This window comes from Nomascus leucogenys, chromosome 10 (genome assembly GCF_006542625.1).
Source record: "Nomascus leucogenys isolate Asia chromosome 10, Asia_NLE_v1, whole genome shotgun sequence".
NCBI lineage: Eukaryota > Metazoa > Chordata > Mammalia > Primates > Hylobatidae > Nomascus > Nomascus leucogenys.
In genome coordinates, this window is record NC_044390.1 from 48179146 (window position 1) to 48251234 (window position 72089).

At 38.5% G+C, this 72089-nt stretch overlaps 1 pseudogene; it reads left to right on the forward strand.

Moving 5' to 3' along the window:
• Positions 1–5422: 5422 nt before the first annotated feature.
• Positions 5423–48015, forward strand: LOC100586436 (annotated as a pseudogene).
• The last annotated feature ends 24074 nt before the right edge of the window (positions 48016–72089 follow it).

The window sequence follows — 72089 nt, forward strand, 5'->3', positions numbered from 1 at the left end:
CTGCAGATGGGTTTTATTTGGCAGGCATACTGTTTGAATTTTTAAAAACTAGATGTTAACATTTTAATATGGAAATTGTCTCATTACATTTAGCTTTATGGCTTCTCTTGGAAGGCCCATGTGGCAACATTGGCTCATCTCCTACCCACTGGAGAAACAGCAGCACTCACTTCTCAGCTTTGTGTCTTTGGTCTAGACTTTGGATATTTAAGTTTGAGACCCCTAGACCAGGAGCAGCAAGAGGAGAGCAGTCAATTCTGAAGGGCTGGGGCAGGTGGAGGCTTGAGTGTGACTTCCTAGATGCTGTCCCAGAAGCCCTAGGGGAGATGGCGGCCCACACAGGCCGTGGTTGGGGAGTGGGACATGGTGAGAGACATCTAAACTGGAGGATGGGTTGTGCTTAGGTGTGGCTTTGCAGCATAGTGGAGGTGGAGGTGAACCACAGGTAAGAACCCCAGGTCAAGTTTTCCAGCAGGAATATGAAAATTGAAACAGCCTCAGGAGAGACATGAGTTCTGAAGGCCTTTGCATCAAATGTGAATGATGTCACTTGGGGACTGTGGAACTTGTCAAACAGAGATTCTGATCCAGCAGCTCTGGGGGATGGGTTGGGGAGGAAGGGAGGGGCTCTGTATTTCTAACAAGCTCCTAGTTCCTGGACTACATTTTCAGTAGTTGGGGCTTGGAACAGAAATTACAATCTGGTGGGCCATGGGCCAATTTGGCCCAGGAAGTAAAGTTTCTCTGGCTTACATGGTATTTAATTTTTTAAAAAATTAGTTGCTAACAGTTTAAAATCATGTGTTTTGCATAAAATCTGAATTTGTTCCCCCTTCATTTTCTGTCACATCATTGAACTTTCTTTTATTTTTTGCATTTTCTTATAATTGAAATTTGCTTGTGAATTGATTTTTTTTTTTTTTTTTACTTTTTCATCATGTGCAGGTTGGGACGTTGGCTGTCTTATTTGCCCTGTTATCCCAGAATGTAGAACAATGTCTGGCACACACTCTATTCTCTATATATTTATTATTTGACAAATGAATGAGCAAATCTACTTTCTTGCATGAATCACCATAACCTGCACTAGGCCTTCTGTAGTATATGCCCCTGAGAATCACCTAGGTTTAGAGAATCTGAGAGACAGAAAGAAAAACAAGGGCCCCCTTATCCTTGGGGACACTACTGTACTCCCACTGTGCTATTCCAAGACCCCCAGTGAATGCCTGAAATTACAAATAGTACCAAACCCGCCAAACCCTGTATATACTATACTATACTTTTTTGATCTGATAATTGAGATGGTCACTGAGTGATACTGGGGCCCAGAAACTGATACCCCAAACCACAGTGGTTTGTCATGGTGAGCTGAAGAAGCAGCCTCAAGGTCTCTCTGACCTTCACTATCCTGTCTTCCAATCCTCTGTCTCTCACAAAGCACAGACGAAGTTCTCTAAAGTTCCTTTTTCTGCCTAAAGTCTGACCCACCAAAGAAGGAAACAATTACCTTGGGTTTCTTCCCTGAATTTTAATTAACTGAATTTGTATTGCAGGAAGAAAGATGGGAGTTTTTCAATACCCCTGGATGGACTTTTGTCATAAACCATTAACTGCTCTGTGGGCTCAACAGACTTTGTCCCAGGCTATTGTATGTTCTTTAAGCCCATGGAATTCTCCCCCCAAATAATTTACTACCCCTCAATCATCCACACTTCCTCACCTCCCTTTGCCCTAAGAAGAAGGGTGTACAACCAACTCTACCCCACTGCCTTGTGCAGTCATCCTGTGTGATATCCCCAACCCTGTGCATATGAACACATTTGTATGCCTTTTCTCTTATTAATCTGCCTTTTTTTGGTTGATTTTCAGCAAACCTTCAAGGGTGAAGGAGAAGTTTTCCTTCGGCCTTGACAGTGACTACCAGATGGGTAGCGTATACTGTGTGGGCACTTGTGGACAAAGGAATGAGTCTTGCTACTCAGAACAGCTCACAATTTGAAACTTATAACTTATTTCCGGAATTTTTCATTCCATCCTTTCAGATCACAGATGGCCCAGGTACTGTAGTCAGAGAACTAGAATGGAGATCAAGGGAGAGGACGCAGAGGGCAAGGGAGGAAAGAGCACAGGGTGGGTGGTGAGCCAGGTCAGTGCTGTGGGGTGGAGGTTGGGGGCCTCAGGAGGGGCTGCTGGCCTTCAAGAAAGCAGGAGAGGGAGGCACTGTACTGAAAAGTCTGGGGCTACCAAGAAGGGAAGCAAGAGGGCAGTTTCTCAGGGTTGAAGTTGGGCTTTGGGAAGGTTTTAGGGGGAGCGCAGATATTTGTGAGCCCATGTTTAAACAGAGTAAGGACCCAGTAGTGATAAAAAGAGCAAAGATATAAAAAAGACGGAATAGCAGTAGGTGATGTCCACCTTAGGGCGAGTAGAAGGTTGTGAGAGGCTACAAGGGAAGAGATTGAAAAGGAGGAAGAAGAAAAATCCTTTCTTTAGGATATGGAGGGGCAGGGAAAGAAAACTCCCAAGAAATATGTGCTTCTAACAGGCCTCCACTTAGGGAGAGACTCTAAAAACCTCTGACAGAATCTGAACAAGTAGGGAATATGTGGTGACACCGGTTTGGAAATGAGAAGGGCTGTGTCTAGCAAATGTATCCCATGTAATGAATAGTTTCTCCTTAATGGAGTTCGCAGTAGCATTGGTATTTTGTCTGACCCTGTTGCCTCCTGTTTCTTTCAAATAATTTTCTAGAAGCACCGGTTTGAGTAATATCTTGATGTTTGAAGAAATATTTGGTAATTGAATAAGAAGAGAGCTGTGTTGTCTCCAGTGATGATGAAAATGGGTAAGGATAAATGCTGCCGCTTGTGATGTTTATGGGCGGGAGGGTTAAATGGGAAAATTATGAAAAAGCTACCTTAGTCCTCAAGACCCGTTGTTAGTCCTAATTTTATTGTTTTCTGTGTTTTCACCTTATGGTGCTCAATAAATATTTGTTCAGTGAACAAATAAATGTAAGGTCAGACTCTGCACACAAGTCAAAGAAATCTTGTTTCCTGGCAAAGCTAGCTGAATTAAGTGCAGGTTTCCACAATCACCTCTCCTGGCTCCGTTTTATTTCAGCTGTAGGGGATCTGAGAGACTGCAGCCCAGGTTTTCCGTCAAAGCAGTAAGTGGAAATATTTCCCTACGACAAGCCTGCACTGGGTGTCATGTCCAGGTTCCTGGCCTCCTGTGGACTCACCCCACCTGGTGTCCTGGTGACCTGGGCTATCTCAGGCTGCCCTCATTAGCGTGGCAGTGAGGGCCTGACAGAGGCACCAAAGGGTTTCTTCTGGAGTCTGGCTGATTTTACCTCCTGGCTTTGCCTAGTTAGATCGGAGAAGTCACTTCACTTCTCGTTGACTCCATTAGTTCTCTGTAAAATGGGTATAATAATAGTTCCTCTCTCACGGGATGGTTTTTGAAGATTAAATAAGATAATTCAGGTAACGCATGCAGGGGGGTGTCTTGCACACAGTACTCGGTAAATGGTAGCCATTATTATTGGAGGCTACAGCTGCCTTTGATCAATAATAAAATACATTTGACATTCTTTGAAAATACACTGTGCGTGTGCGTGTGTGTGTTGAGAGGAGAGAGAGACTGATTTTGGTGCTGGAATTTTCTAGCCATGGGGCCAGCATCCTGGCACACGTGAGGTGCGCCTGAAAGGGGAAATGATTTGCCCAAGGCAGTGCCCCTGGGAATGGCCAATGCCCGTCTAAACACCATGTCTTCTGACTCTCAATCCAGTGTCTTTCCCACTCTCCCTCATTTCCAGGCATGGCTTGCTCGTTTTTCAAAAATCATCTCCAATGACGTCCCAGTTCAACTTCGCCCCAGTTGGTCCCGCACAGCCCCACGCCAGAGCTTGAGCGAGAGCAGCAGTCCGCCTGCCGGGAGGGGGCGCTCGGCGGGGCGGCGGGGCGGGGCTCTCATGGGTACGAGCTCGGCCGCCCGTCCAATCAGAGGCGCCGCGCCGTCGCGTCCCTGTCCGGGGGACTGTCCGCGGGGACTTCAAGTGGCTGACTGGGTGGCCGGGAGAGGGAAGGTCGGAGTCGCGTGCGCCTGGGCGGCCGAGGAAGCGCCAGTGCCCGGGAGGAAGGTGAGCGCCCGCCGGGCCGGGCCAGGCGCCGCTCCCGAGCGAGGCCTGGGCGTCGGGACCCTCGGGGGGCGCCCGGGCCGGGGCCTCGGGACCCGGCGGGCCAGGACGTCGAGGTCTGGAAGGACCCAGGGCGGGGCTTCCCTCTCTGCCTCAGCTTTCCCGAGACTGCTGGGAGCTGGGCTGCGCCAGGGGCTCCCCACCTGGGTGGGCTTCAAGGAACTGCTGCGAGCTGTGGAGCGAGGGCTCCGCTTTTCCAGCTCCATCTCCACGGAGATCTGAGCCATTCGCTCCGCCGAAGAAAAAGGCAGCTGGAACCCTGGGCCCACGCAGCTGTCCTGATCGCCCGGGGCAGAGCGACCCCAAGTCGGGCGAGCAGCCTGCGGACGGGGTCCAGAAATGGAACCGGGACCCTCGTTCTCGGTCCTTTCAGCCTCCTCACTCCTCAGGCAGATTCCTTCCCGGTCCCGTTCCCCCGCCCCCGACATTTTAAACTGGGTCACGTTTTTACTTTAACACGTTCAGTTGTATCGTGTAAAGAGCCGCCGCAAAGTTAGAAGGCATAAGTGTGACTTAATTCCACCACTGACCTACCTTTCCAACTAGCAAAAGTCCCCGGGCCGCAGTTTTCCCATCTAAAGACGGAGCCAGTGGCTGTCCTTGTGGTGAAGACGCAGTGAAACACTGTGCGGAGGGGAATATTTTTGCGGTGGCTGTAAAGAAAGAAAAATTCTAAATAATATCACCTATGTGAAAAATAAAGCAGAACTGAGAGAAAAAGAGCAGCGCGGTGGTTGCTAGGGGCTGGAAGTGGGAGAAATGGGGAAGATGTGGGTCAAAGGGTACAAAGTTGAGTAAGTTCTGGGGATCTAGTGTGCAGCTTGGTAACTGTAGTTAATGACACTACAGTTTACTTGAAATTTGCCGAGATTGAAACAAGTGTTCTCAGCGCACAAATGCGAGGTGATGGAAATGTTAATTTGCTTTATGGTGGCAATCATTTCATAATGTATATCAAAACATCACATTGTACACCTTAGATTATACAGTATTCTTATTTACTTCAGTAAAGCTGGAAAAACAAAATAGCTGTAAAGAGTGGTGCTGAAGTAAGGTATATTTAACAAATATATACTGTGTAATTGGCACTGTAATAAATGGTTAAGAAGTAATTATTTGATTCTCTTAATTTAATTGAAGTAGGCATACTATTTTTATCTTCTCTTTATAGGCAAGAAGACTGAGGCACAGAAAGATTGTCACACAGCCAGTAAGGTGTTGATGCCCTCCAAGGCTCATGCGCGTCAGTGTTCGTGAACAGTAGTAGACCCTTGCCTGCTTTGATCATCTCATCTGTGGGATCAAGTAATTCTGGGGGCCTGAGCCAGGACAAAGGAATGGAAGGAAGGAGAAAGGGAAAGGAGAAAATCAAAGGTGGTGGGGGAAGAAAGACTGCTGCTAATTACCATCTCAGACATCTTCCTTGAAACCACCTTCGGAAACTACTCTGCCAGTCTAAGTGCTACCTTCAGCATTGCTTATTTAGTAGTCATTTCGTTTTTTTTTTTGTTTTTTTTTTCTGAGACGGAGCCTCGCTCTGTCGCCCAGGCTGGAGTGCAGTGGCACGATCTCGGTTCATTGCAAGCTCCGCCTCCCGGGTTCATGCCATTCTCCTGCCTCAGCCTCCCGAGTAGCTGGGGCTACAGGCGCCCGCCACCACGCCCGGCTAATTTTTTGTATTTTTAGTGGAGGCGGAGTTTCACCGTGTTAGCCAAGATGGTCTCCATCTCCTGACCTCGTAATCCGCCCGCCTCGGCCTCCCAAAGTGCTGGGATTATAGACGTGAGCCACCCCACCCGGCCGTCATTTCGTTTTTTAAAAACATCTTATTACACAGAATTAGATATGCCACTGGCTGAATCATGCTTTATGAAACATAATTACATGCAGCCCAAACCTAATGTGGTTTGCATTTTCTGATCTTTTCCTTAGACACAGTCATTGAAATTAATGAGGAGGAACCTAGTAGTCTTAGTGAAGTAAACCTTATGCATTATTAAGAATCTCTCATCCCTGTTTATTGAGGAGCCATTGGTAGACTGATATTGTAGAAAATAAAGAGAGGCTTCAACCCGTTGGAGAGGGAGTATAGGAAATCAGCTGTCTCTTTTAGTGCTGCTTTATGGAAGTGTTTGGGAGAAAAAAAATAACAGATACTTGACTGTTATAACTTGCTAACTATAGTAAAGATCCCTAGAAGAACTTAGGTGGTTTCCACTGGATTAAAAAACAACCTTATTTCTCTGCTTTCCCCCAAATCCCCACATAACAACAAAAACCTAACTTGTGAAAGATCTTAAGCTCTTACAGTTTTTAAGTAGAACTTGGATTTTCAGATATTTTTTAAGTTTGTAAAGCTGTTTCTTCTGACAATAATAGAGATAAGTAGAGCATTCATACTCAAATTCTTGTTGGTTTGGAATTTCAAGCAAGGATGTGAAGACAGAAGCACTCTACGAGCACTGGAAGTATCTGGGATACTTGTGCCTGCTTATTGTTTTTGTTTTTTTTAGGTTTCTTTCAAAATGAAGATTTACGCAGTGATTGTAGCTGTCTTGATAAGCCAGGTTCTAGTTTACAAAGTTTTATTCCAGAAGGAAAAAAGCCACTTCACCTAGAAATTTTCTAAACAAATCAACTTTTGCTCTGTGAGTAATCCAGGGCCTATCAAGACTACATTTTAGGTGAGTAGGTTCTTTTTTTTGTTTCTTTTCTGCTATGTTTTTTTTTTTTTGTTTTTTGTTTTTTTTTTTTTTTTTTTTTTTTGGTGATAGAGGCTTGCTCTGTCACCGAGGCTGGAGGGCAGTGGCATGATCTTGGCTGACTGCAACCTCTGCTTCTTGGTTCAAGCCATCCTCCCACCTCAGCCTCTTGAGCAGCTGGGACTACAGGCATGCACCACTATACCTGGCTAATTTTTGTATTTTTTCTAGAGAGAGGGTTTTGCCATGTTGCCCAGGCTGGTCTCAAACTCCTGAGCTCTAGTGATCTGCCCACCTCGGCCTCCCAAAGTGCTGAGATTACAGGCGTGAGCCACCGTGCCTGGCCTTTTTTGCTCCTTTTATCTTTTTAGTTTATAAGTAGATTGCCTATCTCAGTCCCTCAGATTGCCAGTTGTTGGTTCTGAGAAAATGGATTGAAGTGGATTTATTAACTTCCCTCTGCTTTATGCATTCTCACTTCTTCCTGTGTTTAATTTGTCTGTAGCTGACTGCATGGCCTCTGAGGCACGGGAATTCACAGCTGAGTTCTTGGAGAAGGTCCTTGAGCCATCTGGATGGCAGGCAGTCTGGCACATAATGTGCTCAAGGTGCTGCTTGAGGTAAAGTTAATTTTGTGTTAAGACATTTGTCTCAAGCTATAAGCACTTTACTTCAGACTCTTAGAGCCAAAGTGCTTATTTTTAATTAAAGTTTATGAGCTGATTGAAATAGCATGTTTTTCACATCTAATTGCCATGGTGTAGGAAGTGTTCCACAAATTTTAAAGGCAACTGAGGAGGAGCTACCAGGGAATTAAAGTGGCTTAAGTTTCAGTGTCCTTTGACAAGGGGAACTGGATTATAAACCTATGAAGTGGAGGAAGTATTTGAGATCGTTTAAAAAATGAGGAGGCCTAATTATGAAGTCAACAGTTTCCATTAATTTTTTACCTTCTTAGTTGTAGCCCATTAAGTAGCTCAAACCAAAGAGGCATTTTAAAACTATCCCATTTTTGCTAGTAAATTTGTAGATATGTGGTTAATCTCTTGATAATGTGTCTCATTGCAGAAAGTAAAAACAATCTTATTTTTCAACTGACTGGGCCTTTTACATTAAATTTGCACTCCAATTACAGCGTGAATTTTTCTCAGTGTTTGTTAACTGAACCACAAAAAGTCCTGTTAAGCTAAAATGTTAAACCAGGGAGTGTGAATACAAGTTGTTGTTGCAGCTCCTTTAGAAAATGGCATTGCATACTGCAGTGATTATGAACGAGGCAGTGGGTTGCAGCTGTTCCTTGTGAGTTTTTAAGTGTTGGATTATGCTGATATCTTCAGTTGAAGTTCAGGCCTTTTCATTGGGTTATGATAGTGCCCACCCCTCCTGCCCCCATCACTTCTCTAAAAGCAGTCAAAGTCATTGTTTTAAAAGAGAAGTGTGCAGTTTCTCTGCTTAAAACTACTAATGCATTGCATTTACTAAGGGCCCCGTGTTGGCTTTATGGCTTCTCATTGTGCTGGAGAACATGTAAAATCCAAGCGCCTGATGCTCTATATGTCCTGGTCTTTTTGCCTTTCTCTCCCACCTCATCTCTTACTATTTCTGCCCCGCTCCCAGTTTCCTCCCTTTGGCTCTAGCAAGAAGGACTACCTTTCTGCTCTTTCAGTGGCCAAGCCTATCTCTGCCACAGGTCTTTTGTGTCTTCCCTGCTCTTTGGATGGCTGCTTCCTTTTCATTCTCAGCTCAGAGGTGACTTACCCTGGCCATCCCAGCAAAACCAGATCACCACCCCTGCTAGTTACTCTCTGTCACCTACTCATCACTATCTTGTTTATTTACCCCCTTGATTACAATGTAAGTTCCATGAGGCTAAAAGTCAGGCCTTTCTTGTTTATCTTTTATGGAAGGATAGACTTCCATAATGGAAGAAGAATCCCTGCCCCTATTGCATGCTTACAAAGAATCAGGCTGTCATTATTGTTTTATACATGGAACTTAATTTTGATTTCCACATGTTAAGTCACATTATTTTACATTTTAGGCCACAGATGTGAACATTTCAGCCTTGAAGGCAGTGGTACAGCTTGCTGAGCCATACTTCTGTGAATCTTGAGGGAGCACTTTCACCTTGGAGTGTATGAAAGAGCTTCTCGAGCTGAAGCAACATCAGTTGCCCCTGCAGGAGCTGGGTGGTGTTTGATGATTCTGGAGTGTTTGACCAGGCAGCACTTGCAAATGAGCATGCCAGGTAGGAAGGTAAGCTGATAAAAATAACTTTGTGGCCAGAAACTTTGGATGAATTGAAGTAATTCTGTTCTGTGTTAGACCCAGCTTTAAAATTCAAACTATAAACTTGATCATGGCAGTATTTTAAAATATTCAATGATAGGATAATCTTTTTTAAATTAAAAAAAGTTTTAAATCATTTGGGATAATTTCAAACTCACAGAAAAGTTAACAAAAATAGTACAGTACAAAGCATTCCTGTTTGTCTTTTACCTAGTATCCCCAAATGTTAACAAAAGGTAGAGGATTCTTAATTTGGTTTGTGTATATTTAGAAACTGACTTAAAAAAGTTATAGATGCTAAGGCTTATGGTTGGTATATTTGAGTCTAAAAGGACAGAAAGAGGAAAGGAAAGAAAGCGAAGAAGTTTGTATACCATGATGATGATGTACGCACTGATTAAACTAATACACATTTTCTTCATGGAGGTATCTGGTTAGAGAAGGTGTTTTCTGAGGCTGCTTCCTGGATCCCTAGGGGTTGTGTTCCTGCCATTCAGCCTTTTTGGCAGTTATTTCCACTTGTGCAAGCAGACCCTTTGTCCCTTATGTGAGAAAGAAAGCCCACACCTGGAATCATATTAATAGGTATGATTTAAAATTTTTTTCATCAGATAAATCTTCTATCAGATAGTACCTGATACAGATAGTTCTTTTGGATTTTCTATATATAAGTATATTCACTGAAGAAGGCTACTTTTAGCCATGTAAAAATGGACTTATATTCCTCTAGTAACTGGAAGACTGGCTAATGCAATGATCATAATGTTAATAATGTTGCTTGGTGTTTTGTAGTTTTGAAAGTACTTTCCTGTTTCTATACCATTAGTCAGTTAACTTGGTTTTGCCAAGCTTAAATACTTGATAAAGAAGCAGAGTGCCTCAGATGCCACTTCTGACATCTTATGGACAATCTCTAATTGCATGCAAGAACATTTAACCCTGGGTGTTCAGTATTAAGCCAAGCAATATAAATCTAAAGAACTGGTTTCTGTCCAGGACCAAAATAACTCCCTTATGTTTCTCTTGCTTTAAAATAGTCTGTCAGTCCAAGCATTTGAAGGTGAAGGGATAATTGATGAGTTTAGGAAATTAGGAGAGAGGGTGCCAATCTCTGTGGGTATAGAAGTTGGTAGAAAAACAAGTACCTGGAACTGGTAAGAGTTCCTGTTAAGGAAGAGGAGGCTGATTACATTTACTCTCCATGTTGAGAACTCAGATTCTGGTCAGTGCCTAGAGAAGGTCAAATTATGAGGGTTTTCATTTGCCCATGGATTAATAAGTGTGAAGTGCTGGGTTCTCAGTTGAGGGTGGGGTATGACTGGTGCACAAAACCAACACCCTCGTCAGGGAGCTGCCAGTCTAAAGGTGGGAGGTGAAGCTTTATGGAATAGTCACATAAGGATGCAGATGCGATTGGAGGCGGCCGTGAGCACCATGAAGAATTGCAGAGTGTCCTAAGACTGGGTCAGGTTGCTGTTCTGTGCCTATTTCCTGAGGAAAGGACATTCGAATTTGGGTCTAAAAGGTGAAAGGAGTAGCAGGTGAAAGGGGTGGCAGAGATGGAGGAACAGGTTCAGGAACTCAGTGGGTTTAAGGAGCTGCAAGGTCATTGTGGCCAGAACACAGTGCTGGGAGAGACCTAGGAAGCCAGGGTAGAGAGGTTGGCAGGGCTCAGATGGTGTAGGGCTCTGTCAACCAGTGAATCGTTTTGTAAGAGCATGAAAAGCCATTGAGGGGTTTCTATTTTGGGGTCAGTATGACTTGCTTTGTGTTTTAAAAGGTTCATTCTGGCTGCTGTGTGGAAAACAAATGGAGGGAGATGGAATAGGGAGGTGGGGATACGGAGGGATCTAGAGTGGGAATATGGAGGGGTCTAGAGTGGGGATATGGAGAGATCTAGAGTGGTGGATATGGAGGGGTCTAGAGTCAGGATACAGAGAGCTCTAGAGTGGGGGATATGGAGGGGTCTAGAGTGGGAATATGGAGGGGTCTAGAGTGGGGATATGGAGGGGTCTAGAGTGGGGATATGGAGGGGTTTAGAGTGGGGATATGGAGGGGTCTAGTGTGAGGATATGGAGGGGTCTAGTGTGGGGATATGGAGGGGTCTAGAGTGGGGATATGGAGGGGTCTAGAGTGGATGTATGGAGGGAGGTGTGGGGGATATGGAGAGGTCCAGAGTGGGGATATGGAGAGGTCTAAAATGGGGATATGGAGAGGTCTAGAATGGGGACACGGAGGGTGTCTGGAGTAGGGATATGGAGGGGTCTAGAGTGGGGATGAAGGCTTATTGAGAAAGTAGAATAGATGGGCCTTGGTCATCGAGTGGTTATGGGGGATGAGACATGAGTGGATGTGGAAGTCAAGGCTGGTATCCATGTTTCTGGCTTAAAGGAATAAAGACTGGGGAGGTGCAGATGTGAATGAGATGTGTAAGTGCCTGGCATGGTACTGGTGAGGAGGATATCTGAGCTGAGTCATGGGATGTAATTACAGGCTTACTAGGTGGAGAAGGAAGACACTTCCGGCAGCCTGACCAGCATGTTACATGGAGGTTTGAAAGAGCTTGTGAAATTGAGAGTTTACCCACAAGGGCTCTGAGGCAAGAGAGGTAATTGGAGTTAAATTATGAATCCATGTTATATTACCACGTTTATGACTTCATTTTGAGGGCAGCAAAGACCTGGCAGAGGTTTTTTTGAATTGAGTAAAGACATGCTTAGATTCATTAAAAAAAAATTAAAATAGACTCTAGAGAGTGAAGAGACTGACAGCCCAGTCCATAAGAATTAAAAGATGGCTGGCTTCATTTTTAGTGCTCCTTTCTTTTCACACAGAACTTTTTGAAAGAGTTTAATATAGTTACAGACAGACAGTCTGTACTTCTTGGCATCCCAGTAGCACTTCCACTCTGACTTCACCATGAAAATTGTGCTCAAGATTACCAAGGACTTCTATGTTCTCAAATCCAGTTGACACTTCTCTGATCTCATCCTGCTTGACCTCTTGACTGTATTCTAGGTATTTGATCATTTCTATCTTTTTATTTTTTTATTTTTAATTTTTGTGGGTACATAGTAGGTTTATATATTTATGGGTTACATGAGATGTTTTAGACACAGGCATGCAGTGTGAAATAATCACATCATGGGGAATGATGTATCCTTCCTTCAAGTGCTTATCCTTTGTGTTATAAACAGTCCAATTAGACTCTTTTTGTTCTTTTAAAATGTACAATTATGTTATTATTGACTATAGTCACTCTGTTATACTGTCAACTAATAGGTTCTATTCATTCTTTCTAATTAACCATCCCCACATTCCCCTCATCCCCCCACTACCCTTTTAGCCTGTAGTAACCATCCTTTTACTCTCTCTCTCCATAAGCTCATTTGTTTTGATTATTAGATCCCACAAATAAGTGAGAACATGCAATGTTTGTGTTTCTGTGCCTGGCTTATTTCACTTAACATAATGATCTCCAGTTTCATCCATGTTGTTGCAAATGATTCATTCTTTTTTATGGCTGAATAGTATTCCATTGTGTAGAAGTCCCACATTTTCTTTATCCATTCATCTGTTGATGGACACTTAGATTGCTGCCAGATCCCAGCTATTGTAAACAGTGCTGCAAATAAACGTAGGAGTGCAGGTATCTTTTCAGTATACTGATTTTCCTTCTTTTGGATATATACCCAGGAGTGGTATTGCTGGATGATGTGGTAGCTCCATTTTTAGTTTTTTGAGGAACTTCCAAACTGTTCTCCATAGTTATTTTACTAATTTACATTCTCACCAACAGTGTAGGATGGTTCCCTTTTCTTTTTTTTTCTTTCTTATCTTTTTTTTTTTTTTTTTTTTTTGAGATGGAGTTTCGTTCCTGTTGCCCAGGCTGTAGTGCAATGGTGCGATCTCTGCTCACCACAACCTCCGCCTTCTGGGTTCAAGCGATTCTCCTGCCTCAGCCTCCTGAGTAGCTGGGATTATAGGCATGCGCCACCATGCCCAGCTAATTTTGTATTTTTAGTAGAGATGGGGTTTCTCCATGTTGGTCAGGCTGTTCTCGAACTTCCAACCTCCAGTGATCTACCTGCCTTGGACTCCCAAAGTGCTGAGATTACAGGCATGAGCCACCGTGCCTGGCCTGGTTCCCTTTTCTTAACATCTTTGCCAGCATTTGTTATTGCCTGTCTTTTGGATATAAGCCATTTTAACTAGGGTGAGGTGATATCTCATTGTAGTTTTAATTTGCATTGCTCTGGTGAGCAATGATGTTGAGCACCTTTTCATATGCCTGTTTGCCATTTGTATGTCTTCTTTTGAGAAATGGCTATTCAAATCTTTTGCCCATTTTTTGATTATTAGATTTTTTCCTATAGAGTTGTTTGTAGCCCCGTGTATATTCTGGTTATTAATTTCTTGTCAGATGGGTGGTTTGCAAATATTTTCTCCCATTCCGTGGGTTGTCTCTTCACTTTGTTGATTGTATCCTTTGCTATGCAGAAGCTGTTTAACTTGATGTGATCCCATCTGTCCATTTCTGCTTTGGTCACCTGTGCTTGTAGGGTATTACTCAATAAGTTTTTGCCCAGACCAATGTTCTAAAGAAAACCCTCATGTTTTCTTGTGGTAGTTTTATAGTTTAAGGGTCTTTTTTTATAATTTAAGGTTTTAGATTTAAGTCTTCATTTTGATTTGATTTGTGTGGATAGTGAGAGATAGGAATCTAGTTTCCTTCTTCTGCATATAGATAACCAGTTTTCCCAGCACCAGTTATTGAAGAAGCTGTCTTTTTCCCAGTGTATGTCCTTGGCACCTTTGTGAAAATGAGTTCACTGTATGTGTGGGGATTTGTTTTTTGGTTCTCTATTCTTTATCATTGGTCTATGTGTCTGTTTTTATGCCAGTCCCTGCAGTTTGGTTACTATAGCTCTGTAATATAATTTTAAATTCAGGTAATGTGATTCTTCCAGTTTTGTTCTTTTTCCTTATGATAGCATTGAATCTGTAGATTGCTTTGGGTAGTATGGACATTTTAACAAAACTGTTTCTTCCATTCCATGAACATGGAATATTTGTCCTTTTTTTGGTGTTCTCTTTCTTTCATCACTGTTTTATAGTTTTCATTATAATCTTTCACTTCTTTGGGTAGTTCCTAGGTATTTAATTTTATGTGTAACTATTTCAAATGGGGTTAATTTTTTTCAGATTGTTCACTGTTGGCATATAAAAATGCTACTGATTTTTATATATTGATTTTGTATTCTGTGGCTTGACTGAATTCATCACTTCTAGTAGTTTTTGGGTGGAGTCTTTAGGTTATTTTGAAATATAAGATCATATCATCTGCAAACAAGGATAATTTGACTTCTTCCATTCCAATTTGGATGCCCTTTATATCCTTCTCTTGTCTGATTGCTGTAGCTAGGACTTATAGTACTGTGGTGAATAACAGTGGTGAAAGTGGGCATCCTTGTGTTCCAAATCTTAGAGGAAAGACTTTCAGTTCTCCACATTCAGTATGATAAGAGCTATGGGTCTGCTGTATATGGCTTTTATTATGTTGAGATATGTTCCTTCTATACCCAGCTTTTTGAGAGTTTTTATCATGAAGGGATGTTGAATTTTGTGAAATGCCTTTTCAGCATCAATTGAAATGATCATATGGTTTTTATCCTTCATTCTGTTGGTATGATATGTCACATTGATTTGTGTATGTTGAACCATCCTTGCATTGTGGGGATAAATTGCATTTTGTCATGATGAATGATCTAATATATTAGCGAATTTGGTTTGGTAATGTTGAGAATTTTTCAATCAATATTCATCAGAGATATTGGCCTGTAGTTTTCTTTCTTTTTTTTCTTTTCTTTTCTTTTTTTTTTTTTGATGTGTCTTTGTCTGATTTTGATATCAGGGTAATATTGGTCTTGTAGAATGAGTTTGGAAGTATTCCCTCCTCATCTATTTTTTGGAATAGTTTGAGGAGGATTGGTAGAACTCAACAGTGAAGCCATCAGTCCCGAGCTTTTCTTTACTGGGAGACTTTTTATTATAGCTTCAATATTGTTACTTGTTATTGGTCCATTCAGGTTTTAGATTTCTTCCTGATTGAATCTTGATTGGTTGTATATATCTAAGAATTTGTCCATTTCTTCCGCATTTTCTGATTTATTGGTATATAGTTGCCTATACTATCCACCAGTGATACTAGGAATCAAATTCTTTGAATTTCTGTGATATCAGTTGTAATATCTCCTTTTTCATTTTTGATTTTATTTATTCGTATCTTTTTTTTTTTTTAGTTTGGCTATGTCAATTTTGTGTAACTTTTTAAAAAACAACCTTTTGTTTCATTGATGTTTTGTATTTTCATTTCAGTTTTATGTCTGTGCTGATCTTTATTATTTATTTTCTTCTAATTTTGGGTTTGGTTTGCTCTTGCTTTTCTAGTTCTTTAAGATGCATTGTTAGATTATTTATATGGAGTTCTTCCTCTTTTTGATGTAGGCACTTATAGCTATAAACTTTCCTTTGAGTACTGCTTTTACTGTATCCCATAGGTTTTGCTATACTGTATTTCCATTATGATTTGTTTCAAGAAATTGTTCAATTTTCTTCTTAATTTCTTCATTAACTCACTGGTCATTTAGGTGCATATTTTTAAATTTCCATGTATTTGCATAGTTTCCAAAATTTCTCTTGTTACTGATTTCTAGTTTTATTCTATTGTGGTCAGAGAAGATGCTTGATAATATCTTAGTTTTTTTTGAATGTTTGAAGATTTGTTTTGATACCTAACATATAACCTATCCTTAAGAAGGATTTGAATAAACTTGCAACCTCCATTTCTTTCCCTACCTGTGCTTTAAGACCAATAACTCTTAGAATTACCCTTTTGAAGCTATTTTCTACATCCTGTAGATATGCTTCATTGTTTATTCTTTCTTCTCCTCTGACTGTGTATTTTCAAATAGCTTGTATTCAAGCTCACTATTCTTTCTTCTGCTTGATCAATTCTGGTATTAATGGACTCTGTTGCATTCTTCAGTATGCCAATTGCATTTTTCAGCTCCATAATTTCTGCTCAATTCTTTTTAATTATTTCAGTCTCTTTGTTAAATTTATTTGATAGAATTCTGCATTTCTTTTCTGTGTTGCCTTGAGTTTTCTCCAAGCAGCTATTTTGAATTCTCTGTCTGAAAGGTCATGTATCGCTGTTTTTTCCAGGAAGAGCCCTGGTGCCTTATTTAGTTCATCTGGTGAGGTATTTTTTTCCTGGAGTGTCTTGATTCTTGTAGGTGTTCATCTGTGTCTGGGCTTTGAAGAGTTAGGTACTTAATTGTAGTCTTCATTTTCTAGGTTTGTTTGTACTCGTCTTTCTTGGGAAGGCTTTCCAGATATTTGAAGAGACTTGAGTGTTGTGATTTAAGCTATACCTGCTTTAGGGGGTACTCCAAGTCCAGTGACACTATGGTTCTTGAAGACTCATAGAGGTACTGCCTTTATGGTCTTGGGCAAGATCAGGGAGAATTCTCTGGATTACCAGGCAGAGACTCTTGTTCTCTTCCCTTACTTTCTCCCAAGCAGAGTTTCTCTTCTGAGTCACCTAAAGTTGGGGGTGGAGTGACACAACCACCCCTGTGGCCACCACCACTGTGACCGCACTGGTTCAGACCTGAAGCCAGCACAGCACTGAGTCTCACCCAAGGCCTACTGTAACCACATCCTGGCTACTGCCTATGTTTGCTCAAGAATCTGGGGCTTAACAATCAGCAAGTGACGAAGCCAGCCAGGCCTGTGTCCTTCCCTTCAGGGTGATGAGGTCCCCCAGGCTCCAGATAGATCCAGAGGTGTCGTCCTGAAGTCAGGGACTAGAGTCAAAGCCTTAGATGTCTACCTGGTGTTCTGTTGTACTGTGGCGGAGCTGACACTCAAACCACAAGGTGCAGTCCTTCCCACTCTTCTGTCCGCTTTCCAAAAGCAGAGGAGCCTCACCCCATAGCTACCACCATCCCAGGCCACAAAGACTACTGCCAGGCTATTGCTGATGTTCCCGTAAGGCCCCAGGTCTCTCGACTCAGTTGGTGGTGAATGCTGCCTAGCCTGGGACTTACCCTTCAGGGCAGTGGGCTTCCCTCCCTCTGACCCAGGACGGGTCCAGAAATGCCATCCAAGAATCAAGTCCCAGAATTAGGGACACTAATAGCCTGCTGGGTACTCTACCCCGCTGTGGCTGTGCTAGTACCTAAGGTGCAAGACGAAGTCCCCTTTACTTTTCCCTCTGCTTTTCTCAAGCTGAGAGTCTTGGCCTGTGGCCCACCACAGCTGGGAATGTGCTGAGTCTCCCCTGAAGCCAGCAAGTCTCAGTGGCTCACCAAGGCCCTTGACGTAGTACCTGGGTATCGCTGCTGGTTATTCAGGGTCCAAGGGGTCTTCAGTTGGCAGGCGATGAATGCTGGCAGGACTGGGTCCTTTCCTTCAAAGCAGTGGGTTCCTTGTAACTGAGGATGTGTCTAGAAATGTCATTGGGGGTTGGGAGTTAGGGCCTGGAATGCGGGGTGGGGAAGCCTCACAACTCTGGCTGGTGACCTATCCTGCTGTGGCTGAGCTGGTATCCAAGAGGGAAGATGAAGACCTCCCCACTCTTCCCCTTCCTCTTAAGTGAAGGGAAGGGGTCTCCTTTAGAGCTGTGAGCTGTGCAGTCTGGGTTTAGGGGAGGGGTGATGCCAGCACTCCCGTAGACACCACAGCTGATGTCTCAGTAGGTTGTGTGCCCCCACCAAGTCCACTGTGTCTCTGGGCCCAGTTCAGCCCTAGGACTCACCTAAGAGTCGCAGTCCTTGTGGCCTAGTCTGCCTGTCAAGTTTACTTAGAGACACAAAGAGCTTTAGCCCTCAGTGGCAAGGTTTGCAGGATCTCAAGTTTGGACTGCTGGGATGAGTGATTCCGCTCTGGCTGGGGCTGGTCTAAATGCCACCTCCACAGGTGAGCGTCAGCTGAGTTTGGTCTAATTTTCCTTTCTGCTGTAGCAGGACAGCTCAGTTTAATGCCTCACAATTGCAGTGCTCTCCCTCCTCCAGCGCCCAGATATGCTCTCTGTACCACACAGGATGGTGGGTGAGGGGTGGCATTGGCGATTCAAGACTGTTTTTCCTATCTCTTCCATGCCTCTTTTCAGTGATATGAAGTTAAAACCAGGTGCTATACGTGCTGACGTGATTTTTAATTCTTACCAAGTTGTTTTTCTGTGTGGAAAGTTGTTAAATTGGTGTCCTTGCACGGAGGATGATCAGAGGAGCCTTCTTTTCCACTACCTTGCTCCGCCTCCTCCATTCCCATCTTAACACACTCTCCTCTGCTTCTGTGACAGCACTGTTCATTTGGTGTCTCACTGGCTTGGTTTTCTAGTCATCTTGCCTAGCTCTTCTCTCATGCTCTAACTTTTTAGAGTGTCCGAGTTACCAAGGGATCAATCCTATTACTCTTCTTTTTCTAATCTACTCTACCTTGGAAGCACATTATAATAACTTGGGGATTTTCCTTATAGACATATCCAACCACTACACGGAGAAGGAATGATAGAATATCCATATTTTGTAACCACTAATAAAGGTTTTAGGCAGTGATCCTCAATGACTGCTATAATCTTTGGGTGAAAAACTAATAGAGAACTTTGTAGTGGATGAATCAGGCTGACAACACCTGCATCCATTGATCAGTCTTAACCTCACAAAAAGAGATGGCTAGGCGTTATAGAAGGCTTCACTTACTGTTGTAGACAGGTTCTTGGAAACTTCAACTTTAAGCAAAATTACAAAACCAATGTTACCATAGGCTAATAGATATAAACAAAAGTTAAAGTTCCTATGGCCTATTTCTGGTCACAAAAACATCACCAAACTTATAAATAAAGACCGAAAACAATTTTAATCTTGAACCTTGATGTAAATGTGAATCCTGTATACATGTAAGAAAGATTAATAAAAACAAAATAATTATTTACCCAATTTTTGGTGAATCAGTGAGTCACGGCAGTCATGGCGGTGGTTGGTCAAATTGAGGAATAAATGTCGGCAAAGTAAAAATTATAAGGAGTACCCTTACCACCACGTGGTTCAAACCAGTCACAAACTTGATGGACTCGCTGAGCAATTTCGTACTGCATTGTTGTGCATTTGTATGATTATTGTCTAATTTAAGATTTTTTATTTGACAGTAATTCATATTCATTCTTTCATTTTCCAACCTGCTTATTCCAGTTCAGGGATGCAGGTGGCCAAAACTTATCACGGCAGCTTAGGGTGCAAGATAGGAACCAGCATGAGACACAATGCCATTTCAATCCAGGGCGCACTCACACCCACACTCAGACTGGGACGATGTCGACACACCAGTTCAGCTAGCATGCACATCTTTATGATGTGGGAAGCCAGGGTACCTGTAGAAAACCCATGCAGACATGGAAAAAACATGAAAACTCCACACAGACTGTGACTATGGCCAGGAATTGATGTTTATTCCCTTATATAGTGAAAGGCATTGAATGAAAGGCTGACATTAGAGGACTTGCTGTATGTGCTTCCCTATGCAAGTACATCATACCTCACTTGAAGTATTCCTGCCAAAAAATCTTTCCTGAAGCCCATCAAGCTCTAGATCTTACTATCAGTTTACTAGAAAGAAAAGAAGCAGAAAAACATGTCAAATGACCCCATGGATAAGTAATCAACAAAATTCAGTGTGTGGGAAACTATTAAATAAATTACAAGAGTAAAAAGAGCAGGGGGTAATGTATAGAATAAAAGTGATTTAAGAGATGCATCCATTAAGGGCCACAGCTGGCCTTGTTTGGATCCTAATTTGAACAAGTCAACTGTAAAACAACAACAGCAAAAGAGAAAATTAGGAAAATTTGAGTACTGACTGGATATTTGGTAATATTAAGAAATTAAAACTTTTTTGGCATAAAGATTTATTTTATGTGAATATTTGATATATCTGAGATTTGCTTCAAAATAAGCCAGGGTCAGGATGGTGGGAGGAGAGGAGCAGAGGGTAGGTTGGTGAGGTAGAGATGAAATAAGATTGCTCCTAAGTGGGTAATTAATGAAGTTGGCTGATGGATACATGATATTCATGATACTATTTTATCTGTTGTATGCTTAGAATTTTTTGTAATAAAAATTTGTTAAAGTACTTAGAGAGCTTTAAGAAACATGTGGATGCCAACCCTCTTCCCTCCACAGATACCTGATTTATTGGTCTGGGATAGGGAATCAATTTTTTAAAGTGTCCCGGGGGGCTCTAATGTGCAACCAGGGTTGAGAACTGCTGCTTTATATTATGTCCCTAGATGATCTCATTTACTACTTTAAAACTATTAATATGCTGACACCTCCCAGATTTGTGTCTCTAGCCCTGACCTTTCCCTGGATCTCTGAGCTTGTATATTCCTCTGCACACTTGACATCATTACTGGGAGGTCAGATAGGCACCTTAACCTGAACATGGCAAAGACACAACTCTTCATTTTCAACCCCAAACCTGTTTCTCTCCCAGTGTTTTCTATCTCAACAAATGGAACTACTATCTGCCCAGTTACAGATGGTCAATAAATACTACTTCTGATAAAAAGAAAGTTTTAAAAAAATGAATGTTGTAGAAAAACCCCTCTAGCTGATCCAAAGAAGGTCTTTATCTTGTGTGACTCAACTGATAACCATAGCAAATATGCAGCATTCTCTGAGATATGAGAATTGCTTTGATTTATTCTTTAGCTCTCATCCCTCCAGAATCCTAACATTTGGAGGCAGTGATTAAATTTGAATGATATTAAGTTATTTTTCAGGTTTTTCTACTAAAACATTTGGAAGAGTTGGGATGAAGAAAAGGATGATGCATATGATTGTTTTGTCAGATGTGTTGCACCTCAATTGAGATTGTGTTTATTACTGACCTTGTACATATTGAAAAAGTAGTTACCATGGCTTAATTTTACCTTTGTGAGACACACACACATGCACATGCGCGCGCGCGCACACACACACACACACGCACGCACACATTCTTACTCCAAGGGCCTATAGACAGAAATAGACCAATATACAAATAGTGCAACCCCTTTTCAAGTTATTAAATGAAACGAACAAGTGCAGAGAGACCTGCTTTTACTATTTATAAACTGAGTCTAAAATCAGGAGGTTTGTGAACATCTATTCAATGACAATTGTTTGAAGTATATGGCTTTACTCTAAGTTCCTATGGTAAAACATACTAGGTTAAACTAACAGATGAATCCAAAATACCTGAACACAGTCTTCTAATTTATCATATTTTGACAAAGAAAAGCCCTTCCATACAAAAATACCAAAATTAATCATGCAACCTAAATTAAGTAGTTGTTTTATGCTGATCTTGTTACTTGCGACACTTATCTTTCCACTAGATGGTGCCCTAAGACCAGTAATTTTCTCCTGTATTTCTGAGTAGTAAATAGGTAATGCTGCAATAAAATTAGAACTCACACTAAAAAAAATTGTAGAAGGTAATTTGTTTTTCCTATGTGAAAGAAGATTTGACTATATAAGACAAGGCCTCCACATTTTCATGCAGTTTGATTTGATTTAGTAAGTTTCTTTTGGTTTAAATAGTAAATAATAACAAAATTTTTTAAAAAATGAAAATCTGGTTAATGGTTCTACCTGGTTTACAATTATGTATGTCTGATTTCAGCTTTCATAAGTTGACTGTGATTTCTATCTTTCTAATTTTTCCATTGGGCATTTCCTGTTTTTCTATAGTGTGTTCAGTGCAATCCCAGAACATCAAAAAGCTTGAATATATTCTAGGTTTGATACACTTGCTCTTAAAGAGCAGTGATTGGTTTTGATTGAAGTGGAATGTAATGGTAGGTGAATATAATGCATATCTGGAAAATTCGATCTGTATGTGGACAAAAAAAATTGTATTCTGATTTGAAAGCCTTGCATGTGTGAACAAGTAATGATCTTCATACATGCCTTGTACATCACTGGCAGATGGGACAGCATAAGGGGGGAATTGTTTTTAGTTACGGAGAAGAAACTGTGGCACTTGATGGAGAGACTGGAATGTTATCAAATGTAGGCAGACTCTAAAAAGGTTCCTGGGCTAAGATAGAAGTAGAGCCATCAGCAGGCAAGATCAAATCACTCTCTTGATTTTGCACCGTGTGGCAAACATTTTTCCTTTCTAATTCAAAACACACTGCTTCAGAACTTCGGGGTCTGAAGATGATGTTGGTTCACTGGTTCTAGACTATAAAGTATCAATCTAATGAGAAGAAATAAGCTAACTTGCATGGATATTGGAAATGCTAAGAAACTTATTTTAAAATTTTAGTCTTAATCTTCACAGCTTAATAGACTAGTGGTTTGGCTCGTAATTTCTTATTTGCAAGGTAGATTTCTAGAATATCTTTAAATGAGTGTGGATAATCAAAGTAGACAAAATCCTTACTTTTTCAAGCTTTACCCAATCTATTTACTTGGAAAAGCAAGAAAATAAAATCTTCTGTTCATTTTAAATATTGAGTGTTCACCATAATTTGATACAAATTAGGGTTTTGTTCTGCTTTTTCCCCCCCATCTTCTTAAGAGCATGACTAAGTTAAAAAAAAAATAATCTAAGACAATAGTTCTCAACCTTGGCTACACATTACATCCCTAGGGAACTTTAAAAAATAGCTCTCCACTTTCAGAGACCAGTTTTTATTGCTCTGGATGTTGGCCTGAACATCTGTATTTTTGAAAGATCCTAGGTGATTCTAATATTCATCAGAATTGAGAAGCTCTAACCTAAGGCGCAGCTAGTTGATATACGTTTAACTGAAAAATAAAGCAATTATTTTAAAACTACAGATAATGGCAATATTTTATTTTGTTGTTAAACCCATTAGTTTAATATCTATTGACTGTACATTTATAAATTATTTTATTTCATTGAGACATACTTTTTGTTCTGTCATTATATTGAGAATTTATGTAAATGAATAAATTTCAAGTGCCAGTGAGGTTGTCCAGTACAAGGTTATTTTGTGTTAATCATTCTGTAATAATGACAGCATTTGTTTCCCCTCAGAATCTTAAAGGTTTATTTTTTTGAAATCCCCTGATCTTTCTCAGGGAATATTCAACATAATTTTGTGCCTATATAGTGCTTTAAATGCAAGGAAGGACTAGACAATTTGAGTCATTTCTAATTTTTGATCCTATAAATATGGTAATCTTTTAAAACATTTTTAAATCACATTCAGATCTCTGAAAAACACGGCAGTCTTAATCACTGTGAAACAATTTACTTCCCTTTATACCCCACTCCCCTGTTGGCCCTTGCCACCCACTCCTTATTAAGATTTTGAATCTAATATATGAGAAGAAAATAATTTCTTATTAAATAATGATTACAAATTGTACAATATGAACTTTAGGTAATTCTAAAGCACAAATGTTTGGATCTAAGAAAAAACAATTCCTCAAAAGAAGAAAAATTAGTGACTTTGATGAAATGGTGTTTGAAACTTTCAACAGTTACCACTTAGAGTACTATTCAGAGAGACTTAACATGTACCTGAGTTATAAAGCACTTTTCTTAGTGGGGCTTTGAGGACTCCATGGGCTTTCTTAATGAGAAAAAATGTGTCTGAAAGGCAGTGGATTTCAGTTTGCTTTTAAACTCTCAGTCATTATGACATTCTTGAGAACTGAGTTCCTTCGGGACGTGACTACCACAATCTGTTGTCTCAATGTGAGGAGAGTTACAGCAAATTTTTTAATCTGAGAAGCAGTTTGTCAAATTGTAGCTCTGAGCAGGAAAATATCTCCATGGTTGAAGGGTTAAAACTGTATTCAGAGATTGAACAGGTGAAGCAAAAGCTAAAACTCATGGAGAATCCCTTGTTGAGATATATGTGCCTTTGTAATTCTTAGCTAGTTAGCATCTGTTCTTCCTCGCTGTCTTACTGAGAACTGATAGGTCTGTTTGGTTTCTTCATGGTATGTGTTTGGTTATCAGAATTCTAACATCTAAGCACAGGGTGTCCATCCAGTGGTCAGAATTTCCACCCATGAGATCTCCTCCACCATGATAACTGGTCTGCTGTGGACCCTACTCACGGACAGGCTTTGCCAGGTGCCTTGGGGGAAGAGATAGAAATTCAGGTAAAAGGAGAGTTTCTTGCTGCAAGTGGCTTTTTTCCTTCTGATTCACCATACGTATTCATGAATTCTACACAGAGCTTCCCAGAGATGGTTTTCTGTTAAATAGGAAGTAGTGAGAACCCTGCCTTTCATCAGCAGTAGTCACTTACCAGGCGTGCATGAGGTTCAGTCCACTACCAAAGGAGATGCTTCAGTGTGCAGTGTTGGCTCTGTTTTCAGAGTGAGACATGAAAGCACTTGGAACAATACTCGAGTTGCTTTGTGGGGTTGTATATTTGTCACTTTGCACACTGCCTATAAATACCTGAAACTGGGTAATTTATAAAGAAAAGAGGTGTAATTGGCTCACAGTTCTGCAGGTTATAAGGACACACGGCAGGGAGGCCTCAGGAAACTTACAATCATTGTGGAAGGTGCAGGGGAAGCAGGCACGCCTTAAATGGCTGGAGGAGGAGGAAGAGAGAGAATGAGGGTAGGTGCTACATACTTTTAAACAACCGGATCTCGTGAGACAGCACTGGAGGATGGCACTAAACCATTAGAAACTGTCCCCATGACCCAGTCACCTCCCACTAGGCCCCACATCCAACATTGGGGATTACAATTGAACATGAGACTTGGGTGGGGACACAGAGGGTGTATATTTGCAAATATGTTGTTGTTTTCTAGTTCTAGTTCTGTAGCGATCCATTATCTGTTATAAATGCCTGCTATGAAGGTGACACTGTTATCGTTTGTCCTGACCATTTCGTGGTACATGGCATAATGGAGTGCAGTGTTGACTCCATTGAGTTGGAAGGTGGGTGTGGAAGACACAACCAAACTCTCATGCATGACATGATTAAGTAAACAATAAATGACTGTTCTTGTCAAAGCTCCAAGAATGTGATTTCAACCTATTTGACTTCAAATGAATTATTGAATTGCCTTGAAACATTAAAGGCATTGGAAGCTTAAAAGGAGTTGACTCAGTTTTTGAGTAAGTGGACTTGTGGTTTTTTGTAGCAGTGTATATGTTGGGAAGATACTTACAGGCCTATATAGAAAAAAGACCATGAGGAAGAAGCAAACTTCACAGATTGTAGATGATTTATGGAAAGGATGTCAAATTTCTAGAATTAAAAAAAAAATTCCCAACAATATATTTTTTAATTTCAGTATTTTTTAGTTTGTTGCTTGCTCTTATCTCATAGGTATTGTGATATCTTAGTTCATGGCTGTTTTTTGTTTTAAATTTAGCTTATTTTTGTGAGAGATATGGTGAAGGGTGTTTTACTTGAAATTGGTATCAAAAATTATCTTAATTCTCTAAAAGTTTGCTGAGTGTCACAAATGCTACACTTTGTGTCTTGACACAGTATACTTTTGAAAACATTAACGTTGAAAGATTAATATTAAAATAAATATATAATAGTTAATAGATAACTATTATCTGCTTTGATATTTTTAATATCTATTAAAAATAAGTTTTCCAGTTATAATCTTTTTGTTCATTTGGAGTAATTCCTAAGTTTAGGTTACTTTATAATTGTTCGTCTTGGTCCTGTATATTTCCATAATGTGTCAAATTTAGTTGTAGCTGTTCAACTATTTACCAAAACTGCCACAAGTTAGCAATGAAGCTTGTAATGCAAAAAAATCATATATCATTTTGGGACTTGCGCAGCTGTTCACTAACTGCTTAAGCTGTGTTCTTGATCTTTATCTTGTCAAAACTTCTTAATGGAAGCAAGGCTGGGAGTTTAATTTCCTGCTGTTCACTAGTGCATCATCTCACTCCCTTTTTTGTTTTATGTTTGTTAATTTTGTTCTGTCTCCTTTCCAATACTTGATTTATAATAGATGTGTATGTGTAAGTAACACATCTGCGGGATAAATCACTGCAATAAAAACACTTTAGTTTTTGGCAGAGTAAAAATAACATTGATATTATAAATTGTATAGTAGATAAGAATTCTTAGATTGTTGAGGAAATTACAGTGTAATTGCCAGAGTGTCATAAATAACCTATCAAATTCTGACAGTTAAGTGTAAAAATGACTGTAAATTTACTAACAGAGGACATTTCTGAGAATTGAGGAATCAAATGGTATCTCCGGTGTGAATATATGGAGCACTAGCTTATGAGTAAATTAAAGCTTATCTGATAGTAATCTATAGCTAACACTTAAAACAAGAGATATATTGAATAACTACTATATGCAGGGTATTAATAGTACTTATGGTTGGGCTTCTCCTTCTTCTTTAGAAAATCTGTTCACTTTAGGTAATGGCTTTATGTTTTAAGTTGGTAAGAATACATAATTTGTGTAAAAATCTGTTTTTTCTTCAATATGCAATTCTTTTTCTATTTTTAATTTTTCTAATGGTAAAAAAAATGATTATTGTAGAAAATATTCAAAGTACAGGCAGACACATACAGAATCAGAAACAAAATTACTCACTGTTCAGTCATTTCTAGTCCACCCCGGTAGCATTCTAGTGTATGGAGTCGTCTTGCCTTGTCTAGTGCCCCCAAAGGCTTGTCTGTACCCTTCAAGTATGGATAAGTTCAGTGGCTTTGCCTGTTTGCTGCAGTTACTGCTTTCATGTACTCAAGGACTTATCATTAGACAATGAGGTCTTTCTTTCTTACAGCTTTATCTATGTGTTTGCCTTCTGTTTTATAATGAAAGTCAAGTGAGTTCTTTAGTTTTCTGATATTCCAGGTTTTTGTAAGCCCACTCAGAGGCTTGGCCTGTATTACTGATTTGATTAAGATTTATGGAGAGCTAATGGTTTTTGTTGATTAATGAAATAGACTGTTTTTTCCTGTAGCTAAACTGTCATAAGTCAGTTTGTCAGATTTTAAGTCATTCTTTCTACGAGAATATTAAAATTAGGTAATCTTGAGAACTGCTTAGTTTTATTCAAATGTAATTTATGTTAGAATCATAGAATCTCAGTTACTTAAGTTTCCTTCTACAGCACCCATGCAGTTAGAAAAAAGCTTAAGAGAGCTGAATGCTTTAAAGCCCTTTGACCCAGCTGTAGGTCCTTAGGATTATTTTTTAACTTTCATGGCACCTTTGTATGTGAATTTTGTGCTGGACTGGTCTGAGACGGCTGATAGAGTAGTCTTGCTAATATGTGGACACATTGGGAAGTTGTCATTGTTAAAAATTTGATGCCCTGGTTTAAATAGGATATGTGGGGAGATCGACTTTATTTAAATGCATCTGGGTTGACTGGTCTCATTATCATTTCAAGCCCCTTGCACTACAGAAATGTGTTCTACATTTTTGTATTTGGACATTTTCCCTCACCCACCTTAAATGTTTCTGTTCTCTTCCTTAGGATATGGTCTACCAATTGATATTGTGATAGAAAAGAGGGAAAAAGGTGACACTTCTGTGGACTGCATGAATGAGGATATTAACCTCTCAGATTTGTTCAGCATGGTGTTGTAAAAGAAATCTTAAGTAAGTATCTGACTGTTTGGTGTATTTACTTATTCTAGGCTTTGAAGGAAAACTTTACTTTCTATGGAAGATAGAATTTAATGAAATGCCACTGTTGAGTACAGGAATACCTAGTTGTATTGTGCTTCACAGATATTGAATGTTTTATACAATGAAGGTTTGTGGTAACCCTGCTTCAAGTAAGTCTACTTGGCCTCATTTTTCCAATAACTGGTGCTCACTTTATGCCTTTATGTGACATTTTGGTAATTCTCACAATATTTCAAACATTTTTATTATTATTACATTTGTTATGCTGATCTGTGACCAGTGGTCTTTGATATTACCACTGTAATTGTTTTGGGGTGACGTGAACTGCATCACCATAGAAAATGGTGAACTTAGTAAATGTTGTGTGTGTTCTGACTGTTCCAACAATCAGCCATGCTCCCTTCTCTCTCCCTCTTCTTGGGCTTCTCTATTCTGAGACAAAGCAATATTGAAAGGAGACCAACTAATAACCTTACAATGGCATCTATGTGTTCAAGTGAAAAGAAGAGTTGCATGTCTGTCATGTTAAACAAAGTCTGGAAATGATTAAGCCTAGTGAGAAAGGCATGTCAAAAGCCAAACACATGAATAAGAAAGCAAAACAGCCTTCTTACTAATATGGAGAAAGTTTTAGTGGTCAGGATACAAGATTAAATCAACTACAACATTCCCTTAAGCATAAGCCTACACAGCAAGGTCCTAACTCTTTTTAATTCTATGAAGGCTGGGAGAGTCAAGAGAGCTACAGAAGAAAAAGTTGGCTAGCAGAGGTTGGTCCATGAGGTTTAAGGAAAGAAGCCATCCCTGTAACATAAAAGTGCAAGGTGAAGCAGCAGTTTCAATTGTAGAAGCTGCAGAAAGCTATCCAGAAGAGCTAGCTGAAATCACTGATGAAGGTGGCTACACTAAACAGCAGATTTTCAGTGTAGATGAAACGGCCTTCTATTGGAAGAAGATGCATCTAGGACTTTTCATAACTAGAGAAAAGTCATTAGTTGGCTTCAAAGCTTCAAAAGACAGGCCAGCTCTCTTACTGGTGACTTTAAGTTGAATCAGTGCTCATTCACAATTCTGAAAATCTTAGGGCCCTTAAGAATTACACTATATCTATTCCGCCTGTGCTCCAGAAGTGAAACAATAAAGCCTGGGTGGTAGCAAATCCGTTTATTGCATTGTTTGCTGAATATTTCAAGCCCACTGTTGAGACGTACTGCTCAGAAAAAAAAAATCCTGCCAAAATATTATTGCTTACTGAACAATGCACCTGGTCACCTGAGAGCTCTGACGGAAATGTGCAAGGAGATTAATGTTCTTTTCGTGCTAACGCAACATCCATTCTGCAGCCCATGGATCAAGGAGTAATTTCAACTTTCAAGTCTTAATATTTAAGAAATAGACTTCATAAACTGTAGCTTCAATTGATAGTGATTTCTCTGATGGATCTGGGCAAAGTCAATTGAAAACCTTCTGGGAAGGATTCACCACTTAGATGTCATTAAGAACATTCAAGACTCATGAGAGGAGGTCAGAATGTCAACATTAACATGAGTTTGAGAGAAGTTGATTCCAACACTCCCAAACTCTTTGAGGGTCAAGACGTCAGTGGAGGAAGTAACTGCAGATGAGTGGAAATAGTAAGAGAATTAGAAGTGGAGCCTGGTGTTGAGACTGAGTTGCTACAATCTTATGACAAAACTTGAACAGGTGAGGAGTTGCTTCTTACGGATGAGCAAAGAAGATGATTTCTTGAGATGGAATCTACTCCTGGTAAAGAGAATGAATATTGTTGAAATGACAACAAAGGATTTAGAATAGTACATCAAGGTAGTTGATAAAGCAGAGGAAGGCTTTGCGATGATCAACTCCTATTTTGAAAAACATTCTTCTGTGAGTAAAATGCTATCATAACATCGCATTACATGGTACTGAGAAATCTTTTATGAAAGGAGGGGTCAATGTGGCAAACTGTTTGTCTTATTTTAAGAAATTGCCACAGCCACCCCAACCTTCAGCAACCACTATCCTGATCAGTCAGCAGCTGTCAGCGTTGAGGCAAGACCCTCCACCAGCAAAAAAGTTCATGATTTGCTGAAGGTCGGATCATCCTTAGTATGTTTTAGCAAAATAAAGTATTTTTAAATTAAGGTTTGTACTTTTTTTTTAAACATAGTGCTTTTGTACACTTAGACTACAATATTATATAAACGTAACTTTTTTGTTTTTTTTTCGAGAGAGGGTCTCGCTCTGTCAACCAGGCTGGAGAGCAGTGGTGCAGTCCTAGCTCACTACAGCCTCAGTCTCCTGGGGTCAAGTGATCCTTCCGCCTCAGCCTTTTGAGTAACTGAGACTACAGGCATGTACCACCACACCAGGCTAATATTTTTATTTCTTTCTAGAGATAGGGTCTCACTATGTAGCCAGGCTGGTCTCAAACTCCCGGGCTTAAGGAATCCTTCTGCCTTGTTCTTTCATAAAAATAACTTTTATATGCATTAAGAAACCAAAAAATTGGTGTGACTCATTCTATTGCAATATTTGCTTTATTGCAGTGGTCTGGAAACTACACTACAATATTTCCAAGGTATGCCTGTACGTGGAAGGCTGATTATTTATTTATGTACACAGCATGACAACTTACGAATCTTACCCTGAAGTGAAAAATAGTTCCGCCTGTTCTTGAAAATGTGTTAGTTTAATATTAATTTCTTCTCAGTGCAGTCATCTTTTTCTTTTAATACTTTCCAGCGTGGTGGTCTGTATTCATTGTTTTCAGTTTAGCACTGGACTGAAACTGGCTGTCTTCACATTGCAGTAGTATTTGTTTCCTAAGATCTGTGTCTTCTTTCTTGAATAAGATCTTTTTTTTCCCAAGATACTGAGCAAAGTTGCTCTCTGACATTCTTTTGTGGTAATGGAAAGTGCTTTTGCATTTCTGAGGTCAAGTCATTTTTTTTTTAAGAATGTGGCTTTTAGATTTTAGAAAATAACTCAAAATGCTCATTGTTTTGTATTTTATGAATTTCTAATTCAAGTTTAAATGGAAGCTATTAAATATTTAGACTATATCTAATGTCAGCTCCAGACTGTCCCTGATACTGGAAAAGGTACATTACTTCTTAAAGCAGTCAGCTGTATGTGTTCATCACAGGCACTCACCATAAGAAGACTCCATCAGAAAATTGTGCTGCCATGTGAAGTAGCATGAGGCACAGCACACACATCAGTAGAATTTTTAATGAAGAACTTGGATTTACACGGTGACAAGATATGATGAGCTCTTTTTGGGAAATAGTTTGAGTTTAAGTTGTAAATAAATATATAAAATATGAGACCAAGATATAAGTGCAGACTCCTATTCTCTTTCTTCAAAGAAGTTCAGACATTTATATCTACTAAGTCATGCAAGCTCAATTGTACAAGGTTCTTATGTAGCATTTTCAAAACATAGATTAGTAAGAAAAATAATAAATCTCACAATTTACTGTAACTTTCAGAGAATTTTAGACTCTTAAAATTATAACTTTGTAAAGAATTTTGTAACAGTCAAAGCTCAGTTGCTTTTATTTAATTACTTTTTATTTTGAGGTAATTATAGATTCACTACTGTTGTAAGAGATAACACAGAGAGATCCCGTATGTACACTCTTTACCAGTTTGGCCCAGTGATGACATCTTATGAAACCACAGTATCGTAGCACAGCCAGAGTGCTGACATTCAGTTAGGCTGAGAAGCACGTCCGTCACCACAGCGATTCCTCTGGTTGCGCTTTTATAGCCACACTCACTTACTTTCCTCTCCCATCAGTCTCTTCCTTAACTGCTGGCAAACCTTAATCTGTTTTCCGTTTCTATTATTTCATCATTTCAAAAAAGTTTTTAAAATGAAATCACATTCCTTTTGGGATATGACCTGTGGGATTGGCATTTTTCACTTAACACAATTCTCTGGAGCCTCATCCCAATTGCTGTATGTACCAGTAATTTGTTCCTTTTTATTGTTGGGTAGTAGTCCAATGTGTGGTGGTTCTATAGTTTGTTTATTCACCCACTGGAGGACATCAAGATTATTTTCAGTTTTTGCCTATTGTCACTAAAGCTGCTATAAGCATTTGTGTACAGATTTTGCTGACAATATACTTTTTATTTCTTAGGGGTAAATGCCCAGGAATACAATTGTAGGTCCTATGGCAGTTGCATGTTTAGTTTTTTAAGGAAACTGCCAGACTGTTCTCCAGAGTGGTTGTACAATTTTCGATTCCCACTAGCAATGTTTGAGTGATCCAGTTTCTTCATATCCTGAAAGCATTTGGTGTTTTCACTATTTTTTTGTTTTAGCCATTCTGATAGTTGTGTAGTACTGTCTAACTGTGGTTTTAATTATTTCCGTAGTGGTTAACGGTGTTGAACATTTTTTCATAAGCTTATTTGCCATTCTTCTATCCTCTTTAGTGAGATGTCTATTTGTGACTTTTGCCTATTTTCTAATTGGATTGTTTGTCCTTTTTTACTGTAGTTTTGCGAGTTCTATATATATTCTAGATACTAGTCCTTTGCCAGGTATGTGGTTTGCGGATACTTTCTGCTGCGCTGTAGCTAGTCTTTTTATCTTCTTAATATGGGCTTTTACAGAGCAAAGTTTTTATTTTTTTATGAAGTCCAATTCATCAATTTTTCCTTTTATGGATTGAGCTTTTCAGTGTTAAGTTTAAGAACTCTTTGCCTAGCTGTAGATTTCCAAATATTTTCTCCTATTTTTTTCTAAAATTTTTATAGTTTTACATTTTATATAAAGTTGTAATCCAGTTCTTAGTTAATTTTGCTGTAAGATGTGAGGTTTAGGTCAAGGTTCATTTTTTTGCCTGTGGATGTCCAGTTGCTCCTTTACCATTTCTTGAAAAGACTGTCCTTCCTCCAATAAGTTGGTTTTACATTTTTTTCAAATATTGTTTGGGCATATTTGTATAGGTCTATTTCTGTGTTCTCTATTCTGTTTCACTGATCAGTGTCCTGTTTCTTCACTAATACCTGTAGCTGTATTTACGTCTTGAAATCAAATAGAGTCATTTCTCCCACTTGGTTTCAATGAAAATTGTTTCAGCTACCCAAGTTCTTTGCCTTTCAATATAAATTTTAGAATAATTTTATATCCAGAAGAAATCATGCTGAAATTTTGAAAGGAATTTTAATAAACTCGTATGTAAACTTGGGAAGAATTGACATCTCTATTATGTTGAGTCTTCCAATCTGTGAACATATTTCTCTGTTTATTTAGATCTTTGATTTCTTTCATCAACATTATGTAGTCTTCAGCATAAAATTGTTGTTTGTGTTTTGTATTTTTTTTTCAACTTTATTTTAGATTCATGAGGTACATGTGCAGATTCATTACATGGGTAAATTTTATGTCACTGGGGTTTGATGTGCAAATGATTTAGCCACTCAAGTAGTGAGCACAGTACCCAATAGGTAGTTTTTTGACCTTTATCCACCTCCCACTCTCCCCGCTAAAGTAGGTTCTGTTGTCTGTTATTCTCATCTTTGTGTCCATATGTACTGAGTACTTAGCTCCCATCTGTAAGTGAGAATATGCAGTATTTGGTTTTCTGTTCCAGTGTTAATTTGCTTAGGATAATGACCTCCATTTGCATCCATGTTGCTTCAAGGGACATGAATTTTTTATGTCTGGCTAGTATTCCACGGTATATATTTACCACATTTTCTTTATCCAGTCCACGCTTGATGGGCATCTAGGTTGTTTCCATGTCTTTGCTATTGTGACTAGTGCTACGATGAACATATGAGTTTGTGTGTCTTTTTGGTAGAATGATTTATATTCCTTTGAGTATATATCCAGTAATAAGATTCTTAGGTCAAATGGTAGTTGCATTTTAAGTTCACTGAAAAATCTTGAAACTGCTTTCCATAATGGCTGAATTAATTTACAGTACCACCAAGAATGTTTAAGCATGCCCTTTTCTGTAACTTCACCAACATCTGCTATTTTTTGACTTTAATTATGGCCATTCTGACTGGTATGAGATGGTATCTCATTGTGGCTTTTATTTGCATTTCTCTAATGATTACTGATATTGAGCATTTTTTCATATGCTTGTTGGCCATGTGTATATCTTCTTTTCAGAAGTGTCTGTGTCCGCTGCTCATTTTTAAATGGGTTTGTTTGTTTTTTGCCTGTTTTTTTTTCTTACAGATTCTAGCCATTAAGACTTTTGTCAGATGCATAGCTTACAAATATTTACTCTCATTCTGTAGGTTGTTTACTCTGCTGATACTCTGCAGTAGCTCTTTAGTTTTTCTTCTAGGGTTTTTATACTTTTGGATCTTACTTTTAAGTCTTTAATCCATTTTCAGTTTATTTTTTAATATGGTGAAAGGAAGAGGTTCAGTTTCAATCTTCTGCATATGGCTAGCCAGTTATCCCAGCACCACTCACTGAATAGGGAGCTTTTTCTCCATTGCTTGTTATTATTAGGTTGTCATACTATATTTTTAAGTTCAATGTTCGTATGTTTATTGCTAGTATATAGAAATATAATTGATTTCTGTATGTTCATTTTGTATTTTGTGACCTTGCTGAACGTTACCTATTAGTTATAAAAGTGTTTTTGTAGATTCCTTGGGATTTTCTATGTAGACAGTCATGTTATCTGTAAGTATCAAAAGTTGTGTTTTTTTTTTTTTTTCTGATTAGTATGCTTTTCTTTCTTTTTTTTTTTTTTTTAAATTTCTTGCTTTATTGCACTGGCTAGAACTTCTAGCACTATTTTGTATAAGAGTAGATGACTTTATTTTTCATGTTATGGGGAGTGTATTCAATATTTCATCATTAAGAATGAGGTTAAATAGGTTTTTATGAATATTCTTTATCAAGTTTTTTTATGGATATTCTTTTTCAAGTTCTTTATCAAGTATTTTTCTGCATTTCCTGAGATGATCATCTGTTTTTTGTTATTAGAAAAAAAAATGATGGGTTATACTGGTTGACTTTCAAATTTTGAACCAGCCTTTCCTCAATGGCATAAATCCCACTTTGCCGTAGTGTATAATCTTTTTATATTTTGATGAATTGTACTTGCTAATGTTTTGTGAGGAAATTTTGCATCTATATTCATAAAGAATATTCATCTGTAGTTTTGGTTTTTTGTACTCCTGTCTTTGTCTGGTTTGGGTATCACTAATATTAGCTTCATAAAATGAAGAACTCTGAAGTATTTTTTTTCTCTTTTATTTTCTAGAAGAGATTTTGTAGAATTACTGTTAATTCTTTAAATGTTTAATAGATTTCTCCAATGAAACCATCTGGGCCAGGAGATTTATCTTTTGGAATTTTTAAAATTATGAATTCAATTTTCTTAATAGGTAAAGAGCTATTCAAATGACCTATTTTATATAGAGTAAATTTTGGTAGTTTTTGCTTTTAGCAATGTTGGACCATTTCTTCTAAGTTGTCAAATTTACATATATTGAATTTTTTGTAGTATTTCCTTATTCTTTTGATGTCGGCAAGGTCTGTAGTGATAATCTCTGTTTTGTAATCTATACTGGTAGTTCGTTTGTTCTCTCTCTTTTAAGAACCAACCCTGTTTCATTGATGTTTAAAAATTGTTCTGTTTTCAATTTCCTTGGTTTTTGTTGTTTTTATGATTTCATTCCTTCTGCTTGTTTTGGGTTTGTTTTGCTTTTTCTATGTTTTCCACATGAAAGCATAGGTTACTGATCTGAGACTTTTCCTCTTTTCTAATGTGCGCACTTAGTGTTAACAAACTTCTCTCTCAGCATTACTTTAGCTGTGTTCCACAAATTTTTATATTTTGTATTTTCATTCTTTGACCCATGCAGAATTTAGAAGTGTTAGTTTCTAAGTATTGGGAGTTTTACCGTTATCTTTTTGTTGATTCCTAGTTTGATTCCATGGTTTTAAGAAAACACCGTGTATGATTTCAACGTTTTGAAATTTTTTGAGGTTTGTTTCATGGCCCAAGATGTGGTCTGTCTTGTTATGTGTAAAGTAGCCCTATGAAAAGAATATGTATTCTGCTGTTGTTGGGTATTTCATTCCATAAATGTCAACTAGGTCAAATTGATTGGTGGTATTATTGAGTTTTTCTGTATTCTTTCTGATTTTCTGTTTAGTAATTCTGTCAATTTTTGAGATAGGGTTGCTAAAATCTCTAAGCACAAGTATGGATATGTTTGTCTTTTCAGTTCTGTTAGTTTTTGCTTCAAGTTTTTGCAGTTCAGTTATTTGTTGTATGCCCATTTAGGATTGCTATGTTGTCATTTTGGTGAAACATATTTCTCATTATATAATGTTATTATCTGTCTCTGGTAATTTTGTTTGCTGCAAAGTCTACCTTATCTGACATTAATATAACCACACTTGCCTTCCCTTGATTAATGTTTGCATGATATATCTTTTTGCACTATTTTACTTTCAACTTGCCTATATTATTCTGTTTAAATTTGGCTGTAGACAGCATATAGTTGAGTCACGTCTTTAATCCACTTTGCCAATCTGTGTCTTTTAATGTCTTTAGACCATTTACATTTAATTATTGATGTTTAGTTGTTAGTCTATTTTATTTGTTGTTTTCTGTTTGTTCTGCTTTTTTTATTTCTTGCTTTACATTTTTCTGCCATCCTGTGGATTACCTGAGCAGTTTTCATAGTTTTATTTGTTTTTGAATATATCTTTTTGTATAGCTATTTTTTAGTGATTGCTTCAGGTAATATATGTACATAGCCTCACAGTTGACTGGTGTCTTCATTCACCGGTTCCAGTGAAGTAGAGAAACTCTGCTTTTCTTTACATCTCTTGTGGACCGCCCGATTCTGTCGCTGAACGGGGCACCACTATGTAACCTGCACGGACCTGGGGGACGAAACAAAGCCCGGCAAACGTGGGAATAAAAGACAAGAGACGAAAGAGTATATTTGGAAGAAGGGGTCAGGGGGTACCTTGCGTCTAGTGGATAAGGGCCCTGAGCTTTACACCGTCTTCCATATTTATTAGGCAAAAGAGATAGTGAGAAGGGGGATGGAAGAAGGGGTCAGCTGCCTGGTCCAGAGTAGGCTTGCAAGAATGCAGTCTTTGAACAACATGCTGTAGATGTCACAGTAGATAACCTCAGCACCAGGGAGTGATGGCCTCCAGCAAACCTTCTGTCAGCAGGAGCAGTCGTGAGTTTGCCCACATCCTGCCTTCATGAAAAACAGTTTGTTGTTTGATCGTATAGCCTCCAGAGGAATGCTGAGTTGGTCACGTCCCACGAGCCTTCGGCTCCCTGCAATTTCTTTTTCTTCTTTTTGTAATTGTCTTAAATATCTCCTTTATGTACATCTAGAACCACATTAGACGATACTAATATTTTCATTTCAAATTTCAAACATAATTTAAACTCAAGAGGAGAAGCAAAGCCTATCTACCAGTATTTTTGCTTGCTTTTGCTCCTTTTTCCTTTCTGATGTTCCAAGATTCCCTCTTTTATTATTTCTCCTTTGTTCAGAGAACTTTATTTACCCATTCCATTAGAGTAGATCTACTGGTTGCTAATTATCTTAGTTTCTCTTCTTCTCAGAATGTTTTGATTCCTTCATTCCTGAAGAATATCTTTATTGGGTATAGGATTCTGGATTGACAGTTCTTTTCTTTCCACCCTTAAATAATACTGGGCCTCTTTTGTCTGGCATCCATGGTTTCTGATGCTGTCAATCACAATTTCTCTCCCATGGCTAAGGTGTAAAATTTTGACTGATGCTTTCAATATTTTTTTTTGTTTTTGCCATTAGCTTTCAGTAATTTAATTATGATATATCTTTTCATGGATTTATTTGAGTTTATCCTGTGTGGAGTTTGCTCAGCTTCTTGACTCTGTGGGCTTATTGTGTCTTACCAAATATGGGAGCTTTTAGTCATTATTTCCTCAATTACCTTTTCAGCCTCACCTTCTTTCTCCTCTCCTTCCAGGTCCGTAGTGACACAAATATTGGATCTTTTCTTATAGTCCAGTAGGTCCTTGAAGCTCTGTTTACATTTATTTTTCAGTTTAATTTCTCTCTATTGTTCAGATAGGGTAATTTTTATTGTTCTATCTTTCCATGCACTGTTTCTTTCCTCTGTTCTTTTCATTCTGCTGTTGAACTTATCATTGAGCTATTTATTTTAATTCTTCAGTTCTAAAATTTTTATTTTTATGATATATATATATATATACCATGAAATACTACTCAGAAAATAATGAACTATGAAAAATAAATACTGTCTTTTGCAGCAACTTAGATCAAACTGGAGGCCATTATTCTACAGGAAGTAACTCAGGAATGGAAAATCAAATAATACATGTTGTCACTTACAAGTGGGAGCTAAGCTTTAGGTGTACAAAGGCTTACAAACTAGTATCACAAACATTGGAGGCTCAGAATAGGCAAGGTTAGAAGGAGGGTGAAGGATGAAAAACCACCTGTTGGGTACAATGTGTACTATTTGGGTGATGGATATTCTAAAATCTCAGACTCTCCACCACTCTATAATTCATCCTGTAACCAAAAAGCATGTGTACTCTGTATTAGGATGTTCTCGCACTGCTATAAAGAAATATGTGAGGCTGGGTAGTTTATAGGAATAGGGGTTTAATTGGCTAATGGTTCTGCAGGCTATATAGGAAGCATGGTGGCATCTGCTTCTAGGGAGGTCTCAGGAAGCTTACTATTATGGCAGAAGGTAGAGGGGGAGCTGGCACATTGCGGCTCCTGGCTGGACCAGGAGCAAGAGAGATAGAGGGGTCGCAGGTGTCATACACTTTTAAATGACCAGATCTCACAATATCTCACTAACTATCATGAAGACAGCATCAGGCCATGAGGGAACTGCCCCCATCATTCAAAAACTTCCCACCAGGCCCCACCTTCAGCACTGGGAATTACAATTCAACATGAGATTTGGGCAGGGAAAAATGTATATCCAAACTATATCATTCTGCCCCAGACCCTCCCAAATCTCATGTCTCTCTCACATTGCAAAATACAATCATGCCTTCCCAATAGTCCCCTAAAGTCTTAACTTATTCCAGCATTAATTCAAAAGTTTAAGGTTCAAAATCTCATCTGAGTCTCATCTGAACAAGGCAAGTCAAAAGGAAGTAATGTACTTCCAAGATAGAATGGAGCTATAGGCATTGGGTAAACATTCCCATTCCACAAGGCAGGAACCAGCCAAAAGAAAGGGGTTACAGGCCTCATACAGGTTTAAAACCCAGCAGGAAAGTCATGAAATCTTAAAGCTCCAAAATAATCTCCGTTGACTCCTTGTCCCACACCCAGGTTACAATGATGGAAGGGGTGAGCTCCTGAGGCCTTGGGCAGCTCTTCCCCTGTGCCTTTCCAGAGTTCAGCTCCTGCAGCTGCTCTCACTGGCTGTTGAGTGCCTGTGGCTTTTCCATGCTCAGGGTGCAAGCAGATGGTGGATCTACCATTCTCACATCTGGAGTTTGGCCACCTGCTTCTCACAGCTCCACTAGGCAATGCTCCAGTGGGGACTCTAGGGGTTCCATCCCCACATTTCCTCTAGGCACTGCCTTAGTAGAGGTTCTCCATGGGGGCTCTTCTCCTACAGCAGGCTTCTGTCTGGACACCCAGGCTTTTCTGTAGGTCCTCTGAAATCTATGTAGACAGTACCAAACCTCATTCACTCTTATGCTCTGTGCACTCACAGGCTTAACACCATGTGGAAGCTGCCAAAGGCTGTGGTGGCTTACCCACTTTGGATTGGTTGCACAAGCAGTATCTGTGACTTTTTGAGCCACAGCTGGAGCCAGAGCAGCCAGAATGTGGGGAGCACTGTCCTGAGGTTGTGCAGGCTTTGGGAACCTTGCCCTGGCCACCCAAACAATTCTTCACTCCTAGGCCTTTGGTCTTGTAATAGGAGGGACTGCTGAGAAGAGCTCTGAAATGCCTTCAAGACCTTTTCCCCAGAGTCTTGGATATTAGCACTTGGATCCCTTTTAGTTATGCAAATATCTAACAAGTAGTTGTTCCATAGCGTGCTTGAATTCTTCTCCCCCAGAAAGCTTTTTCTTTCTCTGCCACATGGCCAGGCTGCAAATTTTCTAAACTTTTATGCTCTGCTCCCCCTTTAAAGCTCCAGCTTAAAGTCATTCCTTTGCTCTTGCATCTGGGCATAGATTGTTAGAACAGCAGCCAGGCCACTTTTTAAGTGCTTTGTGGCTTAGAAATTTCTTCTACCAGATACCCTAAGTCATTGCTCTGTAGTGCAAACTTCCACAGATCCCTAGGGCATTTTAATAGAATGCAGCCAAGCTTCACCAAGGCATAACACATGTGACCTTTTCTCCAGTTTCGAGTAAGTTTCTCATGTCCATCTGAGGCTGGACTTCATTGTCCATATCACTATCAGCATTTTGGTCACAACCATTTAACCCGTCTCTAAGAAATTCCAAACTTTTTCTCATCTTCTTGTCTTTTTTGGAGACCTCCACACTTTTTCTAACCTCTGCTATTACCCAGTTCCAAAGCTGGCTCCACATTTTCAGGTGTTTTTAAAGCAATGCCCCACTCCTTGGTAGCAGTTTTCTATATTAGGCTGTTCTCGCCTTGCTATAATGAAATGACTGATACTGGGTAATTTAAAAAGAAAAGAGGTTTAATTGGCTCATGGTTCTGCAGGCTTTAGAGGAAGCATGATGCTGGCATTTGCTTAGCTTCTATGGAGTCCTCAGGGAGCTTACAATCATGTTGGAAGGCAAAGAGGGAGCAGGTACCTCACATGGCAAAAGCAGGAGCAAGTGAAAGGGGGTAGGAGGGGGCACACACTTAAATGACCACATCTCACAAGAACTCACTTATTATTGAAAAGACAGAACCAAGCCAAGAGAGATTTGCCCCCATGACCCAAACACCACCCACCAAACCCTACCCTAAGCATCGGAGATTACAATTCAGTATGAGATTTGGGTGGGGACAAATATCCAAACTATATTACACTCCTAAAGCTATTGAAATAAAAAATAAAAATAAAATTTTAATTGGGTTCTTTCTATGTTCTGTTTCTTTGCTGAGACTCATTTTTCATTTGTTTGAAGTATGTTCATAATTGCTCGTTGAAGCATTTTTATCCTGGCTGCTTTCAAATTATTGTCAGCTAATTCTGTTGTCTCTGACATCTTGGTTTTGGCATCAGTTGATTGTCTTACACAATTTGACACCTTCTGGGTTCTTGGTATGACAAGTGATTTTCATTTGAATCCTTGACATTTTTTGTATTACATTATGAAAGTCTGGATCTTCTCTAAGTTCTCTGACATTCCTGCAGGAAGATAAAAGATGGGGTAGGTGGCCATCACCTTGTTGAGGTAGAAGTCATAGTTTCCCCTTGGCCTCTGTTGATACTCAAGCTGGGTGGAGGAGCTCCTTGTTACTGCTGGGTAAGGGTGGGAATTCTAGTTTCCCATTTGGTCTCCGCTGACACTGTGGTATATGGGGCTGGTCTTCTTACCACTGGCCAATTATGAAAGTTGTAATCTCCACTAGGCTTACTCTGACACCACCCCAGTGGGGAGGGGGCACACATCTTGTTGCTGCTAGGTGGGGGTACAAGCCCAGGCTCCTCAGTCTTCACTGATACTGCTGCAGAGAGGGCCTTGTAACCAGTTAGTGGGGATGAAAGTCCTGGCTCCCTGTTTCGCTTTCCCTGATTCCACCCCAGTGGGAGTGTTGGGATACCTGGTTACAGCCTTCAGAGGGCAAAAGTCCAGGTTCCTCTCGACCTTGACTGGCATGATGGGAATGGGGTCGCTTTTTTATTTTGTGCTGTTTGGCTGGAATGGAGGTATTATTGTCTGTTTTCTGTCTTTCTAGGTTGCCTAGTCCTTTGACTAGACAAAGCAGTATTTTGGGGGCTTTTTTGGTCTTTGTCTGTTTGTGTACTGGATTGCCAGCTACATAAGCTCCAAGTCTGGGGATTATGAAGTGAAAAGAAAACCCTGGGAACTTCCCACTGTGTTGGTGTTCTTTCTTGGGTCTTGAGGTCTGTTGCTGGTCTGCCACCTTCTCTCCATTTTTCAGTTATCTTATGTTTATTTTATATATAATGCCCATGGTTTTTGGTTATACCTAGCAGAAAAAATAGAGACATCTCTGTTGTTTCACAAGTGGCAGTTACTTTTTAATTGCCAAATTATTTGTTCATCTTTATAACTAAGTTTGGATATGATCGTATCATTTGCCAGACAGCTGCTGTTCCCATTCTTTTTAAATTTTATATGATTCCTGATAGTTTGATATTTAACTATTTGTATATGTATTTTTAATATAATCACTCCTGTGTCTTTTTTGCACATAACCCCAAGCTGAAAATTTTTTAGCTGAAGTCCCAGTTAGCAGATTTTTGAAAACATTTCTACAGAAGACGTAAGTTAGTGTGTACATATATGGTTCAGGCGTATGCAAAGGGAAAAGTAATAATAAATGTTTTCTCATGGTATATGACTGCTCTTAGAAAAGTAACATACATGCAGTAGATGTGTCATGACTAGTTATACCAGCTCTTCTTCACCTATGATTTTGTGTATTAAATTATTCCTAAGTGGTTTCCTAAATAACTATAGAGATTTGAGTGACTCATTTTGCTTTTTAAAGTGCCTTGAGTAACATTAGGAAATAAATTATTCCTATTACTGTTTCTTTTTTGTTGGTGCCATGTGGTGTGAGGAGACAGTGTGAGAGAATCAGACCAGGTTTGAATCTTTCTGGTTACTCTATATAAATTACACTTGAACTAGTTGTTAATTTTAACCTGTGTAGCAGTGAAGGCCATTGCTTAATTCATAGAAGTGATTTTTAAGGTGGATTGGGGTATCTTATAACTGGCATTTTTAAAATATAGGGCCTTGTTTCTAGTCTCAAATTACAATATTTTACTAAACTCAAATACTGTTCTTCACTAATTGAGTAGATGAGAGAATGGTCATTTTGATTAAGTGCATCTTTCAACAAAATTGTTAAAGGATTTCTACTTTTGGCAGAATCTGAAAACCGATTTATCTAGAATGAAAGACAGTGGAACAGGAATTGAATGTTGACACTCAGCCTGTATGTTGGGGTGGGGTGCGGGTGGTTTGATAATGATATATGCTAATGACTTGCTAATCTGGAACAAATGAAGTGTTGGTTTAAAATACCTAATAAAGCTTATCTGTAAAACACTTTATCTTTGTGCTTTACATTTGCACTGTGTAAAAGGCTAAAAAGTGATTGTAATAAAATTCTTCCTGCCTTTTTGATACTGATTGTTATTATCTCAAATTGTAACTTGCAGGGTGCTGGCGTAGAAATATATCCTGGGAGTAAGTTCGGGTTCCCTGAGTGAGAATGGACCTGCCGTTGCAGGGAAGCGCCCCTCATTAAGCTGAGCATCGGCCAAGACACTTGCTTTCTAAAGGTTGGAATGATTTCACCTAAGAAATTATGCTTTATTACATTCCCATGTTGGGTCCTATTGTTTTCTGACTTTGAAAGGCTTAAGTAGTATATAAATTCTAATAATATCAGTAGCTAATGATTGAAAGTCTTTTGCAAGAATGCTTTGTTGCCTATAGATCTGCAGAAATGACAGAGGAATGCTGCATCACACTGTGCTACAGCATGTGAATCAGCATAGCTTTTCTGCTTTATTTTTAGAGTAGTGTGAAAAAAGCCAAGATTTTTTAAGCAGGCAGTGTTGAAAAGACAGTTCCTTGAAACATTTGTTTGCAGTGTCACAGGTCTTCTTAGATGAGCATTATGACATTCCCAAAATATCCTTGGTGAGTAATATCATAAAATGAAGGTTATGGTGTTTTCTTGGTGAAAGCTACAGTTTAACCTGCAAGAAAGTGCCCAAGATGAAACTGAAGGTATGCGATATTTAGGAATTTTAGATAGAAAAATCAGACCTAAGTTACTTTTTTTTTCAGCATTATAATCCAACTAAGGATCTGAGTCTTCCTGCTGTTTTTTTTGTTTGTTTGTTTGTTTGTTTGTTTTTTTTAAGATTGCCAGAATATGTTTGGGCATGGAGAAAGAGAAGTTTTGGTAAAGCTATAACATTATAGAATCTGAGGGAGAAAGGAACTTTCAAAGTCAACTAGTTCTACTGTTCGTTCAAAACCTTGACATTGTGGTTTCTGTGGTCCTGCAGTTCCCTTCTTACCGTGGCTGGCTTTCTATAAACGTATAGAATGAGGATGGGTGTGTGATAGCAGTGGTGGCTCCGGCTGGCATCTGTTGAGGTTGGAGGTGGGGAAATCCATGTGCCAGGTTGAGGGCTGTGTTTACTGGAGCCAATAGTGGAGTTTTCCTCCATTTTTTATTGGTAGAAGGAAATGCCTCCCTGTCATCTGCCTTTCTTGGCAGCAAAGCTGAGCTAACTCCCTGGATATTTGTGAACTCCAAAGCGATGGCATAGATCTCAGTCTACTAAATCTCAGTCATAGAGAAGAATTAAGCATTGACCGAGTTAAGGAAAGTTTAAAGCAGTTTCAAGAGTACTCCTTGTCATCCTTCAGGGTCCACTCCTGAAGAGCAAGTTCTTTATTTCTTCACAGGTCTGAAGGGTGAAGTCAAGGTGTCAGTTGCACAGTGCTCTGGTTTGAAAGCTCAGCTGGGGCTGGATGCAGTGGCTCACGCCTGTAATCCCAGCACTTTGGGAGGCTGAGTCGAGCGGATCACCTGAGGTTGGGAGTTTGAGACCAGCCTGACCAACATGGAGAAACACCATCTCTACTAAAAATACAAAATTAGCCAATGTGGTGGCGCATGCCTGTAATCCCAGCTACTCGTGAGGCTGAGGCAAGAGAATCGCTTGAACCCGGGAGGCAGAGGTTGCAGTGAGCCGAGATTGTGCCATTGCACTCCAGCCTGGGCAACAAGAATGAAACTCCATCTCAAAAAAAAAAAAAAAAAGAAAAAGAAAAAAAAAGAAAAGCTCAGTTGGAAGAACCTACTTCCAAATACATTCATGTTATTCATCAACAGAAATTCATTTCTGTAGGTTGTAGGACTGAGGTCTCTGTTTTCTTGTTGGCTATTTGCTGGGGCTCGCACTTAGCTTCTAGGGGCTGCCCTCAGATTCTTGCCACATGGTCCCCTCTATCTCAGCAGAAGAGAACCTCCCTCAAGGCAAACCTTTCATGCTTTGAATCTCGCTGACTTCCTCTTTTCCTCTTTTGCAACCAACTGGAGAAAACTGATTAGGAACCTTAATTACATTGCAAATTGCAGTGCAAAGTCCTTTTGCCATTTAATCGTCATGAAAATAATACCAGAGGGCTGGGATCATGGGGCTCATCTAGAGTTTGCTGCTAGATTGGGAGTTAAAGGAAAGTAGCACTGTCTTACCAATCTGCATCCTAGTTCCTAACACAATGCTTAACAGATAGTAAATATCCAATAAATATCTGTTGAGTGGGGAAGATTCTGGGATGAAAAGGGTAGACAAATAGTTCAAAATTTGTGATCCTGTGTGAAGATCAGGAAACCCTGGCATAAAGAGCAAGACAGTCACTCATTGAGATTCTTTTTTTTTTCTTTTTATTATTATTATTATTATTATGCTTTAAGTTCTAGGGTACATGTGCACAACGTGAAGGTTTGTTACATCTGTATACATGTGCCATGTTGGTGTGCTGCACCCATTAACTCCTCATTTACGTAAGGTATATCTCCTAATGCTATCCCTCCCCGTCCCCCCACCCCACAACAGGCCCCGGTGTGTGACGTTCCCCTTCCTGTGTCCAAGTGTTCTCATTGTTCAATTGCCACCTATGAGTGAGAACATGGGATGTTTGGTTTTTTGTCGTTGTGATAGTTTGCTGAGAATGATGGTTTCCAGCTTCACCCATGTCCCTACAAAGGACATGAACTCATGCTTTTTTATGGTTGCATAGTATTCCATGGTGTATATGTGCCACAGTTTCTTAATCCAGTCTATCATTGATGGACATTTGGGTTGGTTCCAAGTCTTTGCTATGGTGAATAGTGCCACAATAAACGTGTGCATGTGTCTTTATAGCAGCCTGATTTATAATCCTTTGGGTATATACCCAGTAATGGGATGGCTGGGTCAAATGATATTTCTAGTTCTAGATCCTTGAGGAATCGCCACACTTACTTCCACAATGGTTGAACTAGTTTAGAGTCCCACCAACAGTGTAAAAGTGTTCCTATTTCTCCACATCCTCTCCAGCACCTGTTGTTTCCTGACTTTTTAATGATTGCCATTCTAACTGGTGTGAGATGATATCTCATTGTGGTTTTGATTTGCATTTCTCTGATGGCCAGTGATGATGAGCACTTATTCATGTGTCTGTTGGCTGCATAAATGTCTTCTTTTGAGAAGTGTCTGTTCATATCCTTCGCCCACTTTTTGATGGGGTTGTTTGTTTTTTTTCTTGTAAATTTGTTTGAGTTCTTTGTAGATTCTGGATATTAGCCCTTTGTCAGATGGATAGATTGCAAAAATTTTCTCACATTCTGTAGGGTTGCCTGTTCACTCTGATGGTAGTTTCTTTTGCTGTGAAGAAGCTCTTTAGTTTAATTAGACCCCATTTGTCAATTTTGGCTTTTGTTGCCATTGCTTTTGGTGTTTTAGACATGAAGTCCTTGCCCATGCCTATGTCCTGAATGGTATTGCCTAGGTTTTCTTCTGGGGTTTTTATGGTTTTATGTCTAACATTTAAGTCTTTAATCCATCTCAAATTAATTTTTGTATAAGGTGTAAGGAAGGGATCCAGTTTCAGCCTTCTACATATTGCTTGCCAGTTTTGCCAGCACCATTTATTAAATAGGGAATCCCTTCCCTATTTCTTGTTTTTGTCAGGTTTGTCAAAGATCAGATGTTTGTAGATGTGTGGTATTATTTCTGAGGGCTCTATTCTGTTCCATTGGTCTATATCTCTGTTTTGGTACCAGTACCATGCTGTTTTGGTTACTGTAGACTTTTAGTATAGTTTGAAGTCAGGTAGTGTGATGCCTCCAGCTTTGTTCTTTTGGCTTAGGATTGTCTTAGCAATGCAGGCTCTTTTTTGGTTCCATATGAACTTTTACCACTCCTATTCAACATAGTGTTGGAAGTTCTGGCCAGGGCAATCAGGCAGGAGAAAGAAAGAAAGGGTATTCAATTAGGGAAGAAGGAAGTCAAATTGTCCCTGTTTGCAGATGTGACATGATTGTATCTTTAGAAAACCTCATCGTCTCAGCCCAAAATCTCCTTAAGCTGATAAGCAACTTCAGCAAAGTCTCAGGATACAAAATCAATGTGCAAAAATCACAAGCATTCTTATACAGCAATAACAGACAAACAGAGAGCCAAATCATGAGTGAACTCCCATTCACAATTGCTTCAAAGAGAATAAAATACCTAGGAATCCAACTTACAAGGGATGTGAAGGACCTCTTCAAGGAGAACTACAAGCCACTGCTCAACAAAATAAAAGAGGACACAAACAAATGGAAGAACATTCCATGCTCATGGATAGGAAGAATCAATATTGTGAAAATGGTCATACTGCCCAAAGTAATTTATAGATTCAATGCCATCCCCATCAAGCTACCAATGACTTTCTTCACAGAATTGGAAAAAACTACTCATTGAGATTCTTATGGCAAGGAATTTGTAAACTCCAGTTAGATGACAGCAGGAATACTTGGCAGAAAACACTTGAAAGCTCTAACAAACTGTGTAGAAATATGTATGTTTTAGTTGGGCTAGCTTGTATACTGAACTTTGTCATAGTTTGTTTATCCAGAAAATAAAGCACTTAAAATTCAGACAAGTAGAAAGGCAGATGTAGCTGAAAGAGTAGATCCAGAGGAGCTGATGCAATGTGCACCTGCTAAAATGGAGCTTTATGCAAGATCTGACCTTTCTGAGCAAGTTGAGGGAAATTGTAAATGAACTGGTTTCTGCCTTTACACAAAAAGGCCAGATGAAGAAGAAAAGGTTAAGTGAACTGGGGATCATGCAAGCTGATGACAACATAATGTCACAAGTGATGTTTGTTGGAATTATGGGGATCTAGTTCAAGTGGAATGAGAAAGAGTGTTTTGGCACATTTCTTTTCTGATCACAATGATATTAGATAGCAAAATACTATATTTTTCACATGCTGCCCCAAGAATCACTGTTGCCATTGTAGTTTGCTTTATGTCTGTATTTTATATTTGATTATTCTACTGGGCTTGAGTGTAGATTTATTTCTGTTAGCAGGTGTTGTGCATCAAACACTCCTTCTTTATAAGAAAGATTGTAAAAACATATAACAGAAAATATTTGGAGATTTCTTATCTGAAAGCTTCGCTTTCTTAAACATATAGTTCTCTTGTAATAAGCCCATTTGTAACTCTCTAGTGTAATTATACTTTAATCTGGCGCTTCAAAGAGGAGGAAGAAAGGAAAAGAATGCAGGAAGAGTGCACAAAATGCAGTAAGTGTCTCATGTACAGCGTTTTTCTCAGAGTGTCTTCTTATCCCAATTACAGTGAGTCCAATTTCCACCCTAGATTTGCATAATAGTTGTCCTAAAATAAAAGCTTTTATGATTGGAAAGTTATCTGCCTAATCAGACTTATTATTGAGAATCTGAATGGGACGCATTTTCATGTTGAACTGTGTAATCATCAAAACAGCAATAGATAACACAGCAGGTCTGAAAAAGAGATGAAATGTGTTCTTCAGAGCTACCGTGTACACAGAGCATTTTTACTATCGCTGAATGAGAATGATTAAAAAGAAGGTATTTTTCCTTTATTGTAACAGTGTTCTGATCATATTTTTTCACAGTCAGAATGATTACCTATACAGCCTGTATCAGCTTTGTGTTTTTGGTATCATATTGTTGAGACATAGCTTTTAAAAATATGTATTAAAAAAGTATATGTAACATTAATATGCCTAATGATTAAGATTATAGTGATGAAATAATAAAATCAAATCTTGTTATTTTTTCAAACCCATTATGGACCATAGTGCCAGTGTAGCATATGTGATTATCTTAAGAACCCGCAGTATTTTATCTTTTGGGTGTTTCAGAAAGAGTATTGCTTTTTTTCCCCTAAGTGTGGTTATGTTTGTTTCTTAAATTTGAAAAAAAAAACTCTTATTTTTAAGATGCTACTAAATGTAGAAGGATATATGTTAGATTTATTGTTTGATCATTGAAAGGTTTCTTTTTTACTTCTTTTTAAAAATCCTGTTGCAAAGAGTTTTAAAATGTAATACTGATTAATTCTACATCAGCTTCAGCCAAATATTGATTTAAAAACCATTTATTCTTTTTTCTTTTTCCCTCTAGATATGATGCCTCAGGATAAAGCCATTTATTCATCCTAACGAATCATGTTGGTTTTTCAATTGAATTTTCACTTTATCTTGGAGTTTAGATTTTGTGTATTATTTTGTACCTTTCTAGAGTGTCAAGACAATACACAGATAGGTCAGTGAAGTTAATACCATCCTTGTTCCTGTTTATAGCATGATAGTTTTTCAGAGTTTATTTTGATTTTAGTTTAAATCTAAGCTAATATTAATTTTTGTTCACGTTATTAGTTATTAGTGAATAGGCCTTATGTGTTCTTAAGTTACAGAGAGTAGATTTTTTTCTCAGTCATGGGGAGTCACACATCTCAGCATTGTGTAGGGAGTACTGAGAGCACCCTGGAGTGGTATGGATTTGGCATTTTAGGTGAAAACACTGATGTGGAAAAAGGATAGTCTTCTGTGTTGATTGAGTTACCCTGTGTCCTGTCCTTCTGGTCTTCTCTTAGTGTAACCTGAATATGACAGGTAGCAAAATTCTGTACGTTAATTGACTACATTTGAGCTTCACAAGTATCACCTTTCCTAGGTTTCTTATTCTGTCATTGCAACATAGATGTAAACATGAATATGTTTTTAAAAACTGCCCAGAGATCATTTGACCTCAAGTATATCCCCCTTTCCTGGAGTTATAGAAGGATGTTGAAATATTTATTTTCTGGATTTGGCTTTCCAGAGGGAGATGAAGAAAGTTATATATCAAACACTGATGACCTCATGGGAGCAATACCACTTTTGTGTCTTTATAATTCAGTTTGCTGCTGCTATTTCTTCTCCTTTCTAGGAAAAATATTCCATGGGCTTCTTTAGAAATTAAGGTGATTGATGACTGGGCTTTGATGCAAATTTTATGCATGATGTTTTATTTTATTGTGTGATATTTAAAAATGTGTATAAATAATATTTTTCAAGGTCTTTATGTGTTAGTGTTAAAGTGAATATTCTCCTCTTTTGCCAGCTCTCACTATTAACAGAAAAATATATATCTTTTAAAAACATCAAACCAGGCATAATATAATAATGCTCTGAAAATTGCTATTGCTGTTTTCCCTTAAAACCTTGTGGAAAATTGTGTCTGTACATACAATCCACCTCATCCCTGTGTATTCGTGTTCTACTCCATTGCCAGAGTTCTTTCAGTTATAAGTGACAGAAACTCAGCTCAATCAGGCCTTATGAGGGTCGGTCCTGGAACTGGGAAGTCTGAGGACAAGAGCTGATTTTAGGCATGGTTGGTGGATCCATCTTTTTAGTTCTGCCTTTTCTGGTGTGGCTGTCACTCTCAGGTTGGCTTTGTTCGATGTGGTGCCAAAGATGGCCCCAGTTTTTATGGACTCGGAGAGAGAGACTCCTTTCTTCTAGCATCTGCTTGGGTCTGGCCATGTTTTCTGCTTGTTTTTTGACCACTCACTATACAACCAGAGAAATGGAGTCATCTGTTCCCATTAAATCACGTTTCTATCCTGATAGAGAGCGGGTAGAGCCTCGTGAATGATGCCTTCCAGGTGATGGAAGGGCAGTTTCTAGGGGAAAGGGGGTGGTTCTGTTGCTAGAAGAAGGTGGAAGAACTGCTTTGCAGGCAAAAACTATGATGTCTGCTGTGGATGGATGAGTCATTACTTAACCTATTCCCTGGTATTGATGGGTATTCAAATTTCCAGTTTTTCATTATTATAAATAGATACATAAAAAGGATTCAAAATGCAACACTTTGTGTCTTCTTTAAGATAGTCTATGTTTAGATTATTGGATGAAGACTTTTTGGGTTGAGGGCTGTGGATTTAAAATTTTGATAGCTTTTGCCAGAGTGTCTTGAACAACAGAGCACTGGTTTATACTCCTACCCACAGTATATGGGAGTGACAGTTTGACATACTTTCATAACACTGAATATTAGCAATTTTAAAAAATGCTTCTCTGATGAATGAAAAAACATTGTAATTTGTATTTATTTGATTACTGTTATTTGATTTGATTATCTCATCATTTACTATATTTTCACAGGTTTATTTTACTGAAAATTGTCAGTTCATCTTTTGCCTGTTCTATTGGATTTGAGTTTTTAAATTGATTTATAGGTATTGTATACAGTGTGGCTTTTAATCGTTTAGTATTTAAACAAATGCATCATATATATATAAGTATATATATAAGTAGCCTATACTCATATTTATAGAAATGTTTATACTTTGAAGTATGAAGTATCTCTTGGGCTGTCTGAGCTTGTGAACTTGGTTTATGGTATTTTATTTAAGTTTTAATTGTAGTCAGATCTACTCTTCTGGGTCTTGTGACTTGTTTACATAGGCCTTATCTATCACAAGATTTAAAAATTTAATATTATCTTCTAGTGACTTTATAATCTTGTTTAAATTTACCTTTGTATTCCATCTGTAATTTGATTTTGTGTACTGCATGATATGGAACTATTTTTCTCTAAATGCCTCAGGAGTTCTCATGATACTGTCTATTGAAGAGTTGATTATTTTCCCATTTACTGGGAATAATACTAAATTCCCATGTGTGCCTACTGTTAACCCTGTGGCCTAAATACTCCCAACCAGTATTTTAGTTAAATGTATATTCTGATACAAGGACCCAAAGCACTAGCACCCTACCAAATTTGACCAGAAGGACTATTTCTCGGACATCCTGAATGTAGCAAGTTGTTTTTCCTACTAATGACTAGGGGAAAATGTAGTCTCACTCTTACTCCATTCTTATTTCTAAAGGCTTCCTGGCTATTTTTGTTTTAAATCAGCTTATATCATCTTTTTTGATACAATAAAAAAAATCGCCAATTTTAAGTGATTCTGTGGGTCTTGACAAATATATGCAGTTGTGTAACTATCACAATCATAATATTGAATGTTTGTATCACCTCCAAAAGTCCCCTCATTTTCTTTTGCAGGCAAGTTCCTCTGCCCATACTTCGACCTGGCAACCATTGATGTGCTTTCTGTCACTATAGTTTTGCCTCTTCTTGAATTACATAGAAAAGAAATGAGTCAGTATATAGTCTTTGCTGTTGCTCTTACATTTTGCATAATGCCCTTAAAATGAATTCATGTGTTGTTCCCTGTATCAGTATTTTGTTTCTTTCTATTTGTCTGTTCATTTACCAGTTGATGGACCACTTGGGTTGTTCATGCTCTTTGGTTATCATGGATAAAGTTGCTAAGAATATTTGGTCAACAATTTTTGGCTGAATATATATTTCATTTCTCTTGGGGTAAATACCTATGAGATTGCTGGGCTATATAGTAAGTGCACCTTTATTTCATTGTAAAGTTTCAAATTGTTTTCCAAAGTGGCTGTCCCATTTTGTAGTCTTACCAGCCGTGCCTGAGAATTTTAGTTGCTCCTCATCTTTGTCAGCACTTGCTATTTTCCATCTCTTAAATATTCAGTGTTCTGTGGATGTGTCGTGGTAGTTCATTTTGGTTTTAATTTGGATTTCTCTTATTAATGATGTTTAGATGTTTAATATATTTTCATATGCATATTTGCCATTTATATCTCTGGTAAAGTGTCTATTTAAATCTTTTGCCTTCTTTTTATATTGTCGCCAAATCGGGTTGTCTTGAGTCATATATATATATATATTTTTTGGGCAGCGAGGGAAAAATAATACTTTATCAAATGTGTGTTTTGCAGATATTTTCCTTCTGTCTGTGGCTTGTTTTTTTTTATTTTTTTAGCAGTGTCTTTTGAGGAGCAGAAGTTTAAATTTTGATCCAGTCTAATTTATCAATATTTTTTCGCTGGTTTATACTTATGCCTTATCTGAAAAATCTTTTTTCTTTGTCTGACTTCTTTTGGAATGAGAGTTTAAAAATTTTTTTTGAGGAATTCATTTTATTTCTACTATTGGCTTATCAGCTCTACCTTTATTTATTTATTTATTTATTTATTTGTTTATTTTTTTGAGATGGAGTCTCACTGTGTCACCCAGGCTGGAGTGCAGTAGCGCAATCTCGGCTCACTGCAACCTCTCCCCCCTGGTTTCAAGTGATTCTCCTGCCTCATCGTCCCAAGCAAGTGGGACTACAGGCAGGTGCCACCATGCCCAGCTAATTTTTGTATTTTTAGTAGAGACAGAGTTTTACTACGTTGACCAGGCTTATCTTGAACTCCTGACCTCAGGTGATCCACCCTCCTTGGCCTCCAGAAGTGCTGGGATTACAGGCGTGAGCCACCATGCCTGGCCCAGCTCTACCTCTTTTTTATTTAAAAAAAAAAAAAAAAAAAAAAAAAAAGAGGTGTACTCTAGTGCAGTAGTTCTCAATTGCAGTCAGGTTTCTCTCTCACCCCCAGGATGTTTGTCAGTGTCTGGAGACATATTTGATTGTCACTACTGGGGATGAGTGTTCATGGCATCTATTGGGTAGAGGCCAGGGGTCCCACTAAACACCTTACAGTGCACAGGACAACCCCCACAACAAGGGATTATCTGGCTCAAAATGTCAGTAGCGCCAAGGTAGAGAAATTTTATTCTAGGACAGGGCTTAGCAACTTTTTCTGTAAAGAACCAGGTAGCAAATATTTTAGATTTTGTGTGACGTAGATGATTTCATATTTCCTTTCCCTCCCACCTCTTCCAAAATGTAAAAACCATTCTTAGCTTCTGAACTATTCAAAAATAACAGGCTGGATTTAGCCTGTGCCAGAGTTTGCCGACCCCTGCTTCAGGGTTTACAACATGCACCTACTACCTGCAAATAATATTTTATCCCTTTCTGTGTCAGGTCCATTTCCCACCTATCGTTTGGCTGTTGTCATACATTGTACTCTTTACATATGTTTATAAACTTCTCAAGATGTTGTTGTTATTTTTGTTTGAAACTATTATCCTTTAAAAAGATTTAGAATTTTTTAATAGTGTTAATATAATGACCACTTCCAGTGCTCTTTATTCTTTTGTAAAGGCTCAAATTTCTATTTAGTATCTTATTCATTTCTTTTGCTTAAGTTCTGCTGACAACTGAATTCTCCCAGCTTTAATTTGAAAAGCGTCTTTAATTTTGAAAGATGACTTTTGCTGGGTAGAGAATCCTGAATCGACAGTTTATTTCAGTACTTTAAGGGCGTTCCTCCACTGTCATTTGGCTCGCATAATTTCTGACAATGCTGCTGTGATGTATCTTTTTCTCTTGGATGTTTTTTCAAATTTTCATTTTATTACTGGTCAGCAAATTCATTATTGTGTCTTTGTGTGGTTTTCTTCATTTTTATTCTGCAAGGAGTTTATTGTACTTCATCATATGAGTTTATTTCTTCATATTTTTATTCGATTCCATCTTCTCTTTTTTCTTCTTCCTTGACTGTAATTGCATGCGTGTTACTTCTTTCATTTTGTCCCACAGGTCACTGGTGCTTTATTCATTCTTCTGTCGTTTTTTTCTTTTTGGATAATGTCTAGTACCATGTTTTCAAGTTTGCTCTCTTTTCCTCTGCACTGTTTACACCACTGTTAATCCCATTCAGTGAATTTTTTATTTCAGACATTGTATTTTTCATTTCTAAATAGTTTTTACTCTCTTTCTCTCTTCATCATGATGATGTTTTTCTCTCCTGACCGTATTGAATATATTTATAATAGCCATTTTAGTATATTTATTTGCCCTTTTTATTACCTCTCTTGCCTCTGGCTCTGTTTCTATTGATTGCTTTTTCTCTTGGGTCATATTTTTCCATTTCTTTGCTGTCTTGTTTCTGACTGGATGATGAATACGAAGAATTTCATATTATTGCTGTGATTGGTTTTATTTCTTTAAGTAATGTGGCTTCTTTGTGGAGTAGTTATTTGGGATTAGTTGGATCCTTTCAGTGCTTGCTTGTAAGCTTCGTTGGGCACATGCAGAGCAGTCTCAGGCTAATTTAGGCCCTCCTTTCCCTTTTATTCATTTTTATGTTTATTTATGTTTAAATTTTATTTTTAATTATGGTTATAAACCCATAAAGTTAAATTTGCCACCTTAACTATTTTTATGTGTACAGTTCAGTAATGTTAGTATATTTACATTGTTGTGCAACAGGTTTCCAGAGCTTCAGCTTGCAGAACTGAAACTATGCCCCTTAGACACTAATTCTGTCTCCTCTCAACAATTCCGGCAACCATCTTCCAACCTCTGTTTCTATGATTTTGACTTATTTAGATACCTCATATGATTACCCTTTATTTTAAAGAAATCTGTCTGGTCCTTCATGTATTATGTGGTCTTTTCACTCTGGCTGGTAGGAGTGAGATTTTTCCTGCTTATTCCTTTCTGGTGGCTCTTTCCCAGCCCCGAGTATTATCTTCTCACACCATACAGATTGGAACTCAAATAATCCTTGAGGGGACCCTCTGCAGGTTTCTGGTGCTCTCTGGCTCTGCATTTCCCTCATCTCCTGTGCTCTGCCTTACAAATTCTGGCTGCCTTGTCCTCTGAACTCTGGCTCTGTCTCCCTGAATTGGTGAATCAGCCGAGCTTCATTTCCCCTCCCTGTACTAAGGCCTGGAAACTGCCTTCAGGTAGGAAGCTGGTATACTTGTAGAGTTCACCTTTTCTATTTCCCTTCTTACGTATCACAGTCCTGTGTTGCCTGATACCTAATGTCCAGAAAACCATTGCTTCATATATTTTGTCCACTTTTGTAGTTATTTAAGACAGGAGGGTAAATCTGATACCTGTTAACTCAATCTTGACTAAAAGCTGAAGTTGTCTTGAATCTTCAAGATTGGAACCATTTCCAAAGGAAGTGGATGACTCTGTTAGTAGCCAATTGGTAACCAGGTCAAATTTCTAAGAGTTTCTCTGGCTCATTTCTGTATAAATCTTAACTAAAATGTTTGGTGTTTGACCATAGAAACATTTGAGAATATTTAGATAAAGGAGTGTCTGGGTAGAGTCACCTCCCAGGACATTATCTCTTCCAGGTGAACGCATTCACATCCCAGAATCTCAGGCAACCCAGATTCCATTTGCTTACATCAAGTTGTTTTCTGCACTCAGACCTGTTTGTTTGGGTGAGGTCACAGGTGGTTGAAATAAAATCCTCCCTTACTAAAAAGCATGTGAGCCCCCCATGCGTGTGCACTTGTGGAGTTCAGTTTCTGCTGCCTTCAGGCCGGGAGGGCTGACAACTTTCTCACAGAAATATTGGAAGTATTTTTGGTGCATAGCTCTTTAAAGGCCATTTTGAATAAAATTGAACAATTTAGCAAGGAATTAAAAACTAATTAGAATCTTTGCATTATTTTCAGGGGAAGCATAATGCATTGTAGTTTCTTTTTTTTATTATTATTATGATACTTTTAAGTTTTAGGGTACATGTGCACAATGTGCAGGTTTGTTACATATGTATCCATGTGCCATGTTGGTGTGCTGTTTCTTGTGAGTGTTACTGCAAAATTAAATATCTCTAATTTATAGCTGGCCCTTAGCTAGAGGCAGCTTTGTAGGTGATAGCTGCCAATATTTTCCATTAAAGCTTTTAGGAACTCACATGCCGTTTTACTTTAGATTTCTCAAAACTTTTTGGAAGGTGTTAGGCATACTACCATTGATGTGGCTTCTAATACATTAATAAAGTGCCCCTGCACTTAGCTTTTCTTCAATGCTCACAAGGTACCAAATGAGCTGAGGGAAGATCAGACACTTTAACACTTTGTGAAGTAATATTAAGCTTTACAGCACTAGAAGTCTATTTAATTCCCTGTCATTGCTTCTAAAATGCATTTCAAATCTGTTGTCATTAGCAGAATGCTCAGAGTCACTGAAGAATTATTTTTGACTTGGTGTTTAAATCTAAAATTTTCTAGTGAGACAAATCCTCTTCAGTGCTGGAGGAAATTAACATTTTGGCTTTTCAAGGTAGTATTAGTATTAGGTTAGAGCTTACAGTTCCCTGAGGTCTTTCAGTCTTTGGGGCTTACAAAGGCTAACAACATTTCTTATTCCTTGTTTTTGGATAATGTGCTGGTCACAGTTTTTCTCTAAATCCCATTTTTTTCTTTTAAATCACTATTTTATTGAGTCAAGTCACTGTAATTCTATATTACATAGATGTTATCTCTTAATTTGAAAAGCAAAATCAACGGCTGTAATTCTTTTTTTAATCAGTGTAAAATGCATATGTCCAGATTGTAACTGACTACTCAGTAATTGGCAGGAGAGGTTTCCACTAGGCTCTGTGAAATGTAATAACTAATTTGCTGATGGCATTATGCTGTGATGAGGGAAGAACACTATCACCTAAAAGCTTTTCTGGAGGAGGGGCTGATATAAGCTGGTAATGTTAGATGAGCGCAGCACTTATACTATAAAATTAACTGCATAATGTCATAGGGAAAAAATCTCAGAATATTAAAGCAAATATTGACAATATAAAGCTAAATCATTTTCTTAAAATGTAAATGTTGGTCTACAGGTATTTCTCCGTAGTATTTACTACACCTTGGAGGCTTTACAAAAGAGATCAGGTATGCACATGGGCATATTAATCCTGCAGTAAAAAGGTACATTTAACCCACTTAATCCCAGAGTTCCCCAAACATAGTTGAACACAAGCCTTTTTTTTTCCCCCCCCAGATAACACCTGCAGAACTGCTATTGCTTGAAACACTTTTTGAGAAACACTTGGTCATGAGAAATTTTCTTTTTCTTTTTCTGGGCCTAATCTATAAAATGGCCAATGTCTATGCCTCACAGGATTGTGAGGATAAAAACGTTTAACACTGTGCAGAGCACACAGGCTTAATAAGTGGCAGCTTAAAATTTTTTTTGAGGAATAATACATGCAATAAAATGCACAAATTTTAAGTAAACAGCTTGATTAACTTGTATATATATATGTACACACCCATATAACCACCACCCAGATCATGGCATAGAATCTCTCTAGCACAGCAAATCTCCCTTGTGTCCCCTTCTAATCAATAGCTCCTAATTATTCTCTCTTCTGTTATATGGAAGAAGTCATACAGATTCTGATTTTCATAAGTCTGGCTTCTTTCACTCAACATTATACCTGAGAAATTCACCTGTGTTGTATTTAATAGTCCAGTCTATAAATGCACAATTATATATCCTTTCTTCTATTGGTGGACATCTGCTTGGTTGCAATGGGGCTGTTATAAATAATGCTGCCATGAACTTATCTCTCACAGTTATATCGCTAGAATTGCTGAGTCGTAGGGTGGGTGTATGTTTGTTTAGTAGAGAGGCAATTTGTGTGTTTCCCACCACCTAAAATGCCCCTCTGAGACACACTCCAATCACTGCCAAGCCTTCCTTAACCATTGTAGGGTGACCGGCCCTCCTGGTTTGCCCACAGCTGAAGGGTTTCCTAGGACATGGAACTTTCAGTGCTAACACAAGGGAAGTCCCAGACAGATCAAGATGAGCTGATCCCCCTACCACCCAGTCTACAGTGCCTTCTCTTCTCTCTGTACTTCATAGTTTATCATTTGACTTATTAATGTGCAGTAGTACAGACTTTTTTGGTAGGAGTCTCCTCACCTACAAGGTTCATTGGAACAGGAGCTAGATCTTACATATCTTTCACTCTCCCACACACCCAGTAGAATGCCTTCTACAGAGCACTGTCCAGATATGCCACTGGGGAATGCTCAGGCATTCTCATAAGAATGTTAAGAGACCTAGACATTAAGGAACCCTTCTGAAGTGGACTCTAAGCATATAGGCAAAGCTGTATTACTCCCATTTTTTACATGAGAAAATATTCACAGATGAGTTTTTACATGTTCAAGATCATATGACTAGTAGGTGGTAGAGGTCAGGAAAAAAAATTTCACACAACTCTAAATATTCAGAGTTCTGGGCTTTCTGCAAATATGGCCACCAGGCAGTAATGTAACAACTGTGAGGAAACTAGATCAAGGATTACCAAGCAATATTTCTTAACTTGACCACAGATTTTTAGGAAGGGGATTGGGAGGACAGAGAGAATTTTAGAGGACTTTAGGAAACACTTCACTCTGGCATTTAAGCAGAGGTTTTCCCTTCGAGAGCTGTCTGGCCACAGTATGGTATGTGTAGTGAAGCAGTAAGAGAGAGAGCCAAGAGTTAGTTTGAGATTGGGCTATAGTGAGTGTTGAATATGATGCAAAATACATTGAACACAAGGCAATGACGTTGAAAGTATTCTAAAGAGACTTTATTGGGTGCACAGTGACTTGGCAGGGCGAGAAGAAGAGGTAAGTCTTAATTAGGAGGCATCGCTGTGGTCTACGGGTGAGCCAGAAAGGACCCAAGCTCGAGAACACAGCAGCAATGAGGCCACAGGCCAGCAATTGTGCTGGAGAGTCTAAGGCATCAAGTCAATCATCATTTTCTAAGAAACGTTTCACTTTTAATCTCAAAAGTCACTCAGGCCTTGTCATATCTAAGTTACTACACTGGTGTTTTGTTTTTGTGTGTGTGGTTTTTTTTCTTCGAGTGTAGCTTTTTTAAAATTACCATTTAATTTCTTAAGAAGTAGTCCCATGAACTGGTTTCAGAGTTCCCATCCCCTGCACAGAGCTGGTGGTTTTAAATATAGTAGGGTGGATGGAAAAGGTGCCAGGAAATTTGGGGGCATATCTTGTTTCAACGTAAAATAATGAAGAGCAGCAGAGTTCTGGTGGCCAGGACATGGAGGCAAGATGAGGGTCACCCATGCAAAGGTTTCTTTGTCATTTCCTGAGGGCTCTTCATTAGAAAACATGCTTTCAGAACTGGTTGCTTAAAAAGCTAGCCCTCTTAGAAGGTTATAAAGAAAGGAGTTCAGTTTTCCATGGGAAACAGCTTAGCTTAGTGGATTTAGGGACAGAATATCTGGATTCAAGTCCTGGATTCTCTGCCTCCTGGTCATATGGCCTCCGGCAAACCCACCCACATTTTTATAACTTTTTTTTTTTTTTTTTTTTTTTTGAGGCAGAGTTTCACTCTTATTACCCAGGCTGGAGTACAATGGCGCGATCTTGGCTCACTGCAACCTCCGCCTCCTGGGTTCAAGTGATTCTCCTGCCTCAGCCTCCCAAGTAGCTGGGATTGCAGGTGCCTACCACCACGCCCAGCTAATTTTTTGTATTTTTAGTAGAGATGGGGTTTCACCATGTTGGCCAGGCTGGTCTCGAACTCCTGACCTCAGGTGATCCACCTGCCTCAGCCTCCCAAAGTGCTGGGATTATAGGCATGAGCCACCGTGCCTGGCCTAAGACACTTTTTCTATCTGTGTGTCAGATACAAAAGAAGTTCCTCTTCAAAGGTTTAGCTTGTTCAGTGCCCTTGTTCTTTGTTCCCTACTTCAAGCCCAAACCAACTTCCTTATCCCTTATGCCTCCCTGTCTTAGTTTCAGTAAACAACTTTCCCGCCAGTCTTTATCTGCAAAGACCACATCTGCTAACCCATTCTGTGAATTACCCCTCCTGTCACAACAGTTCTGCCTGCCAAAACTGCCCTTCCCACTGGTATAACCACATTCCTGCATCTCTCAAGTTAGCCAGTGGGGTTCAGCTTAGATTGGGCAGTCCAACTCCAGCTAATGGATGCAGGACACAGTAGCAGGGACAAACTGCATTAGGGATAAGAGCCCCTTCCCCACTTCGTTCGGTGTGCTCTTGTGGTGACCAGACGTGCAAGCAGCACCCTTCTGCAGAAGTAAATTTTGCCTTGCTGAGAAATCCTTTGTTTAAGTGCTTGTTTTCTTTGCGACTCTGAGCTTTACTTCCAACATGTGGAGTGGGAATAATGGTACCTGCCTCTTTTACATGTTCACCATAATAAAATGAGGCAATGTTTGTGCCAGTGCTTCCTAAATGCGAAAGCAACATGCAAGTTCACATAACTGTTTCCCTGTTGATTGGTTCTGTGCTTTTTCTTTCTCTCCTTTTTGTGGGCATTTATTGCCCATTAATTAGTTACTAATTATGGTGGTAAGTTCTTAATGTTGACTGGCATTAATTATGTTCCAGAAGCTGAGAGCTTCATTTATGTTCTCTCTCTCTCTCTCTCTCCAAACTATGGCTTGTGAGATGGCTATTAGTTTCTTCATCTACTAAACTGGGCCAATGAGTCTCAGCGATGTTAGGCCACCTTCTTTGGATCACACAACTGGAAGTCAAACCCAGAGCAGGCTGACTCTACAGCCTGAACTCCTAACCTTTTTACTGCCTTGCACTTGAGTGAGATCTGGCTGTAGGAGGGCATCTTGGAGTCTGGGAAGGAACTGAAGCACTGTCTCCCTACCTCCATATGGGGACAAAAGGGAAGGGCTAATTGCGACTTCCTCTTTACCATACCTCCATCTGTTACAAGTCCAGCTTATCCTCAGGGAGGTCACATGTGGGCAGAAGTCTGAGTTTCTGCTATGGGTGAAAGGTCAGATGGTCAAGACATAGGGATTGAAAGTGCAACTGTGACATTCTTTTTATAGGATATGGACCTAAGCTTCTAAGAGTTTTTGTTTTCGTGTGTGTGTGTGGTTTTTTGTTTTTGTTGTTGTTGTTTTGTTTTTTGTTTTGTTTTGTTTTGACCATAAGAAAACCCTACAATCCCTGGTAAGGTAAGGTAGAGTAGGACTTTGGTCCCAGCATAGAGGTTTAGAAGGACAGGTATGGAATGATGAATTGAAAGTTGCAGAGTCTTGCTGGCCATCTCTGGGGACTTTTTGCGCATGAGAAACAGTGCAAGAAATATTTCATGGGGTCCTGGGGACCACTTATGCTGCTTAGGGCTTTGTATTAGGGTGACTCTGCCCTGTTCTCATATATTAAAATCTTCCTGGGGAGAAGCATTTTCTCAATTTAGATTTTTGTAATTAAAAAGGAAGGCTTTAAATTGGGGCTGCAGATATTAGGACAGTGAATGGACTGATTCAATTTATTTTTTTTAAGGCTGCAAAGTTTTTTGATAGAATTAACAACCCAATTGTCTCAGCTCAATTTTCTTCTTATTTTTTAAAGAGAAATTCAGCAACCCTTCATGCTAAAAACTCTCAATAAATTAGGTATTGATGGGGTGTATCTCAAAATAATAAGAGCTATCTATGACAAACCCACAGCCAATATCATACTGAATGGGCAAAAACTGGAAGCATTCCCTTTGAAAACTGGCACAAGACAAGGATGCCCTCTCTCACCACTCCTCTTCAACATAGCTTTGGAAGTTCTGGTCAGGGCAATCAGGCAGGAGAAGGAAATAAAGGGTATTCAATTAGGAAAAGAGGAAGTCAAACTTTCCCTTTGTGCAGATGACATGATTGTATATCTAGAAAACCCCACTGTCTCCACCCAAAATCTCCTCAAGCTGATAAGCAACTTCAGCAAAGTCTCAGGATACAAAATCAATATGCAAAAATCACAAGCATTCATATACAGCAATAACAGACAAACAGAGAGCCAAATCATGAGTGAACTCCCATTCACAATTGCTTCAAAGAGAATAAAATACCTAGGAATCCAACTTACAAGGGCTGTGAAGGACCTCTTCAAGGAGAACTACAAACCACTGCTCAATGAAATAAAAGAGGATACAAACAAATGGAAGAATATTCAATGCTCATGGGTTGGAAGAATCAATATCGTGAAAATGGCCATACTGCCCAAGGTAATTTATAGATTCAATGCCATCCCCATCAAGCTACCAATGACTTTCTTCACAGAATTGGAAAAAAACTACTTTAAAGTTCATATGGAACCAAAAAAGAGCCCGCATCGCCAAGTTGATCTAAGCCAAAAGAACAAAGCTGGAGGCATCACGCTACCTGACTTCAAACTATACTACAAGGCTACAGTAACCAAAACAGCATGGTACTGGTACCACAACAGAGACATAGATCAATGGAACAGAACAGAGCCCTCAGAAATAATGCCACATATCTACAACTATCTGATCTTTGACAAACCTGACAAAAACAAGAAATGGGGAAAGGGTTCCCTATTTAATAAATGGTGCTGGGAAAACTGGCAAGCCATATGTAGAAAGCTGAAACTGGATCCCTTCCTTACACCTTATACAAAAATTAATTCAAGATGGATTAAAGACTTACATGTTACACCTAGAACCATAAAAACCCTAGAAGAAAACCTAGGCAGTACCATTCAGGACATAGGCATGGGCAAGGACTTCATGTCTAAAACATCAAAAGCAATGGCAATGAAAGCCAAAATTGACAAATGGGATCTAATTAAACTAAAGAGCTTCTGCACAGCAAAAGAAAGTACCATCAGAGTGAACAGGCAACCTACAAAATGGGAGAAAATTTTCACAACCTACTCATCTGACAAAGGGCTAATATACAGAATCTACAATGAACTCAAACATAGTTACAAGAAAAAAACAACCCCATCAAAAAGTGGACAAAGGACATGAACAGACACTTCTCAAAAGAAGACATTTATGCAGCCAAAAAACACATGAAAAAGTGCTCATCATCACTGGCCATCAGAGAAATGCAAATCAAAACCACAATGAGATACCATCTCACACCAGTTAGAATGGCAATCATTAAAAAGTCAGGAAAAAAAACAGGTGCTGGAGAGGATGTGGAGAAATAGGAACACTTTTACACTGTTGGTGGGACTGTAAACTAGTTCAACCATTGTGGAAGTCAGTGTGGCGATTCCTCAGGGATCTAGAACTAGAAATACCATTTGACCCAGCCATCCCATTACTGGGTATATACCCAAAGGACTATAAATCATGCTGCTATAAAGACACATGCACATGTATGTTTATTGCGGCACTATTCACAATAGCAAAGAGTTGGAACCAACCCAAATGTCCAACAACGATAGACTGGATTAAGAAAATGTGGCACATATACACCATGGAATACTATGCAGACATAAAAAATGATGAGTTCATGTCCTTTGTAGGGACATGGATGAAACTGGAAACCATCATTCTCAGTAAACTATCGCAAGGACAAAAAACCAAACACCCCATGTTCTCACTCATAGGTGGGAATTGAACAATGAGAACTCATGGACACAGGAAGGGGAACATCACACTCTGGGGACTGTTGTGGGGTGGGGGAGGGGGGAGGGACAGCATTTGGAGATATACCTAATGCTAAATGACGAGTTAATGGGTGCAGCACACCAACATGGCACATGGATACATATGTAACAAACCTGCACATTGTGCACATGTACCCTAAAACTTAAAGTACAATAATTAAAAAAAGAGATGAGATATTTAGCTAGATATTATAAAAGAAAAACAAAACTAAACCCTGAAATATAATCAGTTCAAAAGCAAATAGAAGATAAATTAACAATATTCTCTAACCTGGAATGATCCAATCTAGAGGAAGCAAAAAGTGAAATACAGTGGAGGTTAATATCCACATACTGAGCTGGGCAGACACCTCAGCCTCCTACCTGCCCGTTCCTGCTCACATGTTGCACAAGGTCTTGTCAGGTATGTATGTTATTATTTGGGAGAAGAGGAGACTGAGTGGAGAATATGCTGATTTCTCGGTTCTCAGTTTGATCTTCATAACATTCATATATCTTGATGTTTACAGGTATTCTTTTAAAATTGACACATGATATCTGTACATATTTATGGCTTATATTGTGACATTTTAATACCTGTATGTAATTTGTAATGATCAAATCAGGGTAATTAGCATATCTGTCACATCAAACCATTATAATTTCTTTATGGGGACATTCAAAGTCCTCCCTTCTAGCTATTGGAAAATATAGAGTAAATTATTGTTAATTATGGTCAGCCTACAATGCTGTAGAACCCTAGAACTTACTCCTATCAAGCTGTAATTTTTGTGTCCTTTAACTACCTTCTCTCTATCTCTCCTCCCTTCCTAGCTGCTAGTTGCCACTGTTCTATTCTCTACTTCTGGGAGATCAATTTGTTTAGCTTCTACATATGAGTGAGACCAGTAGTGGGATTTCTGGATCATATGGTAGTTCTATTTTTAGTTCTTTGAGCAACTTCCATACTTTTTTTATGATGGCTAATTCACATTCCCACCAAAAGTGTGTAAAAGTTCTTTTCTCCACATCCTCATCAGCGTTATTTTTTTGTCTTTTTGATAATCACCATTCTAACTGGAGTGAGATGGTATCTCATTGTGGTTTTGATTTGCATTTCTCTTATTATGATGTTGTACATTTTTTCATATAGTTGTCCATTTGTATCACTACTTTGATTATTTTTATTATTGTTATTTTTTTGCTGTTGAGTAGTTTGAGTTCCTTGTGTATATTCTACATATTAATCCCTTGTTGGATAAATAGTTTGCAAACATTTTCTGTTATACTATAGGTTGTTTCTTCACTCTGTTGATTGTTTTCTTTGCTGTGCAGAGCTTTTTAGTTTTATGTAATCCCATTTATCTTTGTTTTTGTTGCCTCTGCTTTTGAGGTTTTATTTCTAAGGATATTAGCCTGAAGTATTTCTCTTATGTTTTCCTGTAGTTGTTTTTTAGTTTCAGTTCTTACATTTAGGTCATTAATTCATTTTGAGTTGATTTTGTATATGGTGAGAGATAGTGCTCTAGTTTCATTTTTCTGGGTATGGATAATCCCAGTGCCATTTATTGAAGATACTGTTCCTTCCCCACTGAATGTTCTTGGTGCCTTTGTTGAAAATCAGATGGCTGTAAATAAATGGATTTATTTCTGGGTTCTCTATTCTGTTCCATTTGTGTATGTGTCTGTTTTTATGCAAGTACCATGCTGTTTTGGTTAGTACAGCTTTGTAGTACATTTTGAGGTCCAGTAGTATGATGCCTCCAACTTTGTTTTTTGTTTGTTTTTGTTTTTGTTTGCTTAAGATTGCTTTAGTTGTTTGGGATCTTTTGCAACCCTATGTGGATGTTAGGATTGCTTTTTCTATTTCTGTGAAGAATGTTGTTGGTATTTCAATTGGAATTACATTGAATCTTTGTATCTTTTGGGGTAGTATAGTTATTTTAACAACATTCTTACAATCCATGGACATGGGATATTTTTTCTTTTTTTGTATGTGTTTGTGAACTCTTCCGTTTCTTTGATCAGAGTTTTAAAATTTTTAAGAAACTAGAAAAACAAGAACAATTCAAACTCAAATCTAGCAAAAGAAAAGTAAGCAAAGAGATCAAGCAGAATTAAATGAGATTAAGATGAAAAAATAACTATTATGCAATGAAGAAATGAAACAAAAAGTTGGTTTTTGAAAGGGTAAGCAAAATTGAGAGACCACTAGGCAGGTTAATCAAGAAAAAATGAGAAAAGATTCCAACTACAATCAAATGATAAAGGGGCCATCACAACTGATAATACAGAAATAAAAAAGAGCATCAGAGACTAATATGAATACCTCTATACACACAAACTAGAAAACCCAGAGGAAATAGATAAATTTTAGGACACATGCAACCCCCCAAGATTGAACCAGGAAGAAATAGAAATCCTCATCAGACCATTAACAAGTCATGGAATTGCATCTGTAGTTAAAAAAATCTTTTATCAGAATAAAATGAAAGGAAGAAAGGAATAAAAAATATACAAAACAACCAGAAAATAATTAACAAAATGAAAGAGGTAAGTCCTCATCTATAAATAATAACCTTGACTTCAAACAGATTAAATTTTCCAATTAAAAGGTATAGACTGACTGAAAGGATTTAAAAAAGGAAATAACAGGACCCAAGTACATGTTGCCTACATGAAAGTCACTTCACCTTTAAATGACACACATAGATTGAATTGAAGGGATAGAAATAAATATGCAAACAGAAACCAAAACAAAGCAGAAGTAGCCATACTTATATCAGATAAAATGGACTTTAAGTCAGAAACTGTAAAGAGACAAAGAAGAGTATTATATAATGATAAGGGAGTCATTTCACCAAGAAGATATATGCAGTCAACACCAGGGCACCCAGATATATAAAACAAATATTAACAGGTGTAAAAAAGAAGTTAGACTCTAATACAATAATAGCTAGGGACTGCAACACCCTACTCTCACCATTGGACAGACCCTCTAGACAGACAATCAATAGACATTGAATTTAAAGTCTACTTTAGGCCAAATGGACCTAACAGACATTTACAGAATATTTTATCCAACAGCTACAGAATACACATTTTTCTCATCAGCACATGGAAAATTCTCCAAGATGGGCCACATGTTAGGCCGCAATACAAGTTTCAACAAATTTTAAAACATCAAAATCATATCAAGTATATTTTCAGACCGCAATGGAATACAAAAGACATTAATAACAAAAGGTATTTTGGAAAGTGTACAAATGCATGGAAATTAAACAACATGCTCTTGGACAATCATTGGGTCAATGAAGAAATTAAGGAAATCAAAAATATTTGGAAACAAATGAAAATAGAAAGTCAACATACCAAAACCTATAGGATACAGTAAAAGTAGCACTAGGAAGGAATTTTATAGCAATTAACACATACATCAAAACAGTAGAAAGTTTTCAAATAATCCAGTGATGCACCTCAGGGTACAAAAAAAGTTTCCCAGCAAAGAAAAGCCCAGGACCTGAGAGCTTCACTTCTGAAATCTACCAAACTAATAGAGGAGTTTTTATGTTTTTTTAGGTATATGATCATATCATTAAGGGACTGAGATAATTTGACTTCCTCTTTTCTAATTTGTATTTTATTCATTTTTTTGCACCTTGACTGCTCTGGCTATGACTTCCAGTACCACGTTGAATAGGAGTGGTAAGAGTGGACATCCTGTCTTCCTTCAGTTCTAGTAGGGAATGTTTTCAGCCTGTCTCCATTCAGTATAAAGTTGGCTGTGGATTTTTCACAGACGGTTCTCATTATTTCGAGATATGTTCCTTTGATGTGTAATTTGTTGAGGATTTATTATTTAGAAGGGATTTTGAATTTTATTGAATGCCTTTTCTCCATCTACTGAGATTTTCATATGGTGTTTGTTTTTAGTCCTGTTTATATAAAGAATCACACATTGATTTGCAGGTGTTGAACCATCCTTGTATCTCTGGAATAAAATTCACTTGATCATTATGAATTATCTTTTTGATGTGCTGTTGGATTTGTTTGCTAGTATTTTTGTTGAGGATTTTTGCATTTATGTTCATCAGGGATATTAACCTGTCGTGTTTATTGTTGTTGTTGTGTTCTTGCCTAATTTTGGTATCAGAGTGTTACTGGATTCATAGAAGTAGTTAGGGAGGGATCTTTCCTTTTCAATACTTTGGAATAGTTCCAATAAGATTAGTAACAGCTCTCCTTTATATATCTGGTAAAATTTGCTTTGAATATGTCTGGTTTGGGCCTTTTTGTTATTGTTGTTGGAAGTAATGATTCAGCTTTATTACTCATTAATTGTCAGATCAGGATTTTATTTCTTCTTGGTTGTATCTTGGGAGGTTGTATATTTCCAAGAATCTATCCATTTCCTGTAGGTTTTCTAGTTTATGTGCATAGAGGTGTTCATACTAGTCTCTGATGCTCTTTTGTATATTATCAGTTGGAATGTTCATTGTATAATTATTTTATTGATCTCAATCTCATTTAGTTCTGCTTGATCTTTCTTTTCTCTTGCTAGATTTTGGTTTGGATTGTTCTTGTTTTTCTAGTTCCTTGAAGGTCCACATTAGGTTGTTAATTCTCATCTTTCTATTTTTTTTGATGTAGCTGTTTAACATTATAAACCTTCTAGTTAGCACTGCTTTTGCTGTCCCCTAGGTTTTGGTGTATTGTATCTATTTTCATTTGTTTTGAAAAAGATTTCAATTTCTGCCGTAAGTTTGTTGTTTACCCAAAGATTATTCAGGAGCAAGTTGTTTAGCTTGTGTGTACTTGTGTAGTATTGAGCATTTCTCTTGGTATTGATTCCTAATTTTATTTGTCTGTGGTCTGAGAAGATGCTTGATATGATTTTTAGGTTTTTAAAATTTATTGAGACTTGCTTTGAGGTCAGGCACGTGGTCAGTTTTGGAACATTCATGCAGAAGTGAGAAGAATGGATATTCTGCGCTCATTGGATATAATGTTCTGTAAGTGACTATTAGGTTCATTTAGTCTATAGTCCAATTTAAGTCCAGAGCTTCTTTGTTGATTTTCTGCCTCAGTAATCTGTCTTGTCATGTCAGTGGGGTGTTGAAGTCCCCCACTGTTTTTATATTTCTATCAATTTGTTTTCTTAGGTGTAGTAGTATTTGTTTTATGAATCCAGGTGCTCCAGTGTTGGATGTATGTGTGTATTAGTCCATTTTCATGCAGCTGATAAAGACATACCCAAGACTGGGTAATTTATGAAGAAAAAGAGTTCTAATGGACTCACAGTTTCACATTGCTGGAGAGCCTCACAATCATGGTGGAAGGCAAAAGGCTTGTCTTATATGGCAGCAGCCAAGAGAGAAAATGAGAACCAAGCAAAAGGGGTTTTCCCTTATAAAACCATCAGATCTTGTGAGACTTATCCACTACCACAAGAACAGAATGGGGGAACCACCCCCATGATTCAGTTTTCTCCGAATGGGTCCCTCCCACAACATGTGGGAGTTATGGGAGCTACACAATTCAAGATGAGATTTGGGTGGGCACACAGCCAAGTCATATCAACATGTGTTTTGGATAGTTATATCTTTTTGTTGCATTAAGCTCTTTATTATTATATAATGCTCTTATTTGTCTTTTTTATAACTGTTGTTTGTTTAAGGTCCTTTTATTTGGTATGAGGATGGCTACTCTTGCTTTCTTTTGTTTTCCTTTTGCATGATATATCTTTGTCCACCCATTTACTTTGAGTCTGTAGCTGTCTTTAGCCAGGAGGTGTTGTCTCTTGTAGGCTGCAGGTGGTTGGATCTTGTTTTTTTTAATCCAGTTTCCCACTCTGTATCTTTTAAGTTGAGCACTTGGGCCATTTACAATCAAGGTTAATATTAATATATGAAGTTTTGTTTCTGTCATAGTGTTGTTGCCTAGTTGCCCCTGGGGTTTAAATTGTGTAATTGCTTTAGAGAATCTGTGAGATTTTTACTTATATGGCCTTTTATGATAGCAAGTATCCTTTTATTTTCATGTCTAGAACTTTTTGAGTATTTCTTGAAAGGCCATTTTAATTTTTACAAATTTCCTCAGTGTTTGTTTGGGAAATACTTAATTTCTTCATCTGTGAAGGTTAGCTTGGCAGGATATAAGATTCTTGGCTGGCATTTTCTTTTTTTTTTGAGTTGGAGTCTCATTCTGTTGCCCAGGCTGGAGTGCAGTGGCACGATCTCAGCTCACTGCAAGCTCCTCCTCCCAGGTTCACGCCATTCTCCTGCCTCAGCGTCCCAAGTAGCTGGGACTACAGGTGCCTGCCACCACATCCGGCTAATTTTTTGTATTTTTAGTAGAGACGGGTCTTCACTGTTTTAGCCAGGATGGTCTCGATCTCCTGACCTCGTGATCCACCCTCCTCAGCCTCCAAAAGTGCTGGGATTACAGGCGTGCACCACCATGCCCGGCTCATTTTTTTTTAAGGAGGCTAAAAGGCCCCCAATTTTTTTTGGCTTGTAAAGTTTCTGCTGAATAGTCTGCTTTTAGTCTGGCATTTCCTTTATAGCTGATTAGACCTTTCTCTTTTACTACTCTTAGAATTTTTTCCTTCACATTGCCTTTGGATAGTCTTATGACTTTATGTCTTAGTGTATTTCTTCTTGCAATGTGTTTTCCAGAAGTTTTCTGATCTTCTTTTACCTGGATGGCTTAATCTCTCACAAAACCAGAGAAGTTTTCTTGAATTATTTCTCCAAATATATTTTTTATACTTTTAACTTTTTTTTCTTCTTCCTCTGTAATACCTACAACTCGTAGGTTTGGCTGGTTTACATAACATATTTCTTGAAGGCTTTGTTGATTTGTTTAAATTCTTTCCTTTCTTTCATCTGTGTGGGTTAATTTGAAAGACCTATCATACAGCTCAGAAATTATTTCTTCTACTTGTTCTAGCCTGTTGTTAAAGCTTTCAACTGTATATTGTAACTGCTACAATGAATTTTTTATTTCCAGGAGTTCTGTTTGGTTTTTTCCTTAATGAAGCCTATCTCTTCTTTTATGTCTTGACTTGCTAATCTGATTTCTTTTATGTTGGTTTTCAGCTTTCTCTTGGATTTCACTGAGCATCTTTAAAATCAATAATCTGAGGCCAGGCACAGTGGCTAATGCCTGTAACCGCAGCACTTTGGGAGGCTGAGGCAGGTGGATCACTTGAGGTCAGGAGTTCAAGACCAGCCTGGCCAACATGGTGAAACCTTGTCTCTACTAAAAATACAAAAATTAGCCAGGTGTGGTGGTGTGCGCATGTAGTCCCAGCTATTTAGGAGGCTGCGGCAAGAGAATCTCTTTAACCTGGGAGGTGGAGGTTGCAGTGAGCTAAGATTGTGCCACTGCACTCCAGCCTGGGCAACAGAGTGAGACTCCATCTCAAAAAAGTACAAAATAAAATAAATAATTTGAATTGTTTACCTGGTATTTAGATTTTATCTTGGTTAGGATCTGTTGCTGGAGAGTTAGTGTTTCACTCTGTGGGTGTTGTAATACTTTTTTATTTCATACTTTTAGAATTGTTTCTCTGGTTTTTTCTCATATGGATAAACTATCTTTCCTTTCTTGAGTTTGCTTTTGTTTGGATGGCATCTTTTTTCTATCCCTGAGGAAGATATCCATAATATATGTTGTTATGTAGGGTCCTATGGCTTTGGTTCCAGGTGTCTTCAGTACCAAATAGTCTATTTTAAGTTCCTTCGTTTTAGATAGCTTTTATTTGGCAACTTTGCTAAATGCTGGTTGCAGTAACTATATACTGGTCATATGAGCAGGCTCATTGCCCCCT